Source organism: Bos indicus, chromosome 4, assembly GCF_029378745.1.
Source record: "Bos indicus isolate NIAB-ARS_2022 breed Sahiwal x Tharparkar chromosome 4, NIAB-ARS_B.indTharparkar_mat_pri_1.0, whole genome shotgun sequence".
Taxonomy (NCBI): Eukaryota; Metazoa; Chordata; class Mammalia; order Artiodactyla; family Bovidae; genus Bos; species Bos indicus.
In genome coordinates this window covers 105,443,374-105,515,462 of record NC_091763.1, presented here as the reverse complement: position 1 = coordinate 105,515,462, position 72,089 = coordinate 105,443,374, and the positions used below count along the sequence as shown (strand labels likewise).

The window sequence follows — 72,089 nt, the reverse complement described above, 5'->3', positions numbered from 1 at the left end:
CCAGAATCAGGGTCTTTTCACATGAGTCAGCTCTTTGCATCAGGTGGTCAAATACTGGAGTTTCAGCTTCAACATCAGTCCTACCAATGAACACCCAGGACTGATCTCCTTTAGGATGGACTGGTTGGATCTCTTTGTAGTCCAAGGGACTAAGAGTCTTCTCCAACACCACAGTTCAAAAGCATCAATTCTTCTGTGCTCAGCTTTCTTTATAACCCAACTCTCACATCCATGCATGACTACTGGAAAAACCATAGCTTTGACTAGATGGACCTTTGTTGACAAAGTGATGTCTCTGCTTTTTAATATGTTGTCTAGGTTAGTCATAACTTTGCTTCAAAGAGTAAGCATCTTTTAATTTCATGGCTGCAGTTATCATCTGCAGTGATTTTGGAGCCCAGAAAAATAAAGTCAGCCACTGTTTACACTGTTTCCCCATCTATTTCCCATGAAGTGATGGGACCAGATGCCATGATCTTCGTTTTCTCAATGTTGAACTTTAAGCCAACTTTTTCACTCTCCTCTTTCACTTTCATCAAGAGGCTTTTTAGTTCCTCTTCACTTTCTGCCATAAGGGTGGTGTCATCTGCATATCTGAGGTTATTGATATTTCTCCCAGGATTCTTGATTCTAGCTTGTGCTTCCTCCAGCCCAGCATTTCTCGTGATGTACTCTGCATATAAGTTAAATAAGCAGAGTGACAATATACAACCTTGACGTACTCCTTTACCTATTTGGAACCAGTCAGTTGTTCCATGTCCAGTATTAACTGTTCCTTCCTGACCTGCATACAGGTTTCCCAAGAGGCAGGTCAGGTGGTCTGGTATTCCCATCTCGTTCAGAATTTTCCACAGTTGATTGTGATCCACACAGTCAAAGGCTTTGGCATAGTCAATAAAGCAGAAATAGATGTTTTTCTGGAACTCTCTTGCTTTCTTGATGATCCAGCGGATGTTGGCAATTTGATCTCAGGTTCCTCTGCCTTTTCTAAAACCAGCTTGGGCATCTGGAAGTTCACGATTCACATATTGTTGAAGCTTGGCTTGGAGAATTTTGAGCATTACTCTACTAGCGTATGAGATGAGTGCAATTGTGTGGTAGTTAGAGCATTCTTTGGCATTGCCTTTCTTGGGATTGGAATGAAAACTGACCTTTTCCAGTCCTGTGGGCACTGCTGAGTTTTCCAAATTTGCTGGCATATTGAGTACAGCACTTTCACAGCATCATCTTTCAGGATTTGAAATAGCTCTACTGCAATTCCATCACCTCCACTAGCTTTGTTCTTAGTGATGCTTCCTAAGGCCCACTTGACTTCACATTCCAGGATGTCTGGCTCTAGGTCAGTGATCACACCATCGTGATTATCTGGGTCGTGAAGATCTTTTTTGTACAGTTCTTCTGTGGATTCCTGCCACCTCTTCTTAATATATTCTGCTTCTGTTAGGTCCCTACTGTTTCTGTCCTTTATAAAGCCCATCTTTGCATTAAACATTCCTTTGGTATCTCTAATTTTCTTGAAGAGATCTCTAGTCTTTCCCATTCTGTTGCTTTCCTCTATTTCTTTGCATTGATCGCTGAGGAAAGCTTTCTTATCTCTCCTTGCTATTCTTTGGAACTCTGCATTCAAATGGATGTATCTTTCCTTTTCTCCTTTGCTTTTCACTTCTCTTCTTTTCACAGTTATTTGTAAGGCCTTCTCAGACAGCCATTTTGCTTTTTTGCATTTCTTTTCCATGGGGATGGTCTTGATTCCTGTCTCCTGTACAATGTTACGAACCTCCATCCATAGTTCATCAGGCACTCTGTCTATCAGATCTAGTTCCTTAAATCTATCTCTCACTTCCACTGTATAGTCATGAGGGATTTGATTTAGGTCATACCTGAATGGTCTAGTGGTTTTCTCCACTTTCTTCAATTTAAGTCTGAATTTGGCAATAAGGAGTTCGTGATCTGAGCAACAGTCAGCTCCCAGCCTTGTTTTTGCTGACTGTATAGAGCTTCTCCATCTTTGGCTGCAAAGAATATAATCAACCTGATTTTGGTGTTGACCATCTGGTAATGTCCATGCGTAGAGTTTTCTCTTGTGTTGCTGGAAGAGGGTGTTTGCTATGACCAGTGCATTCTCTTGGCAGAACTCTATTAGCCTTTGCCCTGCTTCATTCTGTACTCCAAGGCCAAATTTACCTGTTACTCCAGGTGTTTCTTGACTTCCTACTTTTGCATTCCAGTCCCCTATAATGAAAAGGACATCTTTTTGGGGTGTTAGTTCTAGAAGGTCTTATAGGTCTTCATAGAACTGTCCAACTTCAGCTTCTTTAGCGTTAGTGGTCAGGGCGTAGACTCAGATTACTGTGATATTGAATGGTTTGCCTTGGAAATGAACAGAGATCATTCTGTCGTTTTTGAGATTGCATCCAAGTACTGCATTTTGGACTCTTTTGTTGACTGTGATGGCTACTCCATTTCTTCTAAGGGATTCCTGCCCACAGTAGTAGATATAATGGTCATCTGAGTTAAATTCGCCCATTCCAGTCCATCTTAGTTCGCTGATTCCTAGAATGTTGATGTTCACTCTTGCCAATATCTACATATATATTCTTAAATTCTTCCTTAGTGAGTATGTTAGGGCTTCTTATCCTTACTTTCTGTCTATTTGTCCTGGGATGTACATTGGAGACGTATGTAGGGATGACTTTCCCAAATGTAAGAGTGATGTGACAAACTCAAAACTTACAAACAGGAAGGCAACGGGGAGATTCCCTATTGAAAGAATCTTCCCTGTAACATTATTAATAGGTGAAAATTGAAACACAGCTTTACCATTTCAAGGGATGAACACATGTCTGTGGATCAGATCAGATCAGTCGCTGAGTCGTGTCCGACTCTTTGTGACCCCATGAATCGCAGCACACCAGGCCTCCCTGTCCATCACCAACTCCCGGAGTTCACTGAGACTCACATCCATCAAGTCAGTGATGCCATCCAGCCATCTCATCCGCTGTCGTCCCCTTCTCTTCTTGCCCCCAATCCCTCCCAGCATCAGAGTCTTTTCCAATGAGTCAACTCGTCACATGAGGTGGCCAAAGTACTAGAGTTTCAGCTTTAGCACCATTCCTTCCAAAGAAATCCCAGGGCTGATCTGTGGAAGGGAGCTCTAATTATTGAACTCTTTAACTTTATGTCAAGCCTTAAACTAACCTAATGTAACATCTACATTTGTCCAACTTCTACCCTTTTGAGTCACATGGAACGTGAAAAACATGAAAGTTTTAGTCGCTCAGTCGTGTCTGACTCTTTGTGACCCATGGACTGTAGCCTGCCAGACTCCTCTGTCCATGGAATTCTCCAGGCAAGAATACTGGAGTGGGTAGCCATTCCCTTCTTCAGGGTATCTTCCCAACCCAGGGACTGAACCCAGGTCTCCTGCATTGTAGGCAGATTCTTTACCATCTGAGCCACAAAGGAAATCCTGAGTTACATGCACTGGCTTTTAAGTATCTTCCCACTTGAATCTTCAAAATTCTATACAAAACCTTATCAGTCACTGTATCTATGCCACGGACGCTTGACCCTGCAGTGTTCCAGCTGCTCACCTTTGGATGCTAGGTGCCTTTGTGCAGGTTCTCATTCATACGCTCACAGTGCTCTGCATTTAGAGACTTCTTCAAACTGCAGAGACAAATTCTTCAGAAGGGGGAGATTTTCTTACACTTTCTTTTGCAATTGACTCATTTATGCTTCCCCTGTTCTATCTTTGTAGAACCTTTATATTCAGATATGGGACTCCTGAATTAATCTTTTAAACTGCTTACCTTTCTAATTTTCCAAATTTTAGTCTATTTTTGATATGTTTTGGGCACTTTTATTTTCTTCTTCAGTCTATTTATGAATTTCTTTTTACTAGTCCTAATATTATATTCTAGGGTCATTTTCCTTTATTTTCTGATTTTTTTTTTCACACAGCATCCTCTTCTTCAGAATAAAACATGTTCTAATTTTAAAAGGATATATATTATAGGATTTTTAAAATTGTTTTTGCTCCCTAACTGATCTTCGTTTTCCTCGAATTTTTTTTCTTCTGTTTTTTGTTCTCTTGGTTCCTCCAACTGCTGTGGCAGGTCAGCTGAATATAGATAATATGACCAACCATCCTGGCTTCACAGTTGACTGAGGAGTTTCTGGGATATGGGACCTTCAGTTTTTAAAATGGGACAGTCCTTGATAATGTGGGATGAGGGGTCACTCTACTTGTGGAACAGGTATTTCCTTGCCTACACAGAAAATGCAAGGCACTTGCAGTGCCTGGTTGCTGTTTATACAAACTTTTAAGCAGTATTCCTGTTTCTAAGCTCTCACCCTCACAGTCCTTGGTAGCTGAGGCCTCCATGTGCTGACTGACCAGTTCTGTTGGGTGAACTGACCTGTTTCTTCTTACTTTCCCCTGTGCAGAATTTAGTTTGTACCTCAGTCTTACTACCTTGGAAACACTTATTTTTGCTTTCCATATTAAAAAATTGTGAAATATTATCCATTGTAACTTTTTCCCCATACTCTTTGTCCTTGCTAATTAATAATTTTTGATTCCTACAATGCCTTTTAGTGTGATTGGGAGAATAAGTGGAAATGGTTAGCTGATCACATTAAATAGAAAGAATTATTATTTTCCTCCCTAGAACTGAACTGTAGCGTCCCGGGTGAGGGGTCAGCTGTTTCTTTTTCATGAATCTTGACCCTCCCTAGTGCTTCATTCTCTATCTTTTGGCCCTGGACTTATAGGGAACAAAGGAGTTATTAGGGCACTCACATAGAGTGAATACGCTCCTATCTGGAACAGAGGAAGAGAACAAACTAGAGCTGTGCTTTGGTTTGGAGGACTGGAATGGCTGAAAAGGGGCAGATTTAGGAGAGGTGCCTCCTCTGAGCTCTCTCTTGGAATTAGGGGGTCATGCAGAGAGGAGGCATGCATGAAGAGCTTAGAAAATACCTGGTTTCTTGGTTGAGATTGAATGTGGAAAGGGTCGAAACTGGAAAAGTATGAAGAGAAATATATTATAAGTTGACCCTAAATACTACAAGGAACTGCTGACACTGTAACTGGAGAAGCAGCATCCCGCACATTTCTAATCCAAATATCAGAGTGGATGGTTGCCCTCTGACCCCAGGCTGCTGGTTTTGCACAGGAGGTGGAGAGGTGGCTTAAACTCAGGCATGTGCATGTGCACTTGCCTGTGTGCACACACATAAGTTTATGGTAGGAACATAATTTATGAATGTTAACCTGTAGATAACACGGAGCTCTTTAACCCCTAATTTAGGGTCTTCTCCAAAAGCTACTAGTCAGGAGGGGGAGATTTCTCCATCTTTGAGCATCTGTAAGTGTTGGGTGGCATTCTAAACCAGGAGAAATATTTTTCTCCAGTTGAAAAGTTTCTCTGCACTGACTCACAGGGACTAATTAATTATTTTCTCACTTTGAAAACTTTGTAAGGAATTAAAGCAATTATCTCCTTCTTAGATGGCATATACCTTAACTCAGCTTCTATTAATACCTCCAGCACAAAATCACTCAGAATTTCTCTTGAGACACTCTGATGCAATTATTTCAACCAGTTAATCATGTCCCTTCCCCTGTCAGAAATCAAGTGCAAAAACATCTTTTTTTCTTAATCTTCTGAAGTGATGAAGTTCTTGACTTCCAAATGCTGGGAAATTGGTGTACAGTAAGCTGTTTATCTCAGCATCACCAGCATCACATAGGAAAAATTCTGTCTCACATGTTTTATACATTAATATAAAATAATCTTGAGCTCCAAAATCACTGCAGATGGTGGCTGCAGCCATGAAACTAAAAGACACTTGATCCTTGGAAGGAAAGCATGAGAAATCTAGACAGCATACTAAAAAGCAGAGACATCACTTTACTGACAAAGGTTCATATAGTCAAAGCTATGGCTTTTCCAGTAGTCATGTACAGATGTGAGAACTGGACCATAAAGAAGGCTGACTGAAGAACTGATGCTTTCAAATTGTGGTACTGGAGAAGACTCTTGAGAATCCCTTGGACAGCAAGGAGATCAAACCAATCAATCCTAAAGGAAATCAGTCCTGAATATTCATTGGAAGGACTGATGTTGAAGCTCAAACTTCAATACTTTGGTCATCTTATGTGAAGAGCTGACTCACTGGAAAAGACCCTGATGCTGGGAAAGATTGAAGGTGGGAGAAGAAGGGGCCGATGGAGGATGCCATAGTTGGATGGCATCATGGACACAATGGACAGGAGTTTTGCAAGCTCCAGCAGATAGTGAAACCTGGTGTGCTGCAGCCTATGGGGTCACAAAGAGTTGGACACAACTGAGCGACTGAACAAAAAAATATTTTATTATACAGATGAAACAGAATTTATTTAACCAGTCACCTATAGATATCTCACTGCCATCAATATGTTGTTATTACAAAGACACTGTAACAAAGACGCTGATAACATTGAACTAATGACATAAGAAATGGGGAGATGGATTAGGACTAGGGTAGGGGATGCTGCGGAGAAGGCAATGGCACCCCACTCCAGTACTCTTGCCTGGAAAATCCCATGGACAGAGGAGCCTGGTAGGCTGCAGTCCATGGGGTCGCTAGGAGTCGGACACGACTGAGCAACTTCACTTTCACTTTTCACTTTCATGCATTGGAGAAGGAAATGGCAACCCACTCCAGTGTTCTTACCTGGAGAATCCCAGGGACGGGGGAGCCTGGTGGGCTGTCAGCTCTGGGGTCGCACAGAAGCGACTTACCACCAGCAGCAGCAGCAGGAGGTACGGATTAGGGGAGTGGTGAGGTTGCCAATGCTATAAGGGAGGCATGAGACATCTCTGTGGAAAGCTGGATACTAGTGTGGTAAATTTGGGGTGTGTATGGGGAAAGGAAAAGAAGGACCCAGAGATGAATCAAAGACCTGGAACCACAGAAAGAGAACTATAGAGAGGAATCAGGAGGGAAAGTGGCCAGAAGAGGATGAACAAATGAAGGGACAGGAAGCAGGGACCTTGAAAGGATGGCAGAATGTAAGAAATACAGGGAGGGGACACAGGCTGCCTCTTCCTCCACTCCTGCACTCCCCTCAGCCCAGCCACCCAGCAAGGCCAGCTCTCCCCTCCATTCCACCTTGGGCACAGCAGCTCTGCTGACCCACCCAACTCCTGGCGGGCAGCACAACCTGGGGGCCAGCAGGTGGGAGAACTCCTTGCTCAGCCCTTCCTCCCACACCCTGAGAAAGTCCACAGATTAGAGAGGCATGTCTGCACCTAAACAATGGCCACCCCTGAAACTGTACAGGTATCAGACTGTGCACTGAGTTCACAGCCAGCCAAGAAAATGTGCAGGGAAGTATTAAGGCCACAGGACTTTGGGATAGGAAAACAGGAGAATATGCTGGAGCCAGAGCAGGAATAGGGAGCTTCCCACAGTCAGAGGATATAAAGCTAAGGACAATTTATGAGACAATGATTCAAGAACCTGGAATCAAATTACTAGAACTAATCAATGATTATAGTAAAGTTGCAGGATATAAAATCAACACACAGAAATCCCTTGCATTCCTATACACTAATAATGAGAAAACAGAAAGAGAAATTAAGGAAACAATTCCATTCACCATTGCAATGGAAAGACTAAAATACTTAGGAATATATCTACCTAAAGAAACTAAAGACCTATATATAGCAAACTATAAAACACTGGTGAAAGAAATCAAAGAGGACACTAATAGATGGAGAAATATACCATGTTCATGGATTGGAAGAATCAATATAGTGAAAATGAGTATACTACCCAAAGCAATCTATAGATTCAATGCAATCCCTATCAAGCTACCAACGGTATTCTTCACAGAGCTAGAACAAATAATTTCACAGTTTGTATGGAAATACAAAAAACCTTGAATAGCCAAAGCTATCTTGATAAAGAAGAATGGAACTGGAGGAATCAACCTGCCTGACTTCAGGCTCTACTACAAAGCCACAGTCATCAAGACAGTATGGTACTGGCACAAAGACAGAAATATAGATCAATGGAACAAAATAGAAAGCCCAGAGATAAATCTACACACATATGGACACCTTGTCTTTGACAAAGGAGGCAAGAATATACAATGGATTAAAGACAATCTCTTTAACAAGTGGTGCTGGGAAATCTGGTCAACCACTTGTAAAAGAATGAAACTAGACCACTTTCTAACACCATACACAAAAATAAACTCAAAATGGATTAAAGATCTCAATGTAAGACCAGAAACTATAAAACTCCTAGAGGAGAACATAGGCAAAACACTCTTGACATACATCACAGCAGGATCCTCTATGACCCACCTCCCAGAATATTGGAAATAAAAGCAAAAATAAACAAATGGGACCTAATTAAACTTAAAAGCTTCTGCACATCAAAGGAAACTATTAGCAAGGTGAAAAGGCAGCCTTCAGAATGGGAGAAAATAATAGCAAATGAAGCAACTGACAAACAACTAATCTCAAAAATATACAAGCAACTCCTACAGCTCAACTCCAGAAAAATAAATGGCCCAATCAAAAAATGGGCCAAAGAACTAAATAGACATTTCTCCAAAGAAGACATACAGACGGCTAACAAACACATGAAAAGATGCTCAACATCACTCATTATCAGAGAAATGCAAATCAAAACCACTATGATGTACCATTTCATGCCAGTCAGAATGGCTGCGATCCAAAAGTCTACAAGCAATAAATGCTGGAGAGAGTGTGGAGAAAAGGGAACCCTCTTACACTGTTGGTGGGAATGCAAACTAGTACAGCCACTATGGAGAACAGTGTGGAGATTCCTTAAAAAACTGGAAGTAGAACTGCCTTATGATCCAGCAATCCCACTGCTGGGCATACACACTGAGGAAACCAGAAGGGAAAGAGACACGTGTACCCCAATGTTCATCACAGCACTGTTTATAATAGCCAGGACATGGAAGCAACCTAGATGTCCATCAGCAGATGAATGGATAAGAAAGCTGTGGTACATATACACAATGGAGTATTACTCAGCCATTAAAAAGAATACATTTGAATCAGTTCTAATGAGGTGGATGAAACTGGAGCCTATTATACAGAGTGAAGTAAGCCAGAAAGAAAAACACCAATACAGTATACTAACGCATATATACGGAATTTAGAAAGATGGTAACAATAACCCTGTGTATGAGACAGCAAAAGAGACACTGATGTATAGAACAGTCTTATGGACTCTGTGGGAGAGGGGGAGGGTGGGAAGATTTGGGAGAATGGCATTGAAACATGTATAATATCATGTATGAAATGAATTGCCAGTCCAGGTTCGATGCACGATACTGGATGCTTGGGGCTGGTGCACTGGGACAACCCAGAGGGATGGTATGGGGAGGGAGGAGGGAGGAGGATTCAGGATGGGGAACAAATATATACCTGTGGTGGATTCATTTTGATATTTGGCAAAACCAATACAATATTGTAAAGTTTAAAAATAAAATTAAATTAAAAAAAAAAGAAGAAGAACCTGGAATCAAGTAGTTATTCAATTCTGGAGCCAGAGAATATATTTCTGATACTCCCCTCTTCAGAAACCTAAATATCACATATATTATTATTACATTTAATTTTAAAACATTTTATTGTGAAATGCACCATAAGTGAAACATATATATATATATATACACACACACAATAAAGTGAATTTTTAAATAACAACGTATAATGATAAACACCATGGCCATAATATAAAAGAGTTCTGTTGCACACAGATTATTTGATGATGATTAGGCTCCGGTTCAAAGTGCTTTTCAGACCATTCTAGAATTCAGAATGTATTCTGCCATATAAAAAGCTTTAGGGCAAGACTAGTTCCTGAATAGATGACAGCATTGTTTCACTCTGTCCCGAAGTGCTTCTATGACTTTGTCATTCCGGAGAGTGAAGATGAAAGGATTGAGGAAAGGAGTGACTACGTAAACCATCAAGGAAACAACCCTGTTGTAATCTGTGGCCTGAGTTTGCTTGGGTTTCACGTAGAGGAACAAGCAGCTGCCGTAACCAATCACGACACATGTGAAGTGGGAGGCACATGTAGAGAAGGCTTTCCTGCGGCCAGAGGCCGAGGGGATCTTGAGGATGGTGGAGATGATGTAGGTGTAGGAGACAATTGTAGGGATCAAAGAACCAAAAAGAACAAAAATAGCCATTAAGAAGAGGATGAATTCCATGAAAAGAGTATTATCACAGGATAGTTTGAGCAATTGCCCTCGGTCGCAGAAAAAATTGTCCACCACATTTGATTTGCAATAGGAAAGCTGAAATGTGGCATAAACTGGCCAAATTTCAAAAAGGAACCCAAACAACCATGACACAATTACCACAAAGTTGCAGGTGCGGCTATTCATTATGACATTGTACCTCAAGGGGTTACAGACAGCCATGTAACGGTCCACAGCCATCGCTCCCAGCAGCGTAAACTCTGTGGTCCCCAGAGCAAGGTACAGGAAGAGCTGGGTGACACATGCAGCCAGAGATATTGTCTGCATCCCAGGGAGCAGCAACCCCCAGAGCATCATGGGGACGATAATGGTGGTCACCAGGAGCTCCAAGGCCGAGAGATGACCAAGGAAGAAATACATGGGAGACTGCAGATGTTTATCAAGACAGACAATCACAATGATGACTGTGTTACCCATTAATGTCACTAAATAGAAGAAGAAGAAGGTAGCAAAGAGGATATGGCGTAGTTCTCTAGATCCTGAGAAGCCAAGGAGATAGAATTCAGTGGCACTGGAGTGATTCCCCAACATGTAGCTCGGACTTTTGTTCCTTGTGAAGTCTAGAGAGCAAGGGAGAGATAACATACTTCTAACCTCAGAAACATGAAAACCATTTTCAGCTTGAGGAAATACACCCTACTCTTAGGCTCTACAACATGACTATTTTCTACACAAAGTTAATGGTAGATACTTTATGAAGGAATGTGTAATATATTAAGATAATAGCATAGGTCCAAAAAGATGAGCAATGGTCACCAATACCACCCTAGGCATGAAAACCCACCCTCCCCAGTAGGCACCCATGCCTCTCAGTTCACAGCTTTGCTCCCACCTGCTACCCTATTTACCTTCTGGAACACACCATGCTCATTTATACAATGACCCCTTCCATTCTGAATGCCCTGAACTGTCTTCTGTGCCTGTTTTGTCCATGTCCTGCAAAAACTGCTGTACATAAACAGTTATAAGACAAAAAAATGTTAATCACTCAGTTGTGTCAGACTCTCTGCAACCCGATGGACAACAGCCCGTCAGGCTCCTCTGTCCATGGAATTCTCCAGGCAACGATACTGGAGTGGGTAGCCATTCCCTTCTCCAGGGGATCTTCCCGACCCAGGGATCTAACCTGGGTCTCCTGCATTACAGGCAGATTTTTTACCACCTAAGCCACCAGAGGAGCCTATGAGACAGAATTCCTAGTTAATCACAGCCAGACATAGTTACTTCTTTCCTCTGTATCTGCTAAAAACAGGGTCCATTTCAATTATATTCATTCTAAATTTGTTGGCTCTTATACTTATCATTTTGGGGGTGCTGTTGGGAATTTGGATCAATCCAGAACATTGTCATGAGATAAAAGCTATTTTTGAAACAAAGTCCTCCTCTGATTTGGGGAAGCTGGCTCCCTAAAATGAATTATCCATGTCTTCCTCTTTACTTTTATGATAAAAATGATCTTCATCTCTGCCTTCACTGAATATGTCTCCTCTATGCAGGAAAAATCTGGCCAGTTTCCAGTTGATGATTTCTAGCTCTGAGATTACAATTCCTCTGTGACCAGATGGCTTTCACTAGGCTCTAATCAATATCTGATATCTACCATGCTTTTACTTGTTTATTCATTTATCATCAAAATCCCATCAAAATCAAAACCCCATCCCAATAAAAATCCCTTAATTAGAATTAAGTACCTTGAAGGCACATTCTTTAGTATTCTTATATCACCACAAGTGACAAGAATAGAGTCTGACAATGTGTGTGCTCTGTAAATATCATTAACTGAATATATCAATTAGTAGATAAAGAACCATACAATAAATAATGTCCAATCTGACTAGCTTTCCCTCATTCATTCTTCTCTAAACCATTGTCAAGTTAGCCTGCAGTCTCTCTTGCTGCAGATGCCTTACAAATGGCAAGTGAGGGTCTTAGCTCTCTCAGGCAGGCGGCTGTGCCTACACCCCTCAACCTGCTCCTTGCTATGGAGGGATGGTCTGATGCACAGCTCGTCTCCTCTGCAGCTTTCTCAGTTCACTCATCAGCCTCTAAATGTCCTTGTTCCAGGAGGCAGCCCAGCTCAGGACTTCCCATGGTGATTCTTTTCACAGAGGGAAATCGCTTGGAAGACACTCACCTCCAGAGAAGGAGACAGAATGTAACTTCTACCACCCTTTAGGCATCAACTTGGCCCAGCTCCTGTAAAGCTAGTAGAAAGCAATATTTGGCAGACAGTCTGATTCTGCTATCTCCACTCACAATGAGGAACAACTGGCCACACACAGAAACTTGAAGAAGTCCAGAAATAATGGTGCTGAGAAGGATCCAGCTGTCTCCCTGTCTCTCATTCTCTCTGCCTCTTTCCTCCTCTCCCTAGTCTGTCCCCAGGGATGGCTATTCACTGAGGAACAATTTTCACAGGCAGATACACACTAGGGAGGTAGTCAAGGAAAAGCTGAAGAAACTTTCACTCTTCCCTCCCGAGGCTAATCAAGTTGGAGACCATGGAAGTTTAAGTTTTGTGCAGTGGGCACACTTGAAAGTTCCCAGTGAGGAACTTCTCAACAACCAGGCTGCCTCCTTCCCGGGCCCTTACACACCACCACACAATCCCAGCTGTCAACAGTCAGCCAACTCAGCTGCTATGTGCTTCTCCCTGACTACATGGAGCCCTGTAGAGCCTAAGCCACCCCGAAGCTGAGAACCCACCAGTTCCTGGTGAACCCACCAGGATTCAAGACACTTGTCAAAAACCTAAGAGGCCACGAGATGGACGTCTGTCCAAATTCTCTGTTCATATCCAGGGTTGCAGGAAGCCCATCTTTCCCAGATGATCTCTACCCTCTGTGTTCCACATACCCTCTGGCCATAGTTATGCATCCTGGTCAGAGATAAACTGAGAGGATCTGCCACTACTCCACCCCACACCTGTTAATCCCACAGCCCATTCCCATCTCTCTAACCTGCATGTGTTCCAAGTGGGGTTGTTCAGCCATACATTTCCCTCTAGGTCTCCAAATGTGATTGGGTAACCTCCCTCATCAGCTTGAATTGAGGGATAAGAGTGGTTTATAAACAATAATGAGGACTGATAAAAAAGATTTTTAAAAACATAGAAGTGAAGATGCTTGGGATGCTTAGTAAAGTAGAAAAATCACATTTTAAATATATATTTTTTACCCTTTCAAAACCAACTGTCATTTTTCATAAAATTACCACAGATCAAAATTAAAATTTCACATGGAAGGACCCAGGCTAAAATTTAAATGTCCCTCTCCCCATTTGTTTGATTCTACTGATCCATCTCCTAGAGCTAAATATTATTATAGATTTCTATTGTATTAATATAGAAGTTCTCTGTGTATATACATGAATATCTCTATATATTTTTATTGAGTAAATGGTGGTTTAATAAATAAACTATCCTACTACCTCTTTCTGGATACATATATAACATTTGTTGTTGTTCAGTCACTAAGCTGTGTCCGACTCTTTGCGACCATGGACTGTAGCACACCAGGCTTCCCTGTCCTTCACCATCTCCCTGAATTTGCTCAAATTCATGTCCATTGAGTTGGTGATGCCATCCAACCATCTCATCCTCAGTCACTCCCTTCTCCTCCTGCCCTTAGTCTTTCCCAGCATCAGGGTGTTTTACAATGAGTTGGCTCATCACATCAGGTGGCCAAAGTATTGAGCTTCAGCTTCAGCATCAGTTCTTCCAATGAAAATACAGGGTTGGATATTCAGCTATATAATATCTGTGTGTGTGTGTGTGTGTGTGTGTGTGTGTGTGTGTGTGCATTAAACCTTTCCATATTACAATTACATAATTGTGTAGGATGGGGCTCATCCTACTCCAGTATAACCTCATCTTAACTAATGACATTGGCAATGATCTATTTCTAATTAAGTTCACATTCTGTGATACTGGGAGTTAGCAGTTCAGCAAATTAATTTTGAGGGATGCAATTCAACCCATAATAGGCATCTTGGCTGCTTCCAATTTAGGGGGATTATGAATATAGTTACAGTAAACATACCTGTGCAGGTTTTTGTCTGGACATAAGTTTTCAGTTCATTCGGGTAAATATCCAAATGAGCAAATTTGGAGCTCAATTTTTGGATTGTATGGTAAGAGTATATAGATATTCCTGGACTTCTTGGACAATGGGTTACATCTAGAGAAGCTCATCACAAATTGAAAATAACCCCAATGTTCATCGCAGCACTGTTTATAATAGCCAGGACATGGAAGGAACCTAGATGCCCATCAGCAGATGAATGGATAAGAAAGCTGTGGTACATATACACAATGGAGTATTACTCAGCCATTAAAAAGAATACATTTGAATCAGTTCTAATGAGATGGATGATACTGGAACCTATTATACAGAGTGAAGTAAGCCAGAAAGAAAAACACCAATACAGTATACTAACACATATATATGGAATTTAGAAAGATGGTAACAATAACTCTGTGTACAAGACAGCAAAAGAGACACCGATGTATAGATCAGTCTTATGGACTCTGTGGGAGAGGGGGGGTGGAGGAGATTTGGGAGAATAGCATTGAAACATGTATAATATCATGTATGAAACGAGTCACCAGTCCAGGTTCAATGCACGGTACTGGATGATTGGGGCTGGTGCACTGGGACGACCCAGAGGGAGGGTAGGGGAGGGAGGAGGGTTCAGGATGGGGAACGCGGGTATACCTGTGGTGGATTCATTTCAATATTTTGCAAAACTAATACAATATTGTAAAGTTTAAAAATAAAATAAAATTTTAAAAATAAATAAATAAATAAAATAAAAAAAGCAGATATTACCAAAAAAAAAAAAAAAAGAAAGAAAATATCACAAGTAAAAATGCACTTAGTACACCTAACCTACTCAACATCATAGCTTAGCCTAGTCAAATGTAACCTTGTTATCACACTTATATTAGTCTACAGTTGGGCAAAATCATCTAACATGTTTTATAGTAAGTATTAAATATCTCATGTCATTCATTACATACCATACTAAAAGCAAAAAACAGAATGGTTGTATCAGTTGTTCATCCTTGTGATCAAGTGGCTAGGTGGGAGTTGTAGCTTGCTGCTGCTGCCTAGCATTACAAAAGGCCATCACATACCATGTATCACTAGCCAAGGGAAAGAACAAGATTCAAAAGTCAAGGTATGGTTTCTGTTGAATGTATATCTCTTTGCACCATCCTAAAGTCAAAAAATTGTAAGTCAAGCCATTATAAGTTGGTGACCCTCTGTATTTAGTTTTGAAAGAAACTCTCAAGTTGTCCTCCAAAGTGGCTACATCATTTTACATCCCCACCATCAGTAATAAAGGTTCCTGTTGCTCCATATCCTCACCAGCATTTGGTGATGTATAGTGTCCCAGATTAGGGTCATTCTATTAGGTGTGTAGTGTGACTTCACTGTTGTTTTAATCTATAATTTCTAGATGATATATGATATTGAGCATCTGTTCATGTGCATATTGTTTATTAGGTGTGTAGTGTGATTTCATTGTTGTTTAATCTGCAGTTTGCAGGTGATCTATGATACTGAGCATCTCTTCATGTGCATATTGTCATCTGCATATGTTCTTATGGAGATGTTTGTTCAGATATTTGGCCATTTTATTTTTATCTTATGTTTTCTTATTGTTGAGTTTTAAGAGCTCTTTGTATATTCTGGATGTGAAGTGAAGTGAAAGTCACTCAGTCTTGACTCTTTGCAATCCCATGGACTGTATAGACTGTATAGTCCATGAAATTCTCCAGGCCAGAATACTGGAGTGGGTAGCTGTTCCCTTTTCCGGGAGATCTCCCCAACCCAGGGATCAAACCCAGGTCTCCTACATTGCAGGTGGATTTTTTACCAACTGAGCCACAAGGGAAGTCCAAGAATACTGGAGTGGGTAGCCTATCCCTTCTCCAGTGGATCTTCCTGACCCAGGAATCGAACTGGGGTCTTCTGCATTGCAGGCAGAATCTTTACCAGCTGAGCTACCAGGGAATCCCCCAATATTTTGGATACATGTGCTATATTTCATAGGTGTTTTGCAAATATTTTCTCCCAAACTGTGGCTTTTCTTTCCGTTCTATTAACAGTCTTTCTGTGACATGTAATTTATATTAAGAAATATATATTTGGTTTTTGTCCTCTTTTTCTAGCACAGAGCTCCCAAAATCCTTGAAATTTCATATGCAATAAAAGCCATCCTTTGTTATTATATTTGGTCTTTTGACCTCAGTTCCTGAAAGCCTGAAATCCCTTCAGAGCCATAAACCTGAAATGAGTGTATTGTAATTCATATCAAGGATCTTTCAACCATAACTAAGTTTATGTTAATGAGGTGACTTCCAGAAATCCCCTAATATGGAGGTCTAGTTGTCAAAGAACCAGCCATAAGTAGAGGATTTGAACTTTCAGTCCCATGCTTTATTTTCAGGATGTGAAAAGGAACTGGATATTGAATCAATCACCAAAGGCCAATGATTCAATCAACTGTTTTATCAAAGCCCCCATGAAATCCCAAAATGAGGAGGTTCAGAGAGCTTCTAAGTTGGTGAAAATGTGGCAATTCAGGGAGAGTTAGAAGCTCAGAGAATACGGAAGCTCTGTACCCTTTCTCACATACCTTGCCCTGTGCATCTCCTCCATCTGGCTGTCCCTGAGTTATCTCCTTTTACAATAAACTAGCAATCTAATAAATTAAATAGTTCCCTGAGTTCTGTGAGAAGAATTAATGAAATGTCTAAAAGGGTCAGGGGAGCCTCTAATCTATAGCCAGTTGGTCACAAGCACAGACACTGACCCTTAACCTGTGGAATATGACACCGTCTATAGATAAATAGTGCCAGAATTGAGTTAAATATGTGGGATACTTTCTCAGTGTCCATGAAAAACTGAGTTAACTATCTGGAGTTTAAAAAACAAAAACAAAAATGAAATCAGTATCAGAGTCATTTCTTTCCCAAGCACAGTTTTTAATGCAGCCCAACTTTTCCATTTTTTTTTTCCTTCATAGATCATGCTTTTGGTGTTGTATCTAAAAATTATGCATCGAGCCAAAAGGTACCTAATTTTCTCCTAGGTTGTATTCTCATGTTGTATAGGTTTTTCAATTTACATTTAGGTCTATGAACCAATGTCAGTTTATATTTGTGAAAAATGTAAGGTATGTATCCAGATATGTTTTGTTCAAATGTGATAGTCCAGTTGTTCCAGCACCATTTTTTGAAAAGACTATCCTTTCTCCATTGAATTGTCTTTCTTCTTCATGAAAGGCCAGTTGATAACATATGTGTTGGCCTAATTTTTAGCTTTCTATTCTGTTCCCTGGACATACTTCTCTATTACTTCGCTGTTAACACACACTCTTGGTAACTCCAGTACTGATGGTATGAGCACTTCGACTCTGCTCTTCAGGATTGCATCGGCTACACTCAGTGTTTCACCTTCTCATATAAACACTAGTACTGATTTAGCAATATGCACAAAAGAAATTACTGGGAATTTGACTGGGATTGGGTCAGATCTAAAAGGTCAAATTCGGAAGAACTGACATCTTAGTAACAGTTTTCCTATCCATAAACATTAGCTTGCTGTGAGTGCTCACTGGCTTCCCACCAAAATTCAATCAAGCAGCTACTGGGACTGTGTACAAGGAGTCAGCCACAAGGTGGGGACGGGTGAGGTACACTGAGTGCTGGGGTCACAGCGTGGAGGTGCAGAGCGTTGGGTGCACTGGCAAATGAGGAACCCCCAGGTGTTTTTATCTGGCCAAAGTGCAATGAATTATGAAGCTGGAGTAAAAATACCCAGAAAACTTACCTAACCTGAGTTCTCTCTTAGAAGAATGCAAGCAATACTGCTCCATTAAAACCTGGAAGCAAATGAACAAGGAAAGGCCTATGTAGCAAAAAGGTTTTGAAAGAGGTTTAAGATTTCTGAAACTTACAAAAAGAAAAAAGAAGGTGACTGTTTAAGTAAAATTTTAAGTAAGGCAATTATTAGATAAAGGAAAAACTATTGAATAATTTAGAAGAACATGTATAACTATATTGTTATAAATACAGAGCAGTAGAAAGTTAAATATGGCTGCCTCAGAAGAGCAGAACTAAGGATTAGGAAGGAAAAAGACAACAATCTGATGATTGACCGTATAGATCATTTAGCATTATTTGATGCCTTTTCTTTTTAATAAAAATATATAACATAAAATTTACCATTTTAAGTGTACAATCCAATAGCACAAGTACTCTCATACTGCTGCACAATCACCACCACTGACCAGCTCTGGAATATTTCCATCATCCCAAACTGGAATTCTGTGCCCATTACTTAGTTCACTTCAGTCGCTCAGTTGTGTCCGACTCTTTGCGACCCCATGAATGGCAGCACGCCAGGCCTCCCTGTCCATAACAAACTCTGGGAGTTCACTGAAACTCACGTCCATCGAGTCAGTGATGCCATCCAGCCATCTCATCCTCTGTCGTCCCCTTCTCCTCCTGCCCCCAATCCCTCCCAGCATCAGAGTTTTTTCCAATGAGTCAACTCTTCCCATGAGGTGGCCAAAGTACTGGAGTTTCAGCTTTAGCATCATTCCTTCCAAAGAAATCCCAGGGCTGATCTCCTTCAGACTGGACTGGTTGGATCTCCTTGCAGTCCAAGGGACTCTCAAGAGTCTTCTCCAACACCACAGTTCAAAAGCATCAATTCTTCGGCGCTCAGCCTTCTTCACAGTCCAACTCTCACATCCATACATGACCACAGGAAAAACCATAGCCTTGACTAAACGAACCTTTGTTGGCAAAGTAATGTCTCTGCTTTTGAATATGCTATCTAGGTTGGTCATAACTTTCCTTCCAAGGAGTAAGCATCTTTTAATTACATGGCTGAAGTCACCATCTGTAGTTATTTTGGAGCCCCCAAAAAATAAAGTCTGACACTGTTTCCACTGTTTCCCCATCTATTTTCCATGAAGTGATGGGACCGGATGCCATGATCTTCGATTTCTGAATGTTGAGCTTTAAGCCAACTTTTTCACTCTCCACTTTCACTTTCATCAAGAGGCTTTTGAGTTCCTCTTCACTTTCTGCCATAAGGGTGGTGTCATCTGCATATCTGAGGTTATTGATATTTCTCCCGGAAGTCTTGATTCCAGCTTGTGCTTCTTCCAGTCCAGCATTTCTCATGATGCACTCTGCATATAAGTTAAATAAGCAGGGTGACAATATAAGCCTTGACGAACTCCTTTTCCTATTTGGAACCAGTCTGTTGTTCCATGTCCAGTTCTAACTGTTGCTTCCTGACCTGCATACAAATTTCTCAAGGGGCAGATCAGGTGGTCTGGTATTCCCATCTCTTTCAGAATTTTCCACAGTTTATTGTGATCCACACAGTCAAAGGCTTTGACATAGTCGATAAAGCAGAAATAGATGTTTTTCTGGAACTCTCTTGCTTTTTCCATGATCCAGTGGATGTTGGCAATTTGATCTCTGGTTCGCCTGCCTTTTCTAAAACGAGCTTGAACATCAGGAAGTTCACAGTTCACATATTGCTGAAGCCTGGCTTGGAGAATTTTGAGCATTACTTTACTAGCGTGTGAGATGAGTGCAATTGTGCAGTAGTTTGAGCATTCTTTGGCATTGCCTTTCTTTGGGATTGGAATGAAAATTGACCTTTTCCAGTCCTGTGGCCACTGCTGAGTTTTCCAAATTTGCTGGCATATTGAGTGCAGCACTTTCACAGCATCATCTTTCAGGATTTGAAATAGCTCAACTGGAATTCCATCACCTCCACTAGCTTTGTTCTTAGTGATGCTTCCTAAGGCCCACTTGACTTCACATTCCAGGATGTCTGGCTCTAGGTCAGTGATCACACCATCATGATTATCTGGGTCGCGAAGATCTTTTTTGTACAGTTCTTCTGTGTATTCTTGCCATCTCTTCTTAATATCTTCTGCTTCTGTTAGGTCCATCCCATTTCTGCCCTTTATCGAGCCCATCTTTGCATGAAATGTTCCCTTGGTATCTCTAATTTTCTTTAAGAGATCTCTAGTCTTTCCCATTCTGTTGTTTTCCTCTATTTCTTTGCATTGATCGCTGAAGAAGGCTTTCTTATCTCTTCTTGCTATTCTTTGGAACTCTGCATTCAGATGCTTATATCTTTCCTTTTCTCCTTTGCTTTTTGCTTCTCTTCTTTTTACAGCTATTTTTTAAGGCCTCCTCAGACAGCCATTTTGCTTTTTTGCATTTCTTTTCCATGGGGATGGTCTTGATCCCTGTCGTCTGGACAAGGTCGTGAACCTCATTCCATAGTTCATCAGGCACTCTATCTATCAGATCTAGGCCCTTAAATCTAGTTCTCACTTCCACTGTATAATCATAAGGGATTTGATTTAGGTCATACCTGAATGGTCTAGTGGTTTTCTCCACTTTCTTCAATTTCAGTCTGAATTTGGCAGTAAGGATTTCATGATCTGAGCCACAGTCAGCTCCTGGTCTTGTTTTTGCTGACTGTATAGAGCTTCTCCATTTTTGGCTGCAAAGAATATAATCAATCTGATTTCGGTGTTGACCATCTGGTGATGTCCATGTATAGAGTCTTCTCTTGTGTTGTTGGAAGAGGGTGTTTGTTATGACCAGTGCATTTTCTTGGCAAAATTCTATTAGTCTTTGCCCTGCTTCATTCCATATTCCAAGGCCAAATTTGCCTGTTACTCTAGGTGTTTCTTGACTTCCTACTTTTGCATTCCAGTCCCTTATAATGAAAAGGACATCTTTTTTGGGTGTTAGTTCTAAAAGGTCTTTTAGGTCTTCATAGAACTGTTCAACTTTGGCTTCTTCTGCGTTACTGGTTGGGGTATAGACTTGGATTACTGTGATATTGAATGGTTTGCCTTGGAAATGAACAGAGATCATACTGTCCTTTTTGAGATTGCATCCAAGTACTGCATTTCAGACTCTTTTGTTGACCATGATGGCTACTCCATTTCTTCTGAGGGATTCCTGCCCACAGTGGTAGATATAATGGTCATCTGAGTTAAATTCACCCATTCCAGTCCATTTTAGTTCGCTGATTCCTAGAATGTCGACATTCACTCTTGCCATCTCTTGTTTGACCACTTCCAATGTGCCTTGATACATGGACCTGACATTCCAGGTTCCTATGCAATATTGCTCCTTACAGCATCGGACCTTGCTTGTATCACCAGTCACATCCACAGCTGGGTATTCTTTTTGCTTTGCCTCCATCCCTTCATTCTTTCTTGAGTTATTTCTCCACTGATCTCCAGTAGCAAATAGGGCACCTACTGACCTGGGGAGTTCCTCTTTCAGTATCCTATCATTTTGCCTTTTCATATTGTTCATGGGGTTCTCGAGGCAAGAATACTGAAGTGGTTTGCCATTCCCTTCTCCAGTGGACCACATTCTGTCAGATCTCTCCACCGTGACCCGCCCATCTTGGGTTGCCCCACAGGCATAGCTTAGTTTCATTGAGTTAGACAATGCTGTGGTCCTAGTGTGATTAGGTTGACTAGTTTTCTGTGAGTATGGTTTCAGTGTGTCTGTCCTCTGATGCCCTCTTGCAACACCTACCATCTTACTTGAGTTTCTCTTATTATTCCCTTCCCCATGTCCCTACTACTCATTTTTCTACTTTCAATCACTATGAATTTGGCTATTCCCAGTAACTCATTGAAGTGGAATATCATACGTATTTATCCACTGTGTCTGGCTTGTTTCACTAAGCATGTTTTCAAGATTCACCCATGTTGCAACATGTATCAGAATTTCATTGCTTTTTATGTCTGAATAGTATTCTGTTGTATGCAGATTTCACATTTAGGGTGTATATTCATATGATAACTTCTGGGTTATTTCCACTTTTAACAATTGTGAACAATGTTGCTATGATTGAAAAAAATGCTGTTATTTCCTTTTATTTTGGACTCTCAAGTTATTAATAGCAAATTACGTAAACTTCGGTATATAAAAGTAACTGTCCAGGTATGGCAAGTAAAAGGGAAAAAACCCCAGGTGGGGGTGGGTTGACTCCTCTCATTCAGAGTCTATTACAAGCAGCTGACCATTGCTAACTGCTGGCAATGTACCTGAGTGGGACAGATGGCATCAGGCATCGAGTGTAAAAACAATATTGGCTCTTTGGATTGGAGGAGAGGTGGCTGCAGGTAAAACAGATGAGGACTCTAATACACAAGGGTGACATGATAAAAATAAATGCCTTCTAAGACGTTTAAAACCTACTAGACAGTTTTGTACAATATCATCATGATAGTAGACACACAATATGAAAGAAAAACCACTGGTACAAAGGGATGGATGACTCAGGAGCAAGCCTAATGTCACAGAGGGAAGACAACTATGCTTACATTTGAAATGAGATATAGACAACAGTTATGAAAGAGATGAAGGATAGACCCTGTAGTATCCAAGGACCTCCATGTGGGCCTATCGTCATCATACATAAACAGAGTCCTGTATCTTGGAGCTTTAACTATTTAACTGTAGATTCATCATAGCCACAGTTAACATCCCGGCAAGGTTTGTAGTGAAAGAGGAGAGTGAGAAAGTTGGCTTAAAACTCAACATTCAGAAAACGAAGATCATGGCATCCAGTCCCATCACTACATGGCAAATAGATAGGGAAACAATGGAATCAGTGAGAGACTTTATTTTGGGGGGGGCCCAAATCACTACAGATGGTGACTGCAGCTGTGAAATTAAAAGACGCTTGCTCCTTGGAAGGAAAGCTATGACCAACCTGCTGCTGCTGTTAAGTCGCTTCAGTCGTGTCCGAATCTGTGCAACCCCATAGACGGCAGGCCACCAGGCTCCCCCGTCCCTGGGATTCTCCAGGCAAGAACACTGGAGTGGGTTGCCATTTCCTTCTCCAATGCACGAAAAGTGAAAGGGAAGTCACCCAGTCATGTCCGACTCAGCGACCCCATGGACTGCAGCCCACCAGACTCCTCTGTCCATGGGATTTTTCAGGCAAGAGTGCTGGAGTGGGGTGCCATTGCCTTCTCTGATGACCAACCTAGACAGCATATTAAAAAGCAGAGACATCACTTTGCTGACAAAGGTCCATCCTGACAAAGCTATGATTTTTCCAGTAGTCATGTATGGATGTGAGAGTTGGACCACAAAGAAAGCTGAGCACCGAAGAATTGATGCTTTTGAACTGTGGTGTTGGAGAAGACTCTTGAGAGTCCCTTGGACTGCAAGGAGATCCAACCAGTCCATCCTAAAGGAAATCAGTCCTGAATATTCATTGGAAGGACTGATGATGAAGCTGAAACTCCAGTACTTTGGCCAACTGATACAAAGAACCAACTCATTGGAAAAGACCATGATGCTGGGAAAGTTTGAAGCTGGGAGGAGAAGGGGATGACAGAGGATGAGATGGCTGGACAGCATCACCGACATGATGGACATGAGTTTGAGCAAGCTCCAGGAGTTGGTGATGGACAGGGAAGCCTGGCATGCTGCAGTCCATGGGGTTGCAAAGAGTCGGACACAACTGAGCAACTGAACTGAAGCTTTGTAGTAGATATCTACAAACTGATTCTAAGATTTATACAGAAAGAAAATGGTAATGGAATAGCCAAAAGTTTTGAAAAAGAAGCATCAATTCTTTATTTATTCATATTGCATACTATTCTATCCACCTGTGTCCATATATTCATCTAAATCTGAGTGCATACTGATGCCTCCAACTGTAGTCCAGTACCATATACCTTATTCCAGCCTTCTCCCCTTGCTTGTCTGTAACTTGCCCCACCACAGTGAGACCTTTATCACTTTCTCAACTGCTGTACACACGTACAGCTAGTTCAGAATTATTAACTCACACCCTCTGAAGAAACAAACTTACTAGCAAGAGTACTATCATTGGCACTGTTCCTTTTTTTAACGCAGTCTTCCAAATTCCAGCTAATAACGCTGTTTTTCAAAGTTACTCCCTTTCGCCTCTCCCTCTTCAGGGAGGTCAGGTCATACATTTGTAAAGTTGGTGACACAGTCTCATGTGCACAGTTCTTTGACCCCTGCTTGGCCATGCAAGAAGAGCAGAAATAAGCATCAGTGATAGTGATGTGACAGCAAGAGGGACTGAAATAGGACAGTATTAGAATAGGAACGTACAGAGTGGGAAGCTCAGAGTAGAGCCGAAAGATAGCCTGGTAAAGTTGAGGGTGGGGATGGGAGAAGAAAGAGAACACAGAAATGAATCTGGCAACCCGATTAAGTCAAACATGAGAACGCATCAGAAAAGAAAGTGGACAAGAGGGACTGGCATAGGTAAGAGAGAAGAGATGAAATGCACAGGTCAGGATTGAACATTGTAAGAAAGGCAGGGAGAAGCAATCAGATGCCACTTGTCTTCTCTTTCCCTGTCCCCTCTGTGTCCTCCCTCAACCTGGGGACACAGCATGGTGGGTTTCCCTTGTCACTTTCAGCTGCCACAACCCAGCCATTTCCCTCCCAAATTTAGGGCTGCCGTGATGATGTGAGTGATGCTAGATAAGAGAATGTCTCTTTCCAAGAACTTCCCTCCACACCCTGATAAAGCCCACTGAAAATAGACTTGTCTGCATTAACACATCCATTTGGCCATGAGGTTGGTAAAAGATCAGGGTTGTGAGTGAGTTCTTCTCACAACTACCAGCTGAGACGATCTACACAGGTGTACTGTCTCTGTTGGACCTTGGGCCAGGAATCTCAGAAAAGGTTAAATCCTGAAATTGGATGTGGCATCATGCATAGAAAGAATTTAAGCAGTGGTTGTTGGGTCATATGATAGTTTTATTCATTATTTTTTAAGGAATCTCCATATTGTTCTGCATAGTAGCTGTATCAATTTACATTCCCTCCAACAATCATATGACCCACCAATCCACCACTGGGCATAAAACCTGAGGAAACCATCATTGAAAAAACCACATGTACCCCAATGTTTACTGAAGCACTATTTATAATAGTTAGGACATGGAAGCAACCTAGATGTCCATCGACAGATGATTGGATAAAGAAGTGCGGTACATACATGCAATGGAATATTATTCGACCATGAAAAGGAATGCATGAGTCAGTTCTAATGAGGTGGATTAACCTAGAGCCTATTATACAGTGAAGTAAGTCAGAAAGAGAAAAACAAATGTCGCATATTAACATATATATGGAATCTAGAAGGATGGCACTGATGAGCCTATTTGCAGGGCAGCAATGAAGATGCAGACATAGAGAAAAGACTTGTGGACACAGTTGGGGAAGGACAAGGAGGGGCGAAAATTGAGAGAGTAGCACTGAAATATATACATTACCATATATGAAACAGATAAGCAGTGGGAATTTGCTGCATGACACAGGGAGCTCAAACCCGGTGCTCTGTGACTATCTAGAGGTGTGGGATGCGGTGAGAGATGGGAGGGAGGTTCTAGAGGGAGGGGACACATGTACACCTATGGTTGATTCATATTGATGTATGGCAGAAGCCAACACAATATTGTAAAGCAATTATCCTCCAATTAAAAATAAATAAATTTTTAAAAAATAATAATTAAAGCAGTGAAAAACTCAGGAAAGAATGGAATAATATAGGGGAAGGTGACCCAGAACCTATAATCAAACATTTAAGTCAGCTGTCAAGAGAATGAATTACACTTTCCTTGTCTATCCCACCCAAATATAAGTGTTCTAAAAAAATCACATATATTGTGTATATTTATACTCGTAAAATTTATTTTGTGAAACTCATTTCAACCACAGTAATGTGTATAAATGTATATATCCATTTAAAATGTTAAAGTGACTCCTACGTAGGAACCATCCAGCTATAACGTTGAGCACTGTCAGTGCCTTAAAATTCCCTCACAGGTCACAAACCACTTGATGATGAAAAGGCTCTGGTTTCTGATTTCAATCAGTGCTTCTAGGTTACTCAGGCCTGTGATGATGAGTACATGATGGTCCTTAGGACAGAGATAATCCTTGAGGAGATGACAGTATCATTTCATGGTGTCTCAGAAGACCTCAATGAATCTGTCAAAGAGGTCACCACTAAAACCATCAGTGACGCTACCCTGTTGTACTCAGCGGCCTGCGTTTGCTTGGGTTTCACAAAGAGGAACAAGCAGCTGCCACAGCGGATGACAACAAAGGTGAAGTGGGAGGCACACGTAGAGAAGGCTTTCTGCCGCCCAGAAACAGAGGGGATCTTGAGGATGGAGACGATGTAGGTGTAGGAGATAATTGTGGGGATAAAAGCACCAATAATGAAAACAGCCATTAAAAACAGAATAAACTCTGTGAAAAGACTGTTGTCACAGGATAGTTTGAGCAGTTGCCCTCGGTCACAGTAAAAATGGTCTAGCACATTTGATTTGCAGAAAGTAAGATGAAACGTGGCATAGGCTGGCCAGATTTGAAACAGGAAGCCAAACACCCAGGACACAATTACCACCCAGAGACAGGTGTATCTGTATCTGTATTCATGATGATGTTGTACCGCAGAGGGTTACAGATGCCACATAGCAGTCCGTAGCCATTGTTCCCATTAATATGAACTCTGACGTTCCCAAAGACAGGTACAAATACAGTTGTGCGCAACAGGTAGTCAAAGATATTGCCTGCATCCCAAGAAGGAGCAGACCCCAGAGCATCAAGGAGACAGCTGCAGATGTGGTCAGCATCTCTAAGACAGAGGTGATCCAGGAAGTAATACATGGGGGTCTGCAGACATTTATCAATATAGACCCTCAAGACGATGACCAGGTTTCCCATCACTGTCACTGAGTAGAAGAGGATGAAGGTAGCAAATAACATATGGTGTAATTGTGTAATTCTTGGGAGCCGGGGAAGTCTAAGAGATAAAATTAAGTAGCACTGGTATAATTCCCCACCAGTTAGTTTTGAGTGCTTGTTCCTTCTGATATCTAGACAGCAAAAGAGAGAGAGAACACTGTGACTGATCTCAGAAAAGCAGAAACAGTTCTAAGTAGAGAAAATATTCCCCCCTGGTTGATAAGCTCTACAACATGACTAGGAAGGGTTCATGCCCTACTGTTCTTCTACATGGTCAGTACTAATTATTTCTAAGAATATGCATGATGTATGAAGAACAATGGACCTGGCCAAGAAGATGAGCCCAGTCACCCACACTGTACCATAGGCAAGGCTCCTCCGCCCAGCCTGCATGACTGCATCTGTCCATCCACAGGGCACCATGACTTCCCCTTTGCTCCCAACAGCCTCCCAGGCCACCCCACCCCCCAACAGTGCAGTCCTTTTTACCACGCTCTCCCTTCCATCTGGGATGGAACTACCTGCTCCACCAAATGCATTGTGTCCTATGAGCCTGCTTCAGTACCACACCCTGTAGAAAAGTACCCCCACAGCCACCTCAATTCTACCCAGAGCTGGCTATCTGTTGGTTTTTCTTGAAATAGGGTCCATTGGCACTACATTCATTTTAAAGCTTTTTCTTTATGTCTTTCGTCATTGGTGTCACTGGTGGGCATGGGAGTGGGGATCAATTTGAGGATTTTCTGTGAGATAGTGAGGGCAAGGACAGAGTCTCCCTTAATCTATGGGCCAACTAGTTGCCTAGCTGAATTACCACTTTCTTCCACTCTGTTCTTGGGAGTGAATATCAGCTTCACTTTTCTCTTCAGTGGACGTGTTTTCTCATAGAAGGCAGACTGGCCAGCACTGGCGTTAGTCAGTCAGGAGTCTCTCTCTCCCAGGCTCTAAGACCAATAATCACCAGATTCACAGGAGGAGGGTCCAGAGGAGGGCACACGTGGACTTACATCCTCGGCTTCCACCTGTCCTGCATCTTCCTTGTGCTGGAATGGGGAGACAAGAGGCTAAAGGTCTGATTTCAACATCCCCTCCCTTCAAAACCTTAGATCCAGCAGGGAGTCAAGGCTGCCAAATGTGAACTCTGGGTCCAGCCCAGGCTATACATATAAGTGGTCTTGGACTTGATCTAACAGAAAGTTCAGAAAGTCTCCCCAGAGACATTCTTCCTTCTACAACCAGTTTTTTCCTCCAAAATCTTATAAAAGAGTAAAGACTGAGCTGTCAGTAACATGAAATGGACCCAAGGATCTGAGCCCCTTAGGATTTCTGGGCTCCTCCCTCATTTCCTTCAGGCCTTTGCTCAAGTGCCAAAGCTCAGGGAGCCTTTCTTCATCATCCTAAGAGAACACATACCATCCTTTACTTTCTACCACCTCACAAGGATCTGTTTATCTCCTTAGTTCCTATCACCTAAAATGATGTTTACTTTTGGCTTATTTCCTGTCTCCTGTTTTATAATGTAAGCAACATGAAAGCAGAAATTTTGTCATGCTTACTTATGGTTTCTGATACTCAGTGAATACTTTTGAATGAACAAGTCAATGAATCAATCAATTAAGGAAAGAATCTATGAACAAAGCATATCTAGTCCTGGCTTTGGCCAATTTTGAAGCAAACCTGCCCTGCTGTCTTCACTGAAACACTGCCCTGTCAACATGCAGCCCTCTCTCTGGAAATCTCTTATAAAAGGCAATTGAGTAACAGGGGTAGATTTGTTGGGAGAACCTAATTGTCTGCCTTCCACAATTTCTGTTTTGTTGTTGCTCAGTCACTAAGTCATGTCTGACTCTGCAACCCCATGGACTGCAGCATGCCAGGCTTTTCCTGTCCTTCATTTTCGCCTGGAGCTTGCTCAAACTCATGTCCATTGAGTCAAGGATGCCATCCAACCATCACATCCTCTGCCACCCTCTTTTCCTCCTGCTTTCAATCTTCCCCAGCATCAGGGCCTTTTCCAATGAGTCGGCTACTCACATCATGTAGCTAAAGTAGTGGAGCTTCAGCTTTTTTGTTTAGCTGGGACTAAATGAACACAAAGACAAGAGGAGGCTCCTAACCACAGCAAGGAGCTGTGCCTGTGTCCAGCATCATGTCAAGGAAGAGCTGACTCAGCCCTCTGCAATGCAGGGGAATTTGGAGATGAGTCCTTCCACACTGCTGCTGCCCTGGCCCACTCTTCAGGCTCGACGTGTCCTTTATCTAGACACCAGCCAGGACCACAACTTCCCATCCTGATCCTCTCCTACTCTTTCCTTCACAGAGGGGAACCCCTAAAAGAGAACAGGGTCCATCTAGTCAAGGCTATGGTTTTTCCAGTGGACGTGTATGGATGTGAGAGTTGGACTATAAAGAAAGGTGAGCGCCAAAGAATTGATGCTTTTGAACTGTGGAGTTGGAGAAGACTCTTGAGAGTCCCTTGGACTGAAAGGAGATCCAACCAGTCCATCCTAAAGGAGATCAGTCCTGGGTGTTTACTGGAGGGACTGATGTTGAAGCTGACACTCCAGTACTTTGGCCACCTGATACAAAGAGCTGACTCATTTGAAAAGACTCTGATGCTGGGAAAGACTGAGGGCAGGAGAAGGGGACGACAGAGGATGAGATGGTTGGATGGCATCACCAAGCTATGGTTCATGGGGTCGTAAACAGTCGTACATGACTGAGTGACTGAACTGAACTGAACTGAATACAAAACTATATTAATCAAAACAGCATGGTGCAGGCATAAGAAAAGATGCGTGACAAACAGAATAGAATTGAGAATTCAGAAATAAACCCATATGGCCAACTGATTTTCAACAAGGGTGACAAAAATAATGTGGAAAGAATAATTTCTATAGCAAGTGGTCCTGGGACAACTGGATTTCCACAGGTAACAGAAACAAGTTGGACCCCTACTTCATGCCATTTATAAAAATTAACTCAAAATGGATCTATGACCTAAATATAAAAGGTAAACCATAAAAATCTCAGAATAAAACATAGAGATAAATCTTGATGATCTTGAATTTGTCAATGGCTTCTTAGATATCAAAAGCATGGGAAACAAACAAAAAAACAGATGCATCAAATTCATCATTTGAAGAATTCATTTTAATGAATTTTAGAATTTATTAAAATTGAAAATGTTTTTTCATCAAAGGAGAGAATCAAGAAAATGAAAAGACAACTTACATAATAGGATAAAGTATTTTCAAATCATATATATATAAGAGTTTACTATCCAGAATATAGAAATAATTCCTACAACTCAACAACAGCAACAAAAACAAATCAATGCCCCCAAAATGCACAATGGTTTGAATAATCATTTCCTCAAAGAAGATACATAAATCACTAATAGGAACAACAAAAATGTTCAACATCACTAGTCATTAGGAAAATGTAAATCAAAACCACAGTGAGAAACCATTTCACACCTTCTACAATTAAAACAAAGGGAAAACAATAAGGACATGGAGAAATTGGAATCTTCATACAATGCTGATGGGAATGTAAGTGCTCCAGCTGCTGTGGAAAACAATCTAGCAGTTCCTTTAAAAGTTAAACATAGGATTACCATATAACCCAGAAATTCCACTTATAGGCATATACCCCAAAGAATTGAAAACAGGGACACAAACGGACATTTGTATGACAGTGCTCATTGGAGCATTATTCATAATAACCAAAAGGTGGCAAAAAATTCAAGTGGCCCTCAGCAGATGAATGGATAAATAAAATGTAGCATACACATAAAATATAATTTTATTTGGCCATATAAAGGAGTTGTGATAACATGGATGTACTTGAAAACATTATGTTAAGTTAAATCAATCAAACAAAAGGACAAATACTGTATAATAACAATAATAGGCAAATTCTGAAACAGGTTAGAGGTTAGTGGAGGTTAGAGACAAGTTAGAGGTTAGAATAGGTTAGAGATTCTCAGGGGCTTCAGGCAGAGGAGAATAGAGAATTCTTGCTTAATGAGTAGTTTCTGTTTGGTGTGATGAAACAGTTTGGAAATATTGGCAATGACTGCACAACATTGTGAAAATAATTAATGTAATTAACCGTACTGGTTTTACAGTTGTGTGTGTTTGGTCGTTTCAGTCGTGTCCGACTCTTTGAGACCCTATGAACTGTAGCCCTCCAGGCTCCTCTGTCCATGGAATTCTCCAGGCAAGAATACTGGAGTGGGTTGCCGTCTCCTCCTCCAGGGGATTTTCCCAATCCAGGGATCGCACCTGCATCTCTTATGTCTCCTGCATTAGCAGGTGGGTTCTTTACCACTGGTGCCACCCAAGAAGTCCCAGTTTTACACTTTAAATTATTTAAATAGTAAATGGTATGCTATATTTATTTACCACAGTAAGAAAAAGAGACCTTGACATGAGGAGTATTTAAGAGAGATGGGAAAAAATGGCAAACGGGCTTCTGTCAAAAATGTTCTCTTCATCTTGAAGTCTTCATGAGACCCTATTCCCCAGATGATCTTGGCACTACCCATCCCCCAATATCCTTTGGCCATTGTAATGGGAACCTAAGTAAGAGAGAAATAGAGAATCTGCCACCCATCCAACCTCATGGCCATTCCAGCCTATCCAATATGCATGCATTCCAACTGACTTTTCAGCCATATGCTTCCCTTCAAATCTATGGGGTCACCTCCCTGAGCTGGTAGCAGTGAGAGGTAAAGGGTAAAGTGTCAAAATGCAGAGGTGGAGAGTTATAAAAGTGATAAATATGTTTAGCTTTGCTTTGGGATAAATATCTACTGATATATTAAAAACTAAAGAAGCTCATGTTGAAAATTAAAACTGTATAAAAAGATAGTTAAAAATTAAATGTCTCTCTAAAGATGTCCCATCTATATAACCATGTGCTTTTTTTAGTATTCCATCACACATACTGTCCTGAAACTTGTTTTTTTTCCATGTAATACATTGTAGCACATCTAGGTCTACTGTGAAAGTCTACTCTACTGTGAAAGTCACTCAGTCATGTCTAACTCTTTGAGACCCCATGGACTACACAGTCAATGGAATTCTCCAGGCCAGAATACTGGAGTGGATAGTCATTTCCTTCTCCAGGGGATCTTCCCTACCCCAGGATCGAATCCACATCTCCTGTTTGCCAGGCAGATTCTTTACCACTGAACCACCTGGCAAGCCCCATACTTTTTAAAAGATATAACTGTAAATAATTATGTAAAAATTTTCTATCTTTTATCAGATTGCCTTCCCCTGAATTTTAACAATTTATAATCTCTTGAAAAGAGATTATATTGGGTCTGTCTGCAAAGCCTCCAGGCAAGATTCCATTTCACTCTTAACTCTGTGCAGATCATAGAAATCAATAATTGGATAGAATCTTGGAAGAAGGACATATCCCAGAGGTCCTTGGCCCATGGGAACAATGCTGACAGCCACCCAGGGAGCCTCTGTGCTATTATCTGCCTGTTAGCCTTAGAGCAGCAGTGTTGGGTCATGTGATGACAGATGTGGAAATGTGAAAGGAAGGTTGCTGGCAAATAAAGATATCCAAAGATCATAGACGCGAAACCTTTCAGAACTCCTTTTTCAGAACCAACTTCCTTATATCAGTCCTACATCCTAGATTCCTTAAGTTAGACTAAATTCAAGGCCATATTGTTAAGGGAAGCACACTGATTGAAACCACCCACCCTGGCCAGGCACCATAGTAACCATTTGCATGAGTTGTTTTATGACAGGAGATCCTGATAAGGAATACGGAACTAATAAGCCACCACCAACCGGAAGAGTCGGGAAAGGTCTAAAGGAGACACTGTGTGTCCATCCACTTCCAGGAATCCCTCTTGCTAGCATCCATCTTAGCTGAGTGATGCATGCGCCACCAGGAAAGACTAAATTAGAATGATTGGCCAAAGACCACCCGGAAACTAATCCCATCACCATAAAACTGGAGACTGCGAGCCACGCAGCAGAGCAGTTCTCCTGGGTTCCCTTACCCTACTGCTCTCCACCCGGGTGCCCTTTCCCAATAAAATCTCTTGCTTTGTCAGCACATGTGTCTCCTCGGACAATTCATTTCCGAGTGTTAGACAAGAGCCCAGTTTCAGGCCCTGGAAGGGGTCTGCCTTCCTGCAACAATATCAGATCATCAGTAAAAAGAGCCTACTGTTCTGAATTCCATAACTGATTCTTTCATGACTTAGTAAGTTCATGGCTCCTTGTTTCCCTCCAAATTACAGAAAGGAGACTATCTAGGATGAAAAGGAAAAACTATCATGGGCCAGGGAAAACTAAGATCCCTGAAACTGGTAAGCACTATCTTCTATAATCATTCAGGCGGTGAAAATTAAACAGAAACTCTTCACACAGTTACATCAGTTCTCAACTTCCTCCACTTCATTCTGCAAGAAGCAAGTTCAAGATCTTTTTTGTTTAAATGTGGTAAAACATACATGACATGAATCTACCATCTTAACCACTTTTAAGTGCACAGTTCAGTACTGTTAAGCACTTTTGCACTGTTGAGCAATCAATCTCCAAAACTCTTTTCACCTCGCAGAACTGAAACTCTGCACCTATGAGACCACCCTCTCACTCCAGCCCCTGGCAACCACCATTTTTCTTCTTTCTCTATGAATCTGATGACTCTCATATAAGTGGAATCATACAGCATTTGTCTTTCTTTGACTGACTTCAATTTAGTATAATGTCTTTAAGTTTCATCCATGTTGTAGCATATGTCAAAAATCTTTCGTTTTAAAGGCTGAATAATACTCCATTGTATATCTAAACCACATTTGGCCATTCATCTGTCAGTGGGCACTTCGGTTGTTTCTACCTTCTGGCTATTGTGAATAATGCTGCTATGAGTATGGGAGTACAAATATCTCTCTGTTCTCAATTCTTCTAAGTATATACCCATAAGCGGAATTGCTGGATTATATGATAATTCTATTTTTAATTTCTTGAGGAACCACCACACGGTTTTCTATAGGCTGTACCATTTTATAGGCTTTGCGGTGGCTCAGATGGTAAAGCTTCTGCCTGCAATGCGGGAGACTCAGGTTCAATCCCTGGGTTGGGAAGATCCCCTGGTGAAGGACATGGCAACCCACTCCAGTACTCTTGCCTGGAAAATCTCATGGATGGAGGAGCCTGGCAGGCTACAGTCCATGGGGTCGCAAAGAGTTGGACACGACTGAGCAACTTCACTTACTCATACATACCATTTTACGTTCCCATCAATACTGCACAAGTCAGGCTCTATCCATTATTTTCATTTGTGATGATTCAGGACACAGCACAGCAGATGCTCAGTGCTTTTTTTCCTTCAATAAATTGCACATCCCTAAAAACTAATTTTTTTAAAAAAGAACTGATGAAAAATCTGAATAAGTAAAAATTGAATCCAGACACAAAACATTCTCTGCAAATTCTTTCCTGCCATCTTTTTTCAGCCCTTTGCTTAAATAGGTTATTTTCTTAAATATTTATTTCCCAAATGAAATCTTCAAAATCAACTGAAGCATTTTAAAGTGAATAAAATATCATGTATTATCGCCATCAAAAAAAAAATTAGTGTACAATGGTTTCAGTTTCTCCACATCCTTGTCAACACTTATTTCCTATTTGGGTTTTTTATTGTATTTTGTGGGTGGGGTGGGGGTTGATTTTTTTTTAAATAATAGCCATCCCAGTAGGTGTGAGGTGGTCAGTAATATTTTTGAAAACCATATTGCAACATTTTACTCCCCTGCTTAAAACTCTTCCAACATGTTTCAATGCTCTGAGGGCAACTCTCCAACACCTAGCAAACCCTTCAGTGTTATATAGTAATATGGTCCCAGTCCACTTCTTCCCCATCTCATACTCCCACTTCTTTTGTTTTCTCCCCTCGAGGTACCCTGATATTCTCTTGGCTCACTGATCAAGTTTTGCTTCCTTCTCCTGTCTCACAGCCTTTGAACATTCTATTTCCTTTATCTTAGATGTTTTTCCCCTTCCCATCCAGATTTCATAGTTAACTTTTACATCCTGCAGACTCTACTCAAAGGTCACTTAGGAAGGCCTTCTGTGACCCATTTTGTAAATGATGACTGTTGGGCCTTCCCTCTGTACCAGAGGGAGAGATCAGGAAAGAGATCATTCTATTTTTTCTCCCTGCTATATTCACAGTCCCTGTCATGTATTAAGGGAATGATAATATATTTTTGCTTTTCTTTAACTGTAAGTGAAGTTAGGGCTTCCCTTGTGGTTCAGTGGTAAAGAATCTGCCTGCCAATGCAGGAGAATCGAGTTCAGTCCCTGGGTCGGGAAGATCCCCTGGAGAGGGAAATGGCAATCCATTCCAGTATTCTTGCCTGGGAAACTGCATGGATAGAGGAGCCTGGCAGGCTGTGGTCCATGGGGTCACAAAGAGTCAGACATAACTTAGCAAATAAACAACAACAACAAAGTGAAGTTAAGCATATTTTCAGTTTTTAAAGCCATGTGCATATGTTTCTCTGAAAATTGCCTCTTCACATACTTGCTATTTTCCTATTGGTCTAGTGGATTTTCTCTTATGAGTTTTAATAAGTTTTTGTATACAATAAAATAACTATCCTCTTTTATTCAATTATATATTTGAAATATCTTTCTTAGCTTCCCGTTTGCCTTCTAATTTTGATTATGCTTTGGTATGAATTTTTTTTAATTACACAGTATTATTTTTCAATCTTTTCTTTCAAGTTTTGTGTTTTGTTTACAAAGTCCCACTCCAAGATTATATTCTTTTGTTTCTGTTAAATGTTTTCTCTTGTACTATTTTTTATACTATAAGTGATCTTTACTGCTTTCTTTTTTCTCTTTCAGTTTTTGTTCAATAAACTTTGCTATTTGTACAAACAGAGAGAGCTTTACATTTGTTTTAAACTGTCTGGTGACTATCCTTTAGTAGTTCAGTGCAAAAATATATGACTTCTGTTCAGTATACATATATTCAATCTACTTTAATTCTTGCCCAAATGAGTTATTCATTACTATCATAATAAATTGTAAGAATACTATTGCCGGGGTCCAGCCCCGGTTGGATCCAGGGATTCCCTCAGGAGGACGGCGTCAGTGACTGAGAGAAATAGAGAAAGAGATAAAGAAAGAATTTTGCAGTTAAGAAAATAGAGGAGAGAAAAGAGGCTGATGTTCCTTGGTTTACACAGAAAGCCAATAAAGCCCCAGCACAGGACTTCCTCTGTTCACGTAGGCCGCAGGCGCCCTCTCGAATTGCTGAAGGTGCCCCACCTTAGGCACCTTCTCGAGTGGGTCTTAGAAGCCCAGGCAGGAAAATGAACGCAGAGGGCCCCTGCGCTCCAGGGAATCAGCCTGAAAAGGAAAAGGAAAGAGATAGAATGACGTGGGGAGACCAAGCTTGATAAGCATGGCCCACACTTTATTTTCCAAAGTAGTTTTTATACCTTAAGTTGTGCATAGAGGATAATGGGGGGGGGGGGGCGGGGGGTAGAGTCATGCAAGGTTAGCAGTCCTTGATCCTTATCGAAGCCAGGCTTTCTTTCTGTAAACTTATCATACGCAAAAGCTTTAGGTGATTTATATCATCTGGCCAGGAGGCCTGTTAACATTTTATGACCCTTTCTTCAGAAAATTTATTTTTCTCTAAAGGTGATTATTCTAAAGTCAGGCACCACCCTCCGAAAGCTTTAGATAAAGTTGCATTCCTATAGGGCAAAAGTGTGGTGGGCTATAACAAGAAAAGAATTAACTCAAGGGTCCAAGGTTACAAACATTAAAGCTACTACTTACATTTCTATATACCAACTATATTAATCAATACTCTCCCAGGGACACAATAGGTAAGGGATATGGAAACTTGGCAGCAAGCATTAGCTCAACAAATAAATCCTCTACTAGTTCTATTCTAACAATTTTAACTCTCTGAGAAGTTCTGCATTGTTAGAATATCTTAAGCTTCCCATGCCTCTCGTGGTTGGGAGGCTATGAACAATCACATGTGTAGCTGCAGGAGTGTGAACAAACCTGTCAGGCAAGCTAGAAAATCATCAGAGGGGTTTGAATTGAAACACTCCTATTATGCCCAGGAGAATTATTAACTAGAGCTCTAAGTTGATTTTCTTCAGAAAAAGGTGGTTGGGGACAGACCCCCATTAATGTCAGAAGAGTTGGTGAAAGTCGTGAAATAGTAAAACAGACAGATTTTGGTTTGGGGGTAGATGCTCGGGCAGGTCCATGGGGCCTCTTGAGTTCTGATTCGCCTTTGCATGTCAGATCCTCTCCACATGACCTTAGTCATGGGTGGGAACTCCTGTGCTGGCTCCTAAAGTACTTTAATTTTGACCAATAAGTAATAAATAGAGAAAATCTTTGAAGTTCAAGGTAGCAAATATTTAATATTAGTGAATACGAGGTCAAATAACTTAACTCAAGATCACATGTAATTTACTAGCAAAACAAATTTACTGACCAGAGTCTCCTGATTCCTAGATTAGTATTCATTATTAAGATAAATTCTGTTTTGTGGAGGATATCCTATGAATGGGCTTCCTTTGTGGCTCAGCTGGTAAAGAATCCGCCTGCAATGTGGGAGACCTGGGATCAATCCCTGGGTTGGGAAGATCCCCTGGAGAAGGGAAAGGCTACCCACTCCAGTTTTCAGACCTGAAGAATTCCATGGACTGTATAATCCATGGGGTTGCAAAGAGTTGGACACAACTGAATGACTTTTATCCTATGAATAATGAATTGTCCTACATGATCTTTTAGAACCTACAAATTCTGATATTATAAAATTCAAAGATATCCTTGTAGAAATTGCTTCATTTTAACACATAATAGATGTCAAGTGAATTTTATTTGTCACTCTTATTCTAGTTCAGTTCAGTCGCTCTGTCATGTCCAACTCTTTGAGACCCCATGGACTGCAGCACGCCAGGCCTCCCTGTCCATCACCAACTCACGGAGCCTACCAACATCACAGAGTCGGTGATGGCATCCAACCATCTCATCCTCTGACGTCCCCTTCTCCTCTCACCTTCAATATTTCCCAGCATCAGGGTCTTTTCAAGTGAGTCAGTTCTTCACATCAGGTGGCCAAAGTATTGGAGTTTCAGTTTTAGCATCAGTCCTTCCAATGAATATTCAGGACTGATTCCCTTTAGAATGGACTGATTGGATCTCCTTGCAGTCCAAGGGACTTTAAAAGAGTCTTCTCCAACACCACAGTTCAAAAGTATCAATTCTTCGGCACTCAGCTTTCTTTATAGTCCAACTCTTACATCCGTACGTGACTACTGGAAAAACCATTGACTGTATAGTCCATGGGATTGCAAATGCAGATCCGGGTTTGATTCCTGGGTTGGAAAGATCCCCTGGAGAAGGGAAAGGCTGCCCACTCCAGTATTTTGGCCTGGAGAATTCCATAGTCTCTTCTTGTTCTAGAGTAAACCCCAAATAGGAGAGCTAAATGTAAGACTTGAAAACCAAAACAGAAAGAAAATTTTCTGTTATAATTTTCAAGTATAGAAAGATTTTCTCACTGTGATACAATATCCAGGCATAAAAGAAATGATAGACACATTTCACTCCATAATTTTTTTTAAGTTTTTAACATTTGCCTGCCAAAATGACCTTAATCAAAGTCAAACACAGAAGACAAATTTGGAGAAAATATTGATGAATTTTACCACAGATAAAAAACTAGTCTCCTGAATATATATATTAAAAGCTTTTAAAGTCAAGAAAATGGATGAAAAGACCCAAAATTAAAAAGTAAAAATATAGAAATAAACAGAGAAAGATACACAAATGGCCCTTACAAACAAGATGTTCAACTCCCTTCACTGTAAGAAAAATTCACATTAAAATCACAATGAGATACCATTTCTAATCTATAAGACTGACAAAAATGATTTGTTGGGAAGACTAAGGCAGAACAGAAAAAAAAAAAAAAAAAAACAAAACCTGCTTTCTCTGATGATCAGCTCCTTTGAGAGATGCTCACAGAAGGAGAGGGTAGAGTAACAGTATTTCCATCTACTATGCCGTGGTGAGCTTTAAGACTCATTCTTCTCTATACTAGGAGATTGATATTTGGGGTTATGTCTTGTGACATAGCATCTCCAAGAACACACATAAAAGAAACAGACATTGATGGAGATAAACATATAAACATAAATAAATATACAGCAGCCTATCACTGATAAAAGTTGGCTGATATGCAAGGCTTAGATAAGTGGGATGCATGAAACTCAGGCAGGGAGGAAAACCTGTAGGTTCCCTCTGATCCACTTCTCTCCCCTTTTTTGCAGGCTCTGCCCCTGCAAAACTCACCACATGGAGTTGCTGGGCTTCTTATACATCGCTGGCTGTCAGAGAAGCCATAGAAGACTAACAAGGAGCTGAATTTGGTCTCTGCCTCTGAATTCATTGAGCAGAAAGATCCTCCCACTTTCCATTAGGAAGAGTAAGGGAAGGTGTAGGGTAAAGGGTCAGGAGTGTTTAGGAATAACCTCTCTTTCTAGAAACTAGTGAGACAGAATAAATGTAACTATCCTAATAATAATCTATTACACTTTATCTAACAATCTACCATTCTAGTTCTATTCAGCTAATCTATGTTCACATACCCTGTACTATCCCATTCTTACTATTTGCCAAATGGTGACTTACCAAATGTTGTCCATATCTTCCTGAATTCAAACTTCTGTTCATGCTGATTCTAATGCTTGAAAGGCCTTCTCTTCCTATCATTGTCTATCAATATTACACTCATATCCTAAGGACTAGTACAAATGATTACCTTTCCAATAACCTGTTCTTCCATCCGCATGTGATCTCTTCCTCCTTGGAATTTCCCAAGCACTCTGTAGTAACTCTCCCCTAGAACTTAGGAGATTCAGCACTCTACCATAGTTATTTGTGGATATGTCTTATCCAAATTATGCAGCTTTTAGTTCAAAGTTCTTAGTTGAGGTACAGGGTTCACTTTTATAGTCTTCACAGACTCTGGTGCAGTATCTAGCACATTGCACGTATTCAGTAAGATTTTGTTTAAAAGAGAAATAAATGTATATGTGAATAAATAAGGAATTCCTCAGGCTCTCATTTCTAGAAAAGTTTTGTCAACTAAAACTCCAAATGTTATTTGATGTATGCATGCATATATTATGATTTTCAAAAAGAGGTGATGTGTGTCTTAGAGATCTAAGAAGTTTCGGTTTCAGCATCAGTCCTTCCAATGAATATTCAGGACTGATTTCCTTTAGGATTGACTGGTTTGATCTCATTGCGGTCCAAGGCACTCTCAAGAGTCTTCTCCAACATCACAGTTCAAAAGCATCAACTTTGAACAAATTTTAAATTTTGAACAAAACTGAAAAGATCAAATGCCAAGATCTTAGTTTTCTTAATATTTAGTCTTAAGCCAGCTCTTTCACTCTCCTCCTTCGCCCTCATCAAGAGGCTCTTTAGTTCCTCTTCACTTTCTGTCATTAGGATGGTTATCATCCACATATCTGAGCTGTTGATGTTTCTCCCACCTATCTTGATTCTGGCTTGTAATTCACCCAGCCCAGCATTTCTCATGATGTGCTCAGTGTATAGATTAAACAAACAGGGTGAGAGCAGACAGCCCTGTCATACTCCTTTCTCGATCTTGAACCAATCAGTTGTTCCATACAGGGTTCTAACTGTTGCTTCTTGACCCACATACAGGTTTCTCAGAGTACAGGGAAGATGGTCTGCTATTCCCATCTCTCTAAGTTTTTCACAGTTTGTCATGATCCACACAGTCAAAGGCTTGAGCATAGTCAATGAAACAGAGATGCTTTTCTGAAATTCCCTTGCTTTCTCTATTATTCAGTGAATGTTGGCAATTTGATCTCTAGTTCCTCTTCCTTTTATAAACCCAGCTTGGACATCTGGAAGTTCTTGGTTCACATAATGCTGAAGCTTAGCATGCAAGATTTTAAGCATGACCTTACTAGCATGGAAGATGAGTGCAATTGTCTGATGGTTAGCACATTCTTTAGTACTGCCCTTCTTGGGGATTGGGATAAGGATTGACCTTTTCCAGTCCTGTGGCCACTGCTGGGTCTTTCAGATTTGCTGACATAATGAATGCAACACCTTGAAAGCATCCTCCTTTAGGGATTTAAATAGTTCTGCTGGAATTTCATTGCGTTCAATAGCTTTATTAACAGCAGTGCTTCTTAAGGCCCACGTGGCTTCCATGCCAGAATGTCTGGCTCTGGGTAACTAACCACACCATTGTAGTAATCCAGTTCATTAAGATCATTTTTATACAGTTCTTCTGTATATTCTTTCCATCTCTTCTTGATCTCTTCGGTGTCTACTAGATCTCTACCATTTTTATCTTTTATTGTGTGGAATGCTCCCTTGATGTTTCCAAACTTCCTGAAGAGATCTCTAGTTTTTCTCCTTTTTTTGTTTTCTTATTAAACACTCTTCATTGAAGAAGTCCTTCTTGTCTCTCCTAGCTATTCTTTGAAACTCTGCATTTAACTGTACATACCTTTCCCTCTCTTCCTTGCTTTTTGCATTACTTCTTCTATTTTGATAGACAAGTAATCCTCTGTGTTATTGACTATGCCAAAAGCTTTTGACAGTGTGGATCAAAGAAAACTGTGGAAAATTCTGAAAGAGATGGGAATACCAGACCACCTTACCTGTCTTCTAAGAAATCTGTATGCAGGTCAAGAAGCAACAGTTAGAACTGGACATGGAACAACAGATTGGTTCCAAATTGGGAAAGGAGTACATCAAGGCTGTATATTGTCACCCTGCTTATTTAACTTATATGCAGAGCATTTCATGAGAAATACTGGGCTGGATGAAGCACAACCTGGAATCAAGATTGCTGGGAGAAATATCAATAACCTCAGATATACAGAAGACAACACCCTTATGGCAGAAAGCAAAGAGGAACTAAAGAGCCTCTTGTGAAAGAGGAGAGTGAAAAAGCTGGCTTAACACTCAACATTCAAAACACTAAGATCATGACATCTGGTCCCATCACTTCATGACAAATAGATGAAGAAACAATGGAAACAGTGACAGCCTTTATCTTACTGGGCTCCAAAATCACTGTGGATGGTGGCTGCAGCTATGAAATTAAAACATGCTTGCTCCTTGGAAGAAAAGGTATGACCAACCTAGGCAGCATATTAAAAAGCAGAGACATCACTTTGCTGACAAAAGTCCATCTAGTCAAAGCTATGGTTTTTCCAGTAATCATGTATGGATGTAGAGTTGGACCATAAAGAAAGCTGAGTACTGAAGAACTGATGCTTTTGAACTGTGGTGTTGAAGAAGTCTCTTGAGGGTCCCTTGGACCGCAAGGAGATCAAACCAGTCAATCCTAAAGGAAATCAATCCTGAATATTCATTGGAAGGACTGATGCTAAAACTGAAACTCCAATACTTTGGCTACCTGATGCAAAGATCTGACTTACTGGAAAAGAACCTGATGCTGGGCAAGATTGACGGCAGGAGGAGAAAGGAATGACAGAGGATGAGATGGTTGGATGGCATCATTGACTCTATGGACATGAATTTTAGGAAGCTCTATGAGTTGGTGATGGACAGGGAGGCCTGGCGTGCTGCAGTCCATGGGGTCACAAAGAGTCAGACACGACTGAATGGCTGGACTGAACTGAATCCTCTGTATATTGTTTGTGGGAATAGAAATTGGCACAGCCATTGTGGAAAACAGTATGGAAATTTCTCAAAAAACTAAAAATAGAACTATCATATGAACTAGCTATTCAACTCTTAGATACATATTGAAAGAAAATGAAAACACTAATTTGAAAAGATACATACACCCCAATATTCTTAGCAGCATTCTTTACAATAGCCAAGATGTAGAAGCAACCTACATCTTGGCTATTCTATGGAGAAGGCAATGGCACCCCACTCCAGTACTCTTGCCTGGAAAATCCCATGGACGGAGGAGCCTGGTAGGCTACAATCCATGGGGTCCCGAAGAGTTGGACACTACTGATTGACTTCACTTTCACTTTTCACTTTCATGCATTGGAGAAGGAAATGGCAACCCACTCCACTGTTCTTGCCTGGAGAATCCCAGGGACGGGGGAGCCTGGTGGGCTGCCGTCTAAGGGGTCGCATAGAGTCGGACACAACTGAAGTGACTTAGAAGCAGCAGAAGCAACCTAAGAGTCCATCAACAGATAAATGGATGAAGAAGATGTGGTACATGTATACAGTGGAATATTATTCAGCCATTAAAAAAGAATGAAGTTTGCAATTTGCAGCAACATGGATGGATCTGGAGGGCATCATGCTAAGTGAAATAAGTCAGACAGAAAATGATAAATATCCTATGTTACCACTTAGATTATATGCATAATCTAAAAAATAAAACAAAAACTAGTGAATACAGCAAAATAGAAATACACTCATATATAGAGAACACTAGTAGTTACCAGTGAGGAGAGGGAAGAGGGAAGAAACACAATAGGGGTAGAGGATTAGGAGGTACAAACTACCATGTGTAAAATAAATAAGCTGCAAGAATATATTGTGCAGTGCAGGGAATACAGCCAATATTTTATAATTGCTATAAATGCAATATAATCTTTAACAATTATAAAACTTAAATGATACTGTACATCAACTATATCTCAATTTAAAAAACACAACCACTCAAACAAGTTTTCTTATTCTTCTCTCACAGAAGCCTGGTACAATTTTAAGGCTTCTGGTATGTAGAATTTTTACCTTATGGGATTCTTAAAGCCAATGATGTATTTACTTTAGGAGAGACCAAAGAATCAGAATTACAGAAATTTACAGATCTCACTCCACTAATTCATCACATAAAAATTCCTCTCTTAAGCCTAAAGATAACTAGTAGTATGTTCTGTATTGAGTCTGCTTATGATCCTCAAGTTACATTGTACTTTGCACTCACAATTGTAGTGTACTCAACATTCTGGGCCAGTCCTCCTCAAAACCAAGCTGGATCTTACCTCTTATTTAAATGGACAGCAAAGGGAAAGGAGGATTCATCACAGGCAGTTCTGCTTATAGCTAGCTCCATTCACTGACATCCATCAGCACAGGGCACAGACCAAGCTACAAACATTTGATATTCTCAGTAAAGCACAGTACTAGGCAAAGACCAAGGAAACTCATTTCTTGGGTATAAAAGAAGCACTTAACATTTTCTTCCCTGGAGGTAAAAAATCTGCCTGCAATGTAGAAGACCCGGGTTCAATCCCTGGGCTGGGAAGATCCCCTGGAGAAGGAAATGGCAGCCCACTCCAGTATTCTTGTCTGGGAAATCCCATAGGCAGAGGAACCTGGTGGGCTACAGTCCATGGGGTCACAAAGAGTTGTACACAACTGAGTGACTAACACTTTCACTTTCATGTTTAATTCATATGTATCCTCTTTCCAAAAGGAATATAAAGCTGCTTATAAGAAAATACATAGCGTAGGTGGGCACCCTATATGACAAGAAAGAAAGATGAAACCAGACGTAGGTGGCATACATAGTACACCACCACCCCCCCCCCCCAGGTCACTTGCCAGCAGTGGGCTTCAGATTCAGTCTAGAACTTTTTACCAGCCAATGAATGATCACTCCATGTGACTCTGTGTCCAAGAGGCAAAAGCAGATCTGTTGCTTTGAGACACAGAACAATTCCTTGTACTAAGACTTTCAGTTCAGTTCAGTCACTCAGTCATGTCCTACTCTTTGTGACCCCCATGGACTGCAGCATGCCAGGCTTCCCTGTCCATCACCAACTCCCAGAGTTTACTCAAACTCATGTCCATTAAGTCAGTGATGCCATCCAACTATCTCATCCCCTGTCGTCCCCTTCTCCTCCTGCCTTCAATCTTTCCCAGCATCAGGGTCTTTTCAAATGAGTCAGCTCTTCACATCAGGTGCCAAAGTATTGGAGCTTCAGCTTCAACATCAGTCCTTCCAATGAATATTCAGGACTGATTTCTTTTAGGTTAGGATTAACTGGTTTGATCTCCTTGCAATCCAAGGAACTTTCAAGAGTCTTCTCCAACACCACAGTTCAAAAGCATCAATTCTTCAGTGCTCAGCTTTCTTTATGGTCCAACTCTCACATCCATACATGATTACTGGAAAAACCATAGCTTTGACTAGATGGACCTTTGTTGGCAAAGTAAGGTCTCTGCTTTTTAATATGCTGTCTAGGTTGGTCATACTTTTTCTTCCAAGGAACAAGCATTTTTTAATGGCTGCATCTGCAGTGATATTGGAGCCCAAGAAAATAAAATCTGTCACTGTTTCCCCTTTAAGTTTGTAAAAAGTGAGGACTTAGTGTATTACACATAGGTAAGGAGAATGAAATAGAAGCTATGTAACACACTCAAGATTCTCATTAGGTATAAACAATAAAGCCAGGATGCAAATGCCAGCAGCCCAACTCTATAGACTGAGCCCTTAGAGTGACTAGTTATTATTATCTCTCCTTTTGTACTGACAAGACTAAGGACCAGAGGGTTTAAATAATTTTCCCCCAGACACATAGCTTATTAATAGTTAGGCTGGTTTTTGAAATTAGACTTATCTGATTATACAGTTTCATATCAACTCCTACCATCTACTATTCTCCTTACAAATGAACCTCTTCTCATGTCTAATAAACTTAGAAATATTTTAAGTGGCAGAGCTTTGGGCCTCAATTCAGGAAGATAGGATACAGCCTAAGTGAAATATAAGCTAAAATATTTGTGAATATGATAGATATTTATGGTAGTAGTTCAGTTGCTAAATTGTGTCCGACTCTTGTGACACCCTGGACCGTAGCCTGCCAGGCTCTTCTGTCCATGAGATTTCACAGGCAAGAATACTGGACTGGGTTGCCATTTCCTTCTCCAGGCAATCATCCCAACTCAGGAATCGAACCCAGGTCCCCTGCATTGCAGGCAGATTCTTTACTGACTACACTACAAGGGAAGCCCAATAGATATCTATAGATAAACTAAAAGCCTAGGCAACAAATTCTGATCTTCCCCCTGCGTCAAACACAATGCCATTACAAACTCTTGGAAGATGTTCCAGGGCCCCAAAGCATGAATTCCATCTCCAAATAAAGAAGGTATGCAATGAAGTGTGAATTACTTAATGCATAAATGAATGGACTAAAGTCCCTTTGATATCTTCCCAACCAGTCAAGTCCACTCCCAGCAAGTGTGGCAGGAAGGATGCCGGGGGTAAAGAGGCCAAAAGAACACAACTGGAGACTCTGAGGCTTCTGTAGTGCTAGTATGAACAGCACTATGTGAAGTGTGGTCCAATGACCAGTGGTCCTTAAACTGTTTGTTACTGTTCTGTGAAAAGAAAATTACAAACTGTAAAGTAAATATTAGGAGAAGGAAATGGCAATCCACTCCGGTATTATTGCCTGAGAAATCCCATGGACAGAGGGGCCTGGTGGGCTACAGTCCATGGGGTTCCAAAGAGTTAGATGTGACTTAGCAATTAAATCAGAGAAGGAAATGGCAACCCACTCCAGTATTCTTGCCTGGAGAATCCCGTGGACAGAGTAGCCTGGTGGGCTGCTGTCCATGGGGTCGCACAGAGTCAGATACAACTGAAACGACTTAGCATGCAACAATGCATGCAAAGTAAATCTTTAGAAACATTTATGGAAATCTGGCTTCCTATGAGCTGCTGCTACTGCTGCTAAGTCACTTCAGTCGTGTCCGACTCTGTGTGACCCCATGGACGGCAGCCCACCAGGCTCCCCTGTCCCTGGGATTCTCCAGGCAAGAACACTGGAGTGGGTTGCCATTTCCTTCTCCAATGCATGAAAGTGAAAAGTGAAAGTGAGGTCGCTCAGTCATGTCTGACTCTTAGTGACCCCATGGACTGCAGCCTACCAGGCTTCTCCATCCATGGGTTTTCCAGGCAAGAGTACTGGAGTGGGGTGCCATTGCCTTCTCTGAGATGCAAATCCAGGAGCTGCTACTGAGTGATCTTGAACAAGCTAATACCTCAGGTGTTACCTTTTTAGAATAAAGATGGTCCTTTCAGCAGCAGAGGCAAGGATTAAAGAACTAACACAATTTGAACACTAGGGAAGGAAGGGTGAGAAGAAAGTGGAAGTGAGGTAAAAAGACACATGAAGTAAAGCTAAAGCAAGATGTGATAGACAAAAACACAGCTCAGAGCAGCCCTTGGCAGTTTGGCTCCCCATCTCATTTCTCATAGGTCAAGGTTCATATCCCAGGATATAACTATTCAGAATTTACGATAGCATCATCTTTCCCTTGACAGTCACCCAGGAAGCCCAAAGCAAGGTCTGAAAATGTTTTTTTCAGACAAGTTTTAAAGTAATATGGCAAGTTGGCCTGGATAGGCTCAGCTTATGGGCTTCCTTGGTAGCTCAGTTGGTAAAGAATCCATCTGCAACGCAGGAGACCCCAGTTTGATTCCTGGGTCAGGAAAATCTGCTGGAGAAGGGATAGGCTACCCACTTCAGTATTCTTGGGCTTCCCTTGTGGCTCAGCTGGTAAAGAATCTGCCTGCAATGCAGGAGACACATGTTTAATTCCTGGGTTTGGAAGATCCCCTGGAGAAGGGAAAGGCTACTCACTCCAGTATTCTCGCCTGGAGAATTCACAAAGAGTCAGACATGACTGAGCAACTTTTGCTTTCACTTTTCAGGGACATGAGAGCTATTCATGAGCATAGCTTCTTGTGGCCTCCAGTCAGCTTGGAATGAGCCCAGAAAAGGTGATAGCAGTATGACCCAGGATACAGGCAGTGCCCTTGGAAAGAAAGAGGTGGTTGAGAGGATCTGAGAAGTTATAGATCTGTGTCCATTAAAATGGCCCCACAGACATGCCATGAAAATAAGAATGAATATATAAAGCATTTGTTCTAGCATTAAGTATAGTTAATGCTATATAGCACAAGTATAGCTAGATAGCACAAGCATTAAGCATAGCTTGATGCAGAGATGGAAGAGGTTTTGGAAACTGTATCACTGGAGATGGTTTTAATTGTAGCAACTGAAAGCCTGACTCAAACTATCTTACACATTGAAAGGAATCTAGTAGATGATAAGTGAAAAATGTCTAGAGTAAAGGCCTACATTCTGTCACAGTTTTATTAGGACTTCGCTCTACTTCTGGGCAATGCTCTTCTTTTGATTTCTGTGTGTGGGCTTCATCCTTAGGCAGTTTCCCCAGTGGTCACTGCAAAATGACAGCAGCAATTTTGATTCTCATTCATAGGCCATGTTCATATGCCCAGAGCAATGTCTCAACACAGCTCATTCTGTGTTATCCCAACATTGAACATAAATAAAGGGTTTGATGTTTAACACAGGGATTTCACTGCTAAGCTTGGGACAAGCAGGTCACATCCCTAGTGCATTATAATTGAAAATAATAGAGGAGAGTAGAAGTGGATGCTGAGAAGGCAACCACAGCATCCACAGGTTTAACTCTTTTGTTTTGTATATCAAATAAATCTAAGAGCCAAAGCCCAATTATTTTCTAAATTTACATAGTCTGTCAATTCTAATAAAGGAACCACAATCTACTGCATATCATCCCTCACATATTTCCAAAGAAGAAGGTATACAATGAGGAAGGAGATGACTGAGAAGGAAAGATGTGATGTCAGAAGTACGCAAAAGTAGGCAAGTATGTGGTAATAACAGAGGTGGTGCAAGTAGAATAGTTTACCAAGGGAACCAATAGAAATGAAGACCCATAATCAGATTTTGGAACGAACTCTTCAGGACACTGGAATGGGTCTAAGATAAATAAATAAAAACAGAATAAATTAGGGATAAATAGAAGTTAATAGGCACCATTTACACATGAGTTTAGAAAGGATCTTTGAAATAATTTATAAGTTATAGACCCATGAAAGGTGATCTCTCTCATGAGCTAAAGATCAGACATGATTGAATCAGAAGGCTGGAGACAAGATAGTTCTCCTCCACACTGCAGAGGAGACCCAGCCGCCTGACCAGGCCATCCTTCATGTTTCCATTTTTGTTGTGTTCTTCACTTACCACACTGAAATCTGCTGTTTTGTATCAGGGGTCCATTTCAGTGCAATGGACGTGAGCTAAAGAGAAGGGTATGGGATATTAACCCCAATCCATGGAAAGAGAAAAAGGAACCAGAAAGGGAATACAACAGTGATTGGTGGATATGTCAGGAGAGGGAGGTGGACGTGAGGGAAAACAGGGTAGAGGCTACCTGAAGTTACTGATAAACCAAGTTAAATGTGGGACAGAAATGAAAAGGCTTTGCAACCATATGCAAGATTGGGGCTTCCTTGATGGCTCAGGTGGTAAAGAATCTGCCTGTGATATGGGAGATCTGGGTTCAGTCTTCTGAACCCACTCTAGTATTCTTGCCTGGAGAATCCTAAGGACAGAGGAGCCTGGTGGGCTACAGTCCATAGCCTTGCAAAGAGTGAGACAGGAATGTGACTAACACTTTCACTTTCTTTCATATACAGAATTGAGTTTAGAAGAAATTGACCGGATAAGTAGAAAGGTATTCACACTCTCCACAAATTAGTAGATTGATTAACTGTCCATTCATGTGTTAGTCTCTCAGTTGTGTCTGACTCTTTGTGACCCCGACTGTAGCCCACCAGGCTTCTCTGCCCATGGGTTTTTCCAGGCAAGAATATTGAAGTGGGTTGCCATTTCCTTCTCTAGAGGATCTTTCTGACCCAGGAATCAAACCTGGACCTTCCCCATTGCAGCAGATTCTTTACCATCTGAGCCACCAAGGAAGCACATTCATAGATAGATAAATAGATAGATACAGGCAATGATTTACCCTTCCTTTTTACATTGGAGAGCAAGGTGAGATAGAAAGAAGGCAATTCATACCAGGAAAATCCAAAGTCAGAAGATATGAAGAAGCAAAAATGCCCAATGGTTGAAGTACTGGTGACCCAATCAATAAGACAGGCTTGCAAGTAGAGGGCCTGATTCAATCTAGAACAACTGCAATGGGATAAAGACATTGAGAACTGTAAGAATGAGGCCAGGAAAAGGAGGACAGAAGTACAGATAGGTTGTTAGGAAAATCATGCCAATGAAAAGTTCAGGTTGCAACTAGCTCAAATGGCTGAGGACAATATACCATCTGGCATATCCTGGAAGGACAGAGAATATCTCTTAACAACTTGGAGTAGGAATTAAGTAGGCAACAAAAAATGAAACAGTTGGAAACTGTTAAAATTACTAACTGTTGCCAATTCCTGAATCCCTCCTATGCATTCCAATATACTTAGCACTTAACACATTATCTCTGATCACCATGATAGTCTTAAAAGGAATAATGGCTTTGATTTTGAGAAGCTTTGTGAAAGTAAGCAATTTATATCAATCAGCAGTTTGAACAAAAGAATCCCAATATTTCACTACACTGGACAAAATAAAAATGTGTTTTACATTTCAGATACTAAAATTTCTTGATCACTCAGTATTTTATATAAAAATTAGCAGATTTTAGATCAAAATCAGTTTACTCTATCATGGATTAATGAAACTTGATATGTGGAGAATATATTTGTGGAACGACAAACAAGTGTCTTTTGGGTGTGCTTGAGAATAAAAGCGTGTGCTCACAAATATATGCATGGCCTAGAGAATGCATTCAGGGTCATGAATAAAATCTCTCAGCCAAAATCCTCATGAATTTTACTATTGCATTTCCCTGTAAGAAAGGAAAATGTATTGGAAGGAAAATATATTGGGAAAAAAAACAACCCAACCACTTATGAAATCCTTGATATTTGTAATATGAATTACAAAATTCATATAAACCCATATTCCAAAATTACACTGACCTATGGGTGGCCTCAGCAAACCTCAAAAAATTTTGATTTCACAGATCTTTTAAGTAGGTAATGGAAACATTAACTATAACACCCATACACACATACACTCTCTTTGTCTCTCACTCACTCACCCAGGAGGCATTTGGTCACTAGAAGAATTACTAAATCATCTAACTAATTTCAGCAAATTACTGCTCAGATATGTGGTTTGCATCATGCCCAAACAGACTCCTAGTAGTTATTGTTCCTCATATCCACTTGTCTTCTGTGTTCTTAGCATAAAACAGGCAGTATTTTAACAGAAGTATCTGAGTTGGTAGGACTACACTTCTTGAGACCAGCATCCTGTTTTCAATGTTATAAACACTTGTTCGTGAGCTGGGAATAAGCAAAGAAGTAGTTAAAGAAACTAGAGAAATGTCAACACCCAGGAGTCATCAGTGATTTCTCTTGACACTCCATGCAAGCATAGATCCTAGGAAAAAATGGGACTAAGATACAGAAAGTCATTTCCATGGATCAGCTGGGATGTAGGGAGGGTGTCAATGGAGTTGCGAATCAGCTTATGTAGAAATAATGCTCTTGATCCATGGAATGTGGCTGTAGATGTTAGTGAAGACAGCAGAATGATCTGTCAGAAAACATCCAGTTGTCCAAGACATAATTCCTTGTAATTTATTGCCACATGTGGCTGGTGCAGCTGTGGTCACCTGCCAGACAGAACAGAGGGGATCAGAACTTCCTTCCCACCTGGAAATTTGTCAACTCTTGAACAAAAGCAAAGGCCACTATATCTGCCATGCAAAAGGACCTGGGATACAATAGTGTGAAAGCTTTCCACTGCATTAACCACTGCTACCTCCCACTCATCCCTGGACAGAAATTTCAAAATGATAACTGGAAGACAGCCTTACACTCCTCAACAATCTATTTCTCTCATCTCTCACATAGGATGGAGGAGACAGAGTCATCATTCTTCAGCCCTTTACTCTCTGAGCTCTCAGTCTGTCTGCAAAATATAGACCCTCATGACGGATGAGAAGTAACAGAGACACAAAGACAAAGAACAGAGACTGAGCTTATGGGCAAATGAAATGAGAAAGGTTACCTGGCACTCATCTGTGTTTTTTCTTAAGTGTCCCACACAGAACACGTCTTCAAAGAACTTTTTATGCAGTAATGTTCTGCAGACCAAATCAGTACTCAGTTCAGTCATGAAGCTTTGCAGGTAACCTCTTCTATTTCCTAAGCATAATAAATAAAGGAGACTTTCATTCCTCTTTTCATTTTCATAAGGTATTTTGCCTCCCTCTCCTTCAGGGCTTCTTTTCAGTTAGAATAGACTACAGAGAAAGAACATGGATTAAACATGTCCTCCTGTTTATTTATCATCTTTGAAAGATGATCAGCATCAAGGTGTGGTACCAACCAAGACACTCCAAACAATATCTGAATCCAAGCTCTGCCATCATGAAGTTTATGACTTTGGACAACTAGTTAACCTCCCTGAGTCTCAGTTTCCTCATTTATAAGATATAAATCCTAAGAAAACTGATCTACATGATATATGATGATGACTGAATAATACATATAGGATGCTTAGTGCCTGGGACATAATTAGTGTTCAACAAATGGTAGCATCTATCATTGTTGTAAGTGATAACCATATCACTGATAGGCAGGTAAAGGAAAAATATGATTTTCATCAATTTGCAAATTAAGATTCAGAGAAGTTAAAGGATCTTTCAGTAATCATATAATAAATGGCAGAACCAAAACTCAAACATAAATCCCTGAGCCTCAGCCCTCTGCTGTGTGTACCAATGTGATACATACATGCAACACATTGATTTAGGATTAGATTCCCAAAGCCCTAAAGGAGATGACCCCTTCTATTCTAAAGAGCTGACACCATTGCTCTATTTCTCCCGTTACAACTGGATGCTTAAAAATTAGTTCCAATTCCTTCCCCTGACTCCTCAGAGATCCTGAAGATGTGAACATATCCAAGAATACAGCTAACTATTCTTTTTTGACAATCACTCACCAAAAGATCTTTTATCCTCCACCCAGGTGTAAACCAAGCAATCTGCAATGTCACTTGAATTGGAAACAGGCAACTGAAACATGCTGGTAGAGAAGAAGGTGAGAGGTACAGACAACTTTATCAGCATAAGATCATTTTTAGGAGAAGTGAAAGTGAAGTTTGGGTGAATGATGACCTCCTCATAAGGCAGAATCTCCCCAATTAACTCTTGAAAAGTGGTGGCTCCACCAGTTAAGATAACCTGGAGATCTCTGGAAAATGGAGAGAAAAAAGGTTGATACTATCTACTATCACATATCACATATCACAAGGCTAATCTCTCTCTCTTTCTTTCTATCTCCCTCACACACACACAGTCATGTGCACTTTCCTTCCATAATAATCCATTTAAGCTCCTCTCATCTTTGTCCATCTAAACCTTTATGCGTAGCTGCCACTGTGGTCAGGTAGGTTGTCTGCCATAAAACGTAGTGGGTTGCTATTGTTGTTGTTCAGTTACTCGGTCATGTCCAACCCTTTGCAACCCCAGGCACCGCAGCATGCCAGGCTTCCCTATCCTTCACTGTCTCCCACAGAATTTGCTCCAACTCATGTCTATTGAGTTGATGATGCCATACAACCATCTCATTTTCTGTCACCCCCTTCTCCTGCCCTCAGTCTTTCCCAGCATCAGGGTCTTTTCTAATGAGTCAGCTCTTCGCATCAGGTGGCCAAAGTATTAGAGCTTCAGCTTCAGCATTAGTCCTTTTCATGAATATTCAGGGTTGATTTCCTTTAGGATTGACTGGTTTGATCTCCTTGCTGTCCAAGGGACTCTCAAGAGTCTTTTCCAACACCACAGTTTGAAAGCATCAATTCTTCAGCACTCAGCCTTCTTTATGGTTGCCATTAACCCAGACTATAACGTGAATGGTACCTCCAGGACTTAAGCATACAATAGCTTGGTCTCCAATTTTAGCATATTTCCAGGGAGAAGCTTAAATCTGACACCCAGAAATAGCTGAAAGAAGTGTACAAGTGGATAATCAAGGTTTCTCTGAAAGTAGTTTCTTTAAGTGGACTTCTTTGGGTGTTAGGGGTAAACAAGAAATATGAGATTGTACAAACGAAATAATTAACAGCTTAGAGAGTTGAAATATTTTAAAGCTAGGGAGGATCATCCAAATATGCTATGCTCTACTCATCTCAGTCAAAAATTCACTGTTTACAGGGTTTTCTGATGGGCCTTTACAAGAATAAGAGTCAAAAATACTGGATGTTCCACTGAGATCCAGTTGAAATCCACTCACTAACATGGCTCAAGATTCTAAATTTAGAACAGGACACTTCTCTGAGGCCCCTGAGTCTCCCACTCAGGGGTCTCTCCAACCATAACAGTGAAATAAATACCATATCGGTACTGAACACCACTTTTCTGCTGCAATCTCAAATGCTAAATTTATTTGTCTCCTAACAGCAGTATAATTTGCCTCAATCTATTCTTGTCACTCTGTTGGGAGTTTATAAGATAAAACTGTGGTGCTGGAGAAGACTCTTGAGAGTGCCTTGGACTGCAAGGAGATCAAACTAGTCAATCCTAAAGGAAATCAATCCTGAATATCCATTGGAAGGGCTGATGCTGAAGCTGAAGCTCCAATACTTTGGCCACCTGACGCAAAGAGTCAAGTCACTGGAAAAGACCCTCATGCTGGGAAAGACTGAATGCAAAAGGAGAAGGGGACGGCAGAGGATGAGATGGTTAGATAGCATCCTGACTTAATGGACATGGAGTTTGAGCAAACTCCAGAAAATAGTGAAGGACAGGGGAGCTTGGCATGCTGCAGTCCATGGGATTACAAAGAGTCAGACACAACTTTGCAACTGAACAACAACGGCATCATAAAATATATTTATAATTAAAAGTCTACTTATATTGAAGAAAATTCATAAGTAAACAGATGATTCTTGGGCAAATTATGGTAAGTGAATTTCAGCTTAAAACAACTCTATGGCATGGAGGAGGGCTTTCCTGATGGCTCAGTGGTAAAGAATCCGTCTGACTATGCAAGAGACACCAGTGTGGTCCCGGGTCTGGGAAGATCGCACATGCCGCGGGACAACTGAGCCCGTACACCACAACCACTGTGCTCTAGAGCCCACGCTCCACAATGAGAAACCGCGCACTGCAACAAAGAGTGGCCTCCATTCACCGCAACTAGAGAAAGCCCACTTGCCCCAACAAAGACCCAGCACAACCAAAAATAAAATAAATAATGTTTCAGAAAACTAAATTATGGTGAAAAAGTACCAGAAGCGTAGGTGCCTCTGAGAAATATGAGTGGAAAGTAACTGAAAAGTTTAGGATGAACATCAGGATATTGTTTAACTTAAGACTTTATTAAATATTCATATTAAAATTTGAAAAGTGAAAGTGAAAGTCAGACATGTCCTGCTCTTTGTGACCCCATGGACTATACAGTCCATGGAATTCTCCAAGCCAGAATACTACAGTGGGTAGCAGTTCCCTTCTCCAAGGGATTTTCCCAACCCAGGGATCGAACCCAGGTGTCCGGCATTGCAAGTGGATTCTTTACCAGCTGAGCCACCAGGGAAGCCATTAAAATTTACAAAGTAATAACTGAAAGAATAGAAAAAAAAGGACAATTTAAAAGTTATCTAAATTACTAATCTAACAAGAAAGCAAAAGTATTTTTACCCAAACAAAGTACAGTAGAAATTCAAAATAGGTAAAGAGCAAATATAAACATAGCAATAATCAAAATAACCACAAATGGCCTAAATTCACCAATTAAAAGACAAATTATGGTATTACATTTTTTTTAAGTCCTGCTATATATAAATTAAGATACATGCTTAAATCAAAAGGATACAGAAAGGTGGAAAAGAAAAGATGTAAACATGATATACCAGGAGAACAGTAACCAAAAGAAAACCAGGGTTGGTGTATTAAAAGCTGACAAAGATAGGTTTTAAGATAAAACATATTAACTGTATGAGAGAAAGAAATGACATATAATAACAGGTTTGATTTTACCAGTAATGTACCAAGTACCTAAATTTATAAATGTACCTAAATTTATAGATACCAAATAAAATAGCCTAAAATATATTTTTAAAAAACAAAAAGTAATAAATATAAATTCATAGAACTATTTTGACCAGTCTACTAACACAGAGGAATAATTTCAACACAATCCTCTCATTTCCTGGTTTCAAGCAAAAAAAAAATTAGAAAGCATATAGAAGATTTGAACTACATAATTTAAAAGTTTGATATACTAGATATACTGAACATACATAAAACTTTCACCCATAAAATTAGAGAGTATACTTTCTTTCAAGCACACAAGAAACATTTATAAAAATTGACTCCATACTAGTCCCAAAACTAAGTCTCAATGATTTTCAAAGAATCAGTATCACATAGATCACATTCTCAGACCACAAAACAGTAGTGTGTATCTGTTCATCCAAAACTCCTCATTTATCCCTCCTTACATTTCCCCTTTGGTAACCATAAGTTTGTTTTCTACGTCTGTGGATCTATTTCTGTTTTTTATATAAGTTCATTTGTAATATTTTTTTAGAATCCACAATAAGCGATATCATATGATCTCTGTCTTTGTCTTACTTCACTTAGTATGATAATCTCTAGATCCATCCATGTTGCTGCAAATGGCATTATTTCATTCTTTTTTATGGCTGAGTATGAAACTCCAATACTTTGGCCACCTCATGCGAAGAGTTGACTCATTAGAAAAGACTGATGCTGGGAGGGATTGGGGGCAGGAGGAGAAGGGAATGACAGAGGATGAGATGGCTGGATGGCATCACCTACTCGATGAACATGAGTTTGAGTGAACTCCGGGAGTTGGTGATGGACAGGGAGGCCTGGAGTGCTGCGATTCATGGGGTTGCAAAGAGTCGGACATGACTGAGTGACTGAACTGAACTGAATATTCCGTTTTATATCGCTATACCACATCTTTATCTATTCATCTGTCACTGGACATTTAGGTTGCTTCCATATCTTGATTATTGTACAATAAATAATGCTGCTATGAACAATGGGGTGCATAAATCTTTTAGAATTAGAGTTTTTGTCTTTTGGATATATGCCCAGGAGTAGGATTGCTAGGTCATATGGTAACTCTACTTTTAATCTTTTAACGATCCTCCATGCTGCCTTCTATTATGGCTGTACCAATTCACATCCCCATCAACCAACAGTGGAAGAAGTTTCCCTTATCAAAACATTTTTTTAATTTGGGAAAATTTAGAAAATTCACTCCCAAAATTCTAAACTTACAAATGGAAGATTTAATCAAGTGGAAATTCTATTTTATTTCTTTTTATTGAAGTATATTTGATTTACAATATTATATTAGTTTCAAGTGTACAAGATAGTGATTCAGTATTTTTACAGATTATTCTCCATTCATAGTCATTAAAAGGTAATGGCTGTAACTCCCTATTCTATACAATATATCCTTGTTGCATATGTATTTCAAACACAATAGTCTGTATCTGTTAATCCCATACACCTACTTTCCCCCTTCCTCCATCTGTTCCCCCTCTGGTAAATCCCAGCTTGTTTTCTATATCTGGGAGTCTGTTTCTGTTTTGTGTATACACTCATGTATTATTTTTTAGATTCCACATTTAAGTCAAATCATATTTGTCTTTCTCTGACTTATTTGACTAAGCATAATATTCTCTAGGTCCATCCATGTTGCTGCAAATGGCAGAATTCCTTCTGTTTATGCCTCAGTAACTTCTCATTGAATATATATATGTGGAGACATATATATATATATATATATATATATATATATATATAAAATCACAATTTCTTTATCCATTCAACTGTTGATGGACGCTTGGGTTGCTTCCGTATCTTGGCTACTGTAAATCATGCTTCTATGAACATCGGGGGTGCATGTATCTTTTTTAATTACTCTTTTCATTTTTTCTGGATATTTGCCCAGGAATGGAATTGCTGGATCATGTTACAGTTTTATTTTTAGTATTTTAATAAACTCCATGATGTTTTCCACACTGGCACACCAATTTACATTCCCACGAATAGTGTATATGAGTCCTCTTGGCTCCACATCCTCTCCAACATTTGTTATTTGTACCTTTTTTCATCATTACCATTCTGACAGGTATGAGTGATATCTCATTGGGGTTTTGATTTGCATTTCTTTAATAATTAGTGATATTACCATCCAACTGATATAAAAAGTCAAAGCACTTCCAAATAAATCCCAACAGAATTTTTCATAGAATGCAACAAGTTGATTTTTAAATTTATGTAAAAGAATTCCTAAGCATTCCTGATGAAGAATAAGATGGCTGGCCAACCACATCACACATCACAAATTATGATAAAGTCATAATTATTAAGGCACTGTGGCCTATACTAAATAAACCAATGGAACAGCAATGACAGCCCAGAAACAGACCCATGTACAGATGGAAATTTGATAGACGACAAACAGATACTATAGATCAGTGGGGAAAGAAGGGACTACTTACAAATGATATTTGGATATTTTGCTTAATACGTTAAAAAAAATAAAATTGGATCCCTACTTCACATCATTCACAAAAATCAATTCCAAATTATACAAAAAATTTAAATATTAAAGTCAAAGCTTTAAAATCTTTAGAAGTAAATGTAAAGGAATATCTTTCTGCTTATGATCATAAAAGATATTTTCAACTGGGCACAATGATCAATAACCACAAATAAAGACTAATTCAAGTTTTAAATTTAATTATACTGAAGTTAAGAACTCTTTTTACATTAATGAATCACTTATTTTTTCATTGAAAGCTTGCATGCTTTATATGTTTGTATATATGTCTTAAACGTTAGTTGCAAAGTACCATGTGGGTTTCTAATTTATTTATATATATATATATTATTTATTATTTATAAATATTTATTTATTTATATATTTCCTTTTTTTTTGACATTAAGAACTTTTATGCATGAAAATACACTGTAAAGAGAAGATAAAGCCACAGAGTGGAAGATATTTTCAACATGTATAACTGACAAATGACTAATATCTAGAGCACTTATAGAAATCCTATGAAGCAGTATTTTTACAATACACAAAATGTTCGAAAGACAAAAAAGAGTATTTCCCAAAAGATACATTATTGTCAGGAGAAGGAAGAGGGGGAGGGGGAGGAAGGATGTTGATCATCACTACTAGTCAAAGTAACACAATTAAGATAATTGACACTTAATCAGCAAAAAAATTAAAGAGCTTGACAATACCCAATGTTGGAAGAACTCATAAATTGCTGGAGGGTGTGTAAAGATAAACATTTGCAAGCTCTACAACCAAGAAATTCCACTCCTTATTATATATTCTATTTATATACCAAGAGGTGTACTTACAGATACAAACCAATATGTTGTGATACCAATACATATATAGATACAGAATATCTGTCACAGATACATATACAAGAAAAAGTTCTAAGGTACATGGTACAAGTATGTTTACAGTAATACTTCAAAATAGCAGAATGCTAGAAATAACTGAAACATCTACTAAGAAAAGAATGAACCAAACTGTGTGACATTCACATTGAAAAATTATACAGCAATGAAAAATGAAATACAGTCACATCTAACAGTTTTGGATGAATCTTAAAAATGTTAAGAACAATGTGCAGGTTTATTTTTATGTGTATATGAAATATTGTTCTATACCATAAAACTGTTTCCTTTCTGGACATGTTAAACATAAGAACGTGTAGTTAAATTTTATCTGTGTACTTGAGCTCCCCTTTACCATCAAATCATTAAGACTTCCTGACTAGCACAAGTTCTATACCATTTCCACAGGAGTGTTGAGCCTCAGTCTGGAAGCCTTAATAGAATAGAACATTCCCCACCACTTACGGTAAGAAGCAGTGTGCTGCCGTTATCACCCACTGAGGAGCAATCAGAGTCCCCATACAGGACTTGTAACTGGATTTCAGATATAATAAATAGAAAAGATTGTTTAGGTCTGCAGTATCTTCAACAAAAACTGAAATAACACCTGAAACACACAAAGAGAAGAATCACTGGGATATAACCCAGCTGGTTAAAGGGAACTGGCATGGTTATGGAGATTTTAAGACACCAGTGTCAGATAGTATCAATATTTACCACATTGATCACTTAGCCTACCCTATGGTACTGAGTCCCATACTGTACAAAGACTGTACCAAGCACTTTGTTATTGCTGCTTAGTCGCTCAGTGATGTCCGACTCTTTTGTGACCCCATGGACTGTAGCCCACCAGGCTCCTCTGTCCCTGGGATTTCCCAGGCAAGAACACTGGAGTGGGCTGCCATTTCCTTCTAAAGAGAAGCAGGGAGATAATGCAGAGGAGAAGGACATACACGGGTATTGAACTCAGATAGACTGAAGTCAGAATCCTTGAAACAACCATCATTTACTAGTTATATGACTTTAAGTAAATTTCCTAAGGTTAAGTTCTTACTTTGTAAAATAATATAAACTGCATCCACTCCACCTTTTTATTTCCTGTGAAAATTTTAAAAAATGTATTTTTAAAGTATCTAAAATGCAATCTCAAAAACGACAGAATGATCTGTTCGTTTCCAAGGCAAACCATTTAATATCACGTAATCCAAGTCTATGCCCTGACCAGTAACGCTGAAGAAGGTGAAGTTGAACAGTTCTATGAAGACCTACAAGACCTTCTAGAACTAATACCCAAAAAAGATGTCCTGTTCATTATAGGGGTCTGGAATGCAAAAGTAGGAAGTCAAGAAACACCTGGAGTAACAGGCAAATTTGGCCTTGGAGTACAGAATGAAGCAGGGCAAAGACTTAATAGAGTTCTGCCAAGAGAACCTACTAGTCATAGCAAACACCCTCTTCCAACAACATGAGAAGATGCTACACATGGACATCACCAGATGGTTGACACCAAAATCAGATTGATTATATTCTTTGCAACCAAAGATGAAGAAGTTCTATACAGTCAGCAAAAACAAGACCAGGAGCTGACTGTGGCTCAGATCATGAACTCCTTATTGCCAAATTCAGACTTCAATTGAAGAAAGTGGAGAAAACCACTAGACCATTCAGGTATGACCTAAATCAAATCCCTTATGACTATATACTGGAAGTGAGAAATAGATTTAAGGGACTAGATCTGATGGACAGAGTGCCTGAAGAACTAGGGACAGAGGTTCATGACATTGTACAGGAGATAGGAATCAAGACCATCCCCAAGGAAAAGAAATACAAAAAAGCAAAATGGCTGAGGAGGCCTTACAAATAGCTGTGAAAAGAAGAGAAGCCAAAAGCAAAGAAGAAAAGGAGAGATATACCCATTTGAATGCAGAGTTCCAAAGAATAGCAAGGAGAGATAAGAAAGCCTTCCTCAGCGATCAATGCAAAGAAATAGAAGAAAACAACAGAATGGGAAAGACTAGAGATCTCTTCAAGAAAATTAGAGATACCAAAGGAACATTTCATGCAAAGATGGGCTTGATAAAGGACAGAAATGGTATGGACTTAACAGAAGCAGAAGATATTAAGAAGAGGTGGCAAGAATACACAGAACTGTACAAAAAAGATCTTCACGACCCAGATAATCATGATAGTATGATCACACACCTAGAGCCAGACATCCTGGAATGTGAAGTCAATTGGGCCTTAGGAAGCATCACTACGAACAAAGCTAGTGGAGGTGATGGAATTCCAGTTGAGCTATTTCAAATCCTGAAAGATGATGCTGTGAAAGTGCTGCACTCAATATGACAGCAAATTTGGAAAACTCAGCAGTGCCCACAGGACTGGAAAAGGTCAGTTTTCACTCCAATCCCAAAGAAAGGCAACGCCAAAGAAAGCTCAAACTACTGTACAATTGCACTCATCTCACACGCTAGTAAAGTAATGCTCAAAATTCTCCAAGCCAGGCTTCAGCAATACATGAACTGTGAACTTCCAGATGTCCAAGCTGGTTTTAGAAAAGGCAGAGGAACCAGAGATCAAATTGCCAACATCCACTGGATCATCGAAAAAGCAAGAGAGTTCCAGAAAAACATCTATTTCTGCTTTATTGACTATGCCAAAGCCTTTGACTGTGTGGATCACAATAAAGTGTGGAAAATTCTGAAAGAGATGGGACTATCAGACCAGCTGACCTGCCTCTTGAGAAACATGTATGTAGGTCAAGAAACAACAGTTAGAACTGGACATGGAACAATAGATTGGTTCCAAATAGGAAAAGGAGTATGTCAAGGCTGTATATTGTCACCCTGCTTATTTAACTTCTATGCAGAGTACATCATGAGAAATGCTGGGCTGGAAGAAGCACAAGCTGGAATCAAGATTGCAGGGAGAAATATCAATAACCTCAGATATGCAGATGACACCACCCTTATGGCAGAAAGTGAAGAACTAAAGAGCCTCTTGATGAAAGTGAAAGAGGAGAGTGAAAAAGTTGGCTTAAAGCTCAACATGCAGAAAACTAAGATCACGGCATCCAGTCCCATCACTTCATGGGAAATAGATGGGGAAACAGTGGAAACAGCGTCAGACTTTATTTCTTTGGGCTCCAAAACCACTGCAGATGATGACTGCATCCATGAAAATAAAAGACACTTACTCCTTGGAAGGCAAGTTATGACCAACCTAGATAGCATATTAAAAAGCAGAGACATTACTTTGTCAACAAAGGTCCGTCTAGTCAAGGCTATGGTTTTTCCAGTGGACATGTATGGATGTAAGACTTGGACTATAAAGAAAGCTGAGCACCGAAAAATGGATGCTTTTGAACTGTGGTATTGGAGAAGACTCTTGAGAGTCCCTTGGACTGCAGGAGATCCAACCAGTCCATCCTATAGGAGATCAGATCAGTCCTGGGTGTTGATTGGTAGGACTGATATTGAAGCTGAAACTCCAATACTTTGGCCACCTGATGCAAAGAGCTGACTCATTTGAAAAGACCCTGATGCTGGGAAAGATTGAGGACAGGAGGAGAAGGGGACAACAGAGGATGAGATGGTTGGATGGCATCACTGACTCAATAGACATGGGTTTAGGTGGACTCCAGGAGTTGGTGATGGACAGAGAGGCCTGGCGTGCTGTGGTTCATGGGGTCGCAAAGAGTCGGACACCACTGAGTGACTGAACTGAACTCAAAGTACTTAGTGGGATTTCCCAGGTGGTTTAGTGGTAAAGAATCTACCTGTCAGTGTTAGGGACATGGGTTCAATTCCTGGTTCAGGAAGTACTCCTGGCGAAGGAAATGGCAACCTACTCCAGTTTTTCACTTTTCACTTCATGGTACTAGAATCGCACACTGTACAAACACTGTACTAAGCACTTTGTTATTGTTGTTTCTTCACTCAGTTGTGTCCGACTCTTTTGAGATCCCATGGACTGTAGCCCACAAGGCCTCTCTGTAAGAATACTAGAATGGGTTACCACTTCCTCCTCCAGGGTATCTTCCCAAACCAGGGATTGAACCCAGGTCTCTTATACTGGCAAGTGGATTATTTACCACTGAACCACCTATGCAGCCCCACTAAGCACTTTAAGTACTTAAAAAAAATTTTTTTTAATTTTCACAGGAAACAAGATAAAGTGGATACATTTTATATTATTTTACAAAGTAAGAACTTAACCTTAGGAAATATACTTAAGGTCATACAACTAGTAAATGATGGTTTGTTCAAGCATCCCAATTTCAGTCTACCTGATTCCAAATCCCATGTACATCCTCCTCCACACGATCTCCCGCTTTTCTTCGCCCTGTCTGCAGTTTCCCAGGATGACTTAGCTCATTTCCAATCTCCCAAAGGCTTAAGCCTTCTTGGTTGAATCCACAGTCACAGTCACGCAGCCTGTCCTGCAGCTCCCTGACTTTTCCTACCAGCACACTGCAGGGATCCTCAGAGACCAGTCAGTGTGACTCCAACAGCAATAAGTTCATTAGTTAACCAAAATTAAAACTTTAATTCTGGCATGAAAAGATAGGGAGAGATATTCTGAACATATGGGCATGTAAATATAGGTCAGTACTTATTCTCTGGAAACAGATTATCTGGATTCAAATTCTAGCTCTATCCTTACCAGTAGTAGGAACTTGTACAAATTAGGTAGATCTCTGTATCTTAATCTCCTTATTTGTACACTGAAATCACAAACGAACTTCTCTCCTAAGATTGCTGTGAAAATTGAATGCATTAATGTATGTAAATCACTTGAAAGAATGTTTGGCAAATAATGCATATAATGTGTGTTCAATAAATGTTATTTTACACTATGGCAGTTTCAAGAATATTTTTATACTGATAAATTGCAAACTAATACTCAGAAAAAGATACAGACAAAGCCTCTCCATTACCTACCAAACAACTAAACATTGGATACTGACTGGTATCACCCTTTTTTTGCATTATTGCTACTTCTTTATCAGTGACAGCTCCAACCCCAATTTAATCCTCTTACCTACTAATTAAAACATTTGAAGTACCCAATTAGGGTTCAGTTCAGTTCAGTTCAGTCGCTCAGTCATGTCTGACTCTTTGCGACCCCATGAATCGCAGCACACCAGGCCTCCCTGTCCATCACCAACTCCGGGAGTTCACTCAGACTCACAGCCATCAAGTCAGTGATGCCATCCAGCCATCTCATCCTCTGTCATCCCCTTCTCCTCCTGCCCCCAATCCCTCCCAGCATCAGAATCTTTTCCAATGAGTCAACTCTTCGCATGAGGTGGCCAAAGTACTGGAGTTTCAGCTTCAGCATCATTCCTTCCAAAGAAATCCCAGGGCTGATCTCCTTCAGAATGGACTGGTTGGATCTCCTTGAAGTCCAAGGGACTCTCAAGAGTCTTCTCCAATACCACAGTTCAAAAGCATCAATTCTTTGGTGCTCAGCTTTCTTCACAGTCCAACTCTCACGTCCATACGTGACCACTGGAAAAACCATAGCCTTGATTAGACGGATCATCTAGTCAACTAGGGTTAGGATACCCTAATTAGAGTCAGAATGTTTCTTCTTGACAACACCGAATTCTGAACTGACTCCATTTCTCTAACTCCATCTTCCAAATTATCCATCAAACCATTTAAGATGCTCCTCCCAAGTTCCCTGTACTGGGACACATGAGGTTCTCTGGAGTGTGTTGTCCCTACTGCATAAAGTTAAAAAAACCTCACTTAAAAAGACTCTTGGTGGTGTTCTTGGTGGCATCTGGTTAGTGGGTTCAACAAGTTAGGTCAAATATTGCTTTTTCCAGTTCAGGAAAGGAAACAGGAAAATATAAAACTATTTCTTTTTTTAAAAAATCTATGTTCCAACTGGGGTTTCTCTTGCTATATCAATTTATATTACTGGTCTATGGGTTTTCATCTAATAAGTAGTAAAAGAACAATGATTTATGCAATATCCCCAAGCATTCAGCATAATGCCCAGCACACAGTATAAACTCAATACATAGGTATTATATAAATGAATTAATGACAGATTAGAGTAAAACTCACTTTGCATGCAAGGGGCCACAGGAAGGCTCTGAAATTAATGCAAGGATTTTATGGATTCATATATGAAACAAGCATCATCACTAAAGGCTAATATTATGTATACAGACATGTATACTTCTGTCCAAATATATACATGCATGCATTTTTTAAATCTGTTGAATACTAATTGGTTTCTGCCATGCATGCATGAATCCATGCTTAGTTGTTTCAGTAATATCTGACTCTCTGCAACCCCATGGACTGTTGCCCACCAGGCTCCTCTGTCCATGGGATTCTCCAGGCAAGAATACTGCAGTGCGTTGCCATTTCCTACTCCAGGGCATCTTCCCAACCCAGAGATCAGACCGGTGTCTCTTGCATCTCCTGCATTGGCAGGTGGATTCTTTACCACTAGCGCCACCTGCTTCGCAACTTTTTTTAGCATAAGAACACCTTTTAGTCTTAAAATACTTTGAATCTTTTTATGATGTTAATGTTGTTGTTCAGTCACTAAGTTGTGTCTGACTCTGCAACCCCATAGACTGAAGCACACCAGGTTTCCCTGTCCTTCACTGCCTCCTGGAGTTTGCACAGATTCATGTTTGTTGTGTCGGTAATAATATCTAACCATCTTATCCTGTAGTCTTTCCAGCATCAGGGTCTTTTCCACTGAGTCAGCTCTTTGAATCAGGTGGCCAAAATATTGGAGCTTCAGCTTCAGCATTGGTCCTTCCAATGAATATTCAGGGTTGATTTCCTTTGGGATTGACTGGTTTGATCTCCTTGCAGTCCAAGGGACTCTCAAGATATATGATGTTAATACATCATGTTTTATTAATAAGACTAAGAGGAGTTCTTATGGTCAAAAAGTGGCAAAACACTTGCATAGGCAATGTTCTAATTCCAGCACATAAATCTAATTCTTATTTAACTCCCACAATCTATCCTGAATCCAGATCATCTCTTGTTAGCGAGAATGCTGGGTCATGTCTGAGTCTTTGCAACCCCATGAACTGTAGCTACCACACTTCTCTGTCCACCGAATTTTCTAAGCGAGAATACAGGAGTGGGTTGCCATTTCCTACTCTAGGGGAGATTCTTGACCCAGGGATCAAACCCACATCTCCCATGTCTCCAGCATCATCATGTGGATTCTTTACCACTGTACCACCTGGAAGTCCAAAAGGACTATTAAGGAATACTATAAACAACTCTTTGCCTACAAACATGAAAACCTAGATGAATTCTGTCTAAGATATTCTCTGCCAAAACACAAGAAGAAATAGACAATCTAAATATGTCTATATCTATTCAGTTCAGTTCAGTCGCTCAGTCCTGTCTGACTCCCCGCGACCCCATGAATTGCAGCACGCCAGGCCTCCCTGTCCATCACCAACTCCCGGAGTTTACTCAAACCCATGTCCATCGAGTCGGTGATGCCATCCAGCCATCTCATGCTCCGTCGTCCCCTTCTCCTCCTGCCCCCAATCCCTCCCAGCATTAGAGTCTTTTCCAATGAGTCAACTCTTTACATGAGGTGGCCAAAGTACTGGAGTTTCAGTTTTAGCATCATTCCTTCCAAAGAACACCCAGGACTGATCTCCTTCAGAATGGACTGGTTGGATCTCTTTGCAGTCCAAGGGAGTCTCAAGAATCTTCTCCAACACCACAGTTCCAAAGCATCACTTCTTCGGCGCTCAGCCTTCTTCACAGTCCAACTCTCACATGCATACATGACCACTGGAAAAACCATAGCTTTGACTAGACGGACCTTTGTTGGCAAAGTAATGTCTCTGCTTTTCAATATGCTATCTAGGTTGGCCATAACTTTCCTTCCAAGGAGTAAGCGTCGTTTAATTTCATGGCTGTAGTCACCATCTACAGTGATTTTGGAGCCCAAAAAAATAAAGTCTGACACTGTTTCCACTCTTTCCCCATCTATTTGTCATAAAGTGATGGGACCGGATGCCTTGATCTTCGTTTTCTGAATGTTGAGCTTTAAGCCAACTTTTTCACTTCCTCTTTCACTTTCATCAAGAGGCTTTTTAGTTCCTCTTCACCTTCTGCCATAAGGGTGGTGTCATCTGCATATCTGAGGTTATTGATATTTCTCCCGGCAATCTTGATTCTAGCTTGTGCTTCTTCCAGTCCAGCGTCTCTCATGATGTACTCTGCATAGAAGTTAAATAAGGGTGACAATTACAGCCTTGACATACTCCTTTTCCTATTTGGAACCAATCTGTTGTTCCATGTCCAGTTCTAACTGTTCCTTCCTGACCTGCATATAGATTTCTCAAGAGGCAGGTCAGGTGGTCTGGTATTCTCATCTCTTTCAGAATTTTCCACAGTTTATTGTGATCCATATAGTCAAAGGCTTTGGCATAGTCAATAAAGCAGAAATAGATGTTTTTCTGGAACTCTCTTGCTTTTTCCATGATCCAGTGGATGTTGGCAATTTGATCTCTGGTTCCTCTGCCTTTTCTAAAACCAGCTTGGACATCTGGAAGTTCACAGTTCATGTATTGCTGAAGCCTGGCTTGGAGAATTTTGAGCATTACTTTACTAGCGTGTGAGATGAGTGCAATTGTACAGTAGTTTGAGCTTTCTTTGGCGTTACCTTTCTTTGGGATTGGAATGAAAACTGACCTTTTCCAGTCCTGTGGCCACTGCTGAGTTTTCCAAATTTGCTGGCATATTGAGTGCAGCACTTTCACAGCATTATCTTTCAGGATTTGAAATAGCTCAACTGGAATTCCATCATCTCCACTAGCTTTGTTCATAGTGATGCTTTCTAAGGCCCACTTGACTTCACATTCCAGGATGTCTGGCTCTAGGTGAGTGATCACACCGTCATGATTTTCTGGGTCATGAAGATCTTTTTGTTTGGTTCTTCTGTGTATTCTTGCCACCTCTTCTTAATATCTTCTGCTTCTGTTAGGTCCATACCATTTCATCCTTTATCAAGCCCATCTTTGCATGAAATGTTCCCTGGTATTTCTAATTTCTTGAAGAGATCTCTAGTCCTTCCCATTCTGTTGTTTTCTTCTATATCTTTTCATTGATCGCTGAGGAAGGCTTTCTTATCTCTTCTTGCTATTGTCCTTTACATTATAGTGGACTGGAATGCAAAAGTAGGAAGTCAAGAAACACCTGGAGTAACAGGCAAATTTGGCCTTGGAATATGAAATGAAGCAGGGCAAAGACTAATAGAATTTTGCCAAGAGAACGCACCTGTCATAGCAAACACCCTCTTCCAAAAACACAAGAGAAAACTCTACACATGGACATCACCAGATGGTCAACACCGAAATCAGATTGATTATATTCTTTGCAGCCAAAGATGGAGAAGCTCTATACAGTCACAAAAACAAGACCGGCAGCTGACTGTGGCTCAGATCATGAACTCTTTATTGCCAAATTCAGACTTAAATTGAAGAAAGTAGGGAAAACCACTAGACCATTCAGGTATGACCTAAATCAAATCCCTTGCAATTATACAGTGGAAGTGAGAAATAGCTTTAAGGGACTAAATCTGATAGAGTGCCTGATGAACTATGGACTGAGGTTCGCCACATTGTACAGGAGACAGGGATCAAGACCATCCCCATGGAAAAGAAATGCAAAAAAGCAAAATGGCTGTCTGGGGAGGCCTTACAAATAGCTGTGAAAAGAAGAGAAGCGAAAAGCAAAGGAGAAAAGGAAAGATATATCTATTAAAGATATCGATTAAACAATAACCTTCCAAAAGAGAAAGCATTAGGCCCAGATGAGTTGACTCATGAATTCTACCAAACATTGAAGTAAGAAATTACACCAATTCTCTGCAATCTTTTTCAGAAGATAGAAGCAGAGGGAATATTTCCTAAATTATTCTATGAGGCCAGCATTATCTTGATACCAAAAACAAAGTCATTACAAGAAAACTACAAAAAAAAAAAAAAAGACCTTCTCATGATCAAAAATCCTCAACAAAACATTAGTCAAATCTAATTCAACAATGTATAAAAAACATACATGCTCTAAGACCATGTGGGATTTCTGCTATGTATGCAGGACTGGTTCAACATTTGAAAATCAATTAGGAGCTCTTTCCTATGTTTTTTTCTAGGAATCTCAAAGATTCGGGTCTTTTGTTTAAGTATTTAATTCATTTTGAGTTAATTTTTGTGAGTGGTGTAAGACAGGTTTTCCATTTCAGTTTTCTGCATGTGGTTATTCAGTTTTCCCAACACTATTTATTGAAGAAACCATCACTTCTTCATAAAGTGTTCTTGTCTTCTTTGTCAAATATCAATTGATTGAATATATAAGCATTTATTTCTAGGCTCTCTATTCTATTTCATTGCTCTATGTTTCTATTTTTTTGCCAATACCACAATGTTCTAATTACTATAGTTTTGTGGTATAGTTTGAAGTGTGATGCTTCTGGCTTTGTTCTCAGGATTACTTTGGCTATTTGAGGTCTTTTGTGATTCCATATAAATTTTAGGACTGCTCTTTTATTTCTGTGAAAAATGTCATTGGAATTTTGATGGAGGTTTCATTGAATCTATAGATGGTTTGGGGTAGTATGGAAATTTTAACAACATTAATTATTTCAATCCATGAACATGCTGCTGCTGCTGCTAAGTCGCTTCAGTCATGTCCGACTCTGTGCGACCCCATAGATGGCAGCCCACCAGGTTCTTCTGTCCCTGGGATTGTCCAGGCAAGAACACTGGAGTGGGTTGCCATTTTCTTCTCCAATGCATGAAAGTGAAAAGTGAAAGTGAAGTTGCTCAGTCATGTCCTACTCGTAGCAACCCCATGGACTGCAGCCCACCAGGCTCCTCCATCCATGGGATTTTCCAGGCAAGAGTACTGGAGTGGGGTGCCATTGCCTTCTCTGCCATGAACATGAGATATCTCAATTTTGTTTATGTCTTCTTTAACTTCTTTCTGCAAAGTCTTATAGTTTTCATTGTACAGATCTTTCACTTCCTTTGTTAAATTTATTCCTAGGTATTTTATGTTTTTGATGCTATTGTAAATGGGATACCATAAAGTTCCTAGAAGGAAACATAGGAAAGAAAAGACCCATGTTAACATGGGTCTTAACAATGCTTTTGATACGACAGTAACAATACAAGCAACAAAAGCAAAAATCAACAAGTGATGGCACATCAAACTAAAAAGCTTCTGCATAGCCTGCACAGAAAATGACTGGTAGATGACATATTTCCCAAACTTTCCTGTTTCTGGTCCATCAGCTCTCCCTCCCAACGGAGCTCTATAGCCTTATCTCCTAGTTGAGGCCCAATCAAACAAGACAGAGATACCTTTAGTCACTCACCAGTTATCATCAGCAAGGTTAATAGGATACACTTCATGTTGATGCCTGAATCTTGTCCTGAGGATAAGGTTCTAGTGGAAATAGTCACAAAGCAGGAACAGAACTTATAACCCACTTAGGAATTCTGACAGCAGGATGAAGTGCAAATGAGAGAACTGGGATGGGGACTCTATAAGCCCATCATTTAGAGGCTGCTTCTTCCAGTCTTGATCCTTAGTATAAAAAAGGATTCATTAGTCACACCTGCCAACTCTCTCAGTCAATTGGCATGGAAATCCTCGCAGTCTAATTGATATCTGCCCTATGGGAAGATGAGCTTCAGGGGTCTGAGCCTTATCCCTTATCTAAGGAAGTGAGAACCGAGTGAACCTTCTGTGGTATTAAAATTCATCCCAAGTTCTTTCCCTAGCTTCTCAGTTCTTTTCACCAGTTCCTCCCCCACAGTGTTTAACTAGCACCCCTCCCTCTACATGTCCCATTGACCCTCTGCTTTCTGGGCTACTCTGATGAAGCAGAGCTATGACTCCACCCTTCTCTGTGACACAGACTCCCTTCTCCTTTATCCATGTCACACTCAGCCCGCCCCTCCTCAGAACTGCTTCACTTGTACATGTTGTATTCACACATACCATTTGAAGAAAAGTTCTCAACCAACACCAGTACTAGAGGCCCCTGTCAGATCTCCAAATCTCTTCCTACTACACTGCCCTCTGGGACAGCATACTCTTGTTCACTCACTCTCTCCTTTCTCTGTGGCTGCTTTGTTTAAATGGATTTTTTTGGCAGCAAATACAAGAAGTGTGAGTGAAAGTCGCTCAGTCGTGTCGAACTCTTTGCAACCCCATGGACTATACAGTCCATGGAACTCTCCAGGCCAGAATACTGGAGTGGGTAGCCTTTCCCTTCTCCAGGGGATCTTCCCAACCCAGGGATCGAACCCAGGTCTCCCACATTGCAGGCAGATTCTTTACCAGCTGAGCCACAAGGAAAGCCCAAGAATACTGGATTGGGTAGCCTATCCCTTCTCCAGAGGATCTTCCTGACCCAGGAATTGAACCGGGGTCTCCTGCATTGTAGGTGGATTCTTTACCAACTGAGCTATGAGGGAAGCCCAAATACAACAAGGATATTACTTAAATAGAAA

The 72,089-nt window shown here is 40.4% G+C and overlaps 2 protein-coding genes and 1 pseudogene across 2 annotated transcripts; all 3 read right to left on the bottom strand.

Moving 5' to 3' along the window:
- Nucleotides 1–9,856: 9,856 nt before the first annotated feature.
- LOC109558136 (olfactory receptor 9A4) lies at nt 9,857–11,132 on the bottom strand. Its single transcript, XM_019959596.2, has one exon. The coding sequence runs from the start codon at nt 10,889–10,891 to the stop codon at nt 9,893–9,895; it is 999 nt and encodes a 332-aa protein (XP_019815155.2). The 5' UTR covers nt 10,892–11,132; the 3' UTR covers nt 9,857–9,892.
- Nucleotides 11,133–26,352: 15,220 nt separating this feature from the next.
- LOC109557958 (olfactory receptor 9A1-like) lies at nt 26,353–27,487 on the bottom strand (annotated as a pseudogene).
- A 19,486-nt stretch (nt 27,488–46,973) lies between these two features.
- On the bottom strand, nt 46,974–71,880 carry LOC109557957 (serine protease 58-like). The gene is made up of 5 exons (XM_070788277.1): nt 70,946–71,880; nt 60,020–60,161; nt 53,092–53,342; nt 52,153–52,289; nt 46,974–51,754 (listed from the first exon to the last, which is right to left on the bottom strand). Exons 1-5 carry the CDS (start codon nt 70,980–70,982, stop codon nt 51,608–51,610), a joined length of 714 nt encoding a protein of 237 aa, XP_070644378.1. The 5' UTR covers nt 70,983–71,880; the 3' UTR covers nt 46,974–51,607.
- Nucleotides 71,881–72,089: the final 209 nt, after the last annotated feature.

Excerpts from the sequence above, each read along its gene's own strand:
- LOC109557957 (XM_070788277.1), bottom strand. The coding sequence starts at position 70,982 with ATGAAGTGTATCCTATTAACCTTGCTGATGATAACTG. Across the intron at positions 53,343-60,019 it reads GCAGCACACTGCTTCTTACC|AGATCTCCAGGTTATCTTAA; the intron begins GTAAGTGGTGGG and ends TCCATTTTCCAG. Across the intron at positions 52,290-53,091 it reads GGAGGATAAAAGATCTTTTG|GAAATAGAAGAGGTTACCTG; the intron begins GTGAGTGATTGT and ends TATTATGCTTAG.
- LOC109558136 (XM_019959596.2), bottom strand. The coding sequence starts at position 10,891 with ATGTTATCTCTCCCTTGCTCTCTAGACTTCACAAGGAACAAAAGTCCG.